We start from the raw sequence: 71,629 nt of genomic DNA, 5'->3' as shown, positions 1-71,629 counted from the left end.
AGTCCAAATGTTGGCGTTCCCGATTTTATGTTCCTTTACAATTCTTCTAGCCAATTAAGTGCCAATTTATGCTCTCTGCACACGATCAGATGTGTGCTCTATGCAATTTTTTATCTCTCATTATGATTTTGGCTGCTTACATTGTCAGAACAATCAAGAAGGAAAAGACAGCTTAATTTATATCAGTAATTTATTTACCCCCGCTGCCGTTGTTGATAATAAATGTTTTCACTTTATTTTGCCCGTTGAGTACTACTAATCTATATTCATTTACTGTCATCACCTAAATATAATTAATTAATATACGGCGAACTCTTGAAAGGAAGAAACTACTTGTTACTCCTATCAGTACTTTGGGCTATCCGATAACAAGTAAATGCATCATCCATTAGGCGAAAAAATTATACTCCAACTGATAATTTTTATTATTTCGAATAAAAAAACATTCATTTTTTTAGATGGTACACTGATTTATTATTAAATGATATAAGATGTATATAACAAAATTGTTCTAATCAATAATTTTTTTTTTAAGAGGGCAAAACAGTCAAGTACTTTTGGGCTAGCTGTCTGAATGATTCAGTTTCATGCATTAACAAAATATTGTTATTAAGATAATGATAGGTCCGATTCAGATAACAGGGCCCCCTTGGTAGCCATTTCATTAGGTTTTTGAAAGGTAATGGCTTCCGCGTTTGAGACGAGCCTGTAGCACTGACCATCAATGGGATTTTGGCAGGAGAAGGGTACTGTTGAATTTTGGGATCAAGTGGAGGAAGTTGAGACAAGTTCCAGACGTAGTGGTGATATATCAATGACAAATCTTGGATCGATATTGGGTTGGGGAAGGCTGTTTCATTATCAACGATGCCATTGAACTACTGATGGAAGCTTAATGGCTGGAGATCTGCGCAGAAGGTGGGAACGAAGGCTTTGATTAAGGCATCGGACCAAGCATGTCTGTGTTTCTTTTTTTATGATAAAGATGGTTCACTATTTGATGATGCTGTGGTGCTCGGAACCAGGAGACTGGAGCATGCATGCAGTTGCTGAACTGAAGGCTTAGAAGATACTCTAAAACAACATGCTGATGTTACTTCTAAAAAGGCAGAATTCAACTGGTTTTGAGCTTCAACTTTTCACTGCTGACTAACAAAAAGTATTCTACATCATAAATTGGCCATTGCATTCATGTTTTACCAGGCAATTAGATTGCACTGTGAGGAGGACATATATTACATAAATTAGAGTCATCTTAAGTCAAATACTTTGGCCCAGGATATGGTAATTAAGATGGGTGGAACATATTTGTCCAATTTGCACTCTATTTGTAAGTGTTGCTGACAATGCTTTGAATAATGAAACAGTGTTGAAAACTAGAGAAAGGAGAAGAATTAGAGATGGGAGATGAGAAAGAAATTTTATTCTTATTCATATTTTGGCTTTAGGGGTTCTCCCCATTTTATACAAAAATTTTCTTTCTCTTTATCGGAAGGTGATAACCTATTTTTGGTTAACCCTTAAACAAGGAAAACATTCACAATTATTATCTAATCAAGGAAATATCATGGATGGAAATACAGGGTATGCAAGGCTATCAACACTCCCCCTCAAGATGAGGCGAAGATATCACGAAGTCTCATCTTGCTGCAAATTGATGAAAACATATAATCACTGAGAACCTTCGTTAGAATGCCTGTCAATTGTTTTGAGGATTTAATAAATGATAAACAGATAATTTTTTGATCGAGCTTCTCTTTGATGAAATGGCGATCAATTTCTATATGCTTAGTTCTGTCATGTTGAACAGGATTGTTGGCAATGTTAATGGCCGCCTTATTATCACAGTACAGAAATAGGGAAGAGAACTGAAAAAGATGTAACTCAGTGAGCAGTTGTTTCAACCATAAGCCTTCACAGATACCTTAAGCCATAGCTCGGTACTCCACCTCCGTACTAGATCGAGCAACAATATCTTGTTTCTTACTGCATCAAGTCACAAGATTACCACTAATAAAAATACAATAGCCTAAGCTTGATCGACGATCATCTATAGAGCCTGCCCAATCAGCATCAAAATAGATTTCAACTTTGAGATGTTTATGATGAGAAAAAAGAAGACCACATCCTGGGCAACTCTTAAGATATCAAAAAATTCTATATACAGCCTTCTGATGGCGTTCACGAAGATCATGCATGTACTGACTCACAACACTGACTGCAAAGGCTATGTTAGGTCTTATGTGAGATAGATAGATCAATCTGCCAACAAGACACTGATATCGTTCACGATCACTGGCTTACCACTATCAGTAGTAAGATGATGATTTTGCTCGATAGGTATGGCAGCAAGTCGACATCCCAATATTTCTGTTTCAGTCAATAAATCCAGGATGTATTTTCGTTGAGAAAGAAAGATGCCATGAGATGATCTGACTACTTCAATCCTAAGGAAGTACCGCAAGTTACCCAGATCTTTGACTTCAAAAGATTGAGCCAATTGAGTCTACCAACTCTGAGAGATCATCACCAATAAGAATAATATCATCAACCTAAACAATTAGGATGGCAACCTTTCCTTTATTATGACAAAAGAATATAGTATGATCTGCATTTCTCTGGTGGTAACCAATTTCCAGCATTGCATGACAGAAATGATCAAACCATGCTCTGGGTGACTGCTTTAGTCCATAAAGTGATCGACGTAGTCGACAAATCTTGCCAGCGGTTTCTGTACTAGTGAATCCAGGAGGAATCTTCATATACACCTCTTCTTGAAGATCACCATGTAAAAAGGTATTTTTCACATATAGTTGGAATAAACTCCATCCGAGATTTGCTGCACAAGAAATGAGGGTCCGAACTGTGTTGATCTTGGCTACAGGGACGAAAGTCTCCTCGTAATCAATCCCATATGTCTGTGTATATCCTTTCGCAACTAAATGAGCTTTGTAGCGATCAACTTTACCCTCAGGAGTTTGTTTCACAGTATAAACCCATTTACAACCCACTAGTTTTTTTTCAGCAGGTAAGGGAACCAATTTCCAAGTCTGATTTTTTTTTCAAGGCTCGTATTTCTTCAATCATTGCTTCCCTCCACTTAAGATTTATCATAGCATCCTTCCAGTGCGTTGGTATAGAGATAGCTTCTAATGATGCAATAAATGACCTATATGTAGGTGATATAGACTTATAGAAAATAAAATTAGCAATATCATAACGATATCGAGAAGGAATAATATGAGAACGAGAAGCTTTTCTATGAGTAATAGGAAGATTTAAGGTAGAATTAGGAGGAGAAATATCACCATTGTTGAATGAGGATGCTGGAGCTGAGTCAGAGGAAGATTGTTGGGTAGTGATAGAATGCACAATGGGCTCAATTGAAGACTCTCTTTGTTAATTAAAATCACTATCCAGCTGTTCATCAGTTTGCTCCTGCTCAGTCTCTTCTGTTATTATAATCTTTCCCTCTCGATCAGTAGCTCTAGAAGGGATACTAGGAGAGCAAATGAACTGTTGGGCTAAAGGTAGTGGAGTAGTTGGCTGTATTGTTGAAATAGTATCAAAGAAGGCTTCAATCTCTCGAAAAATGACGTCCATGCTGACAAAAATTCTTCTTTCAAGAGGATAATAGCATTTATAGCCCTTTTGAGTAGCAGGATATCCCACTAATACATACTTCAGAGCTTTTGGATCTAGCTTGCCGACTGTCGGATGATGATTTTGAACAAAGCACACACATCCGAATATCTGAGGAGGTACAATAAAAGAAGACTCCCTCTGTAGGTATTCAAGTGGTGCCTTGTACCTTAGAGTTCGAAGAGGTATACGGTTAATTAGATAAGCCATAGTGAGAACTACTTCACCCCATAAGATTTTAGGAACCCGTATAGTAAATAACAAAGATCTAGTAACCTCCAAAAGATGTCGATTCTTTCGTTCCGCAACACCATTCTGGGCTGGTGTATCAACATAAGTAGTTTGATGGATAATTTCATGAGTAGTTAGATATGCATGAAATTCTTTATTACTATATTCTGTGCCATTATCAGATTTCAATACTTTAATTTTGGTACTAAACTGGGTATCAACTAATTTATGAAACTCTTTGAAACAGCGTATAACCTCATCTTTAGCTTTTAGAAGATATACCCAAGTTATTCTACTATAGAAGTCAATAAAAATCACAAAATAACGGTGTCCACAAGTAGAGACAGTACTATAAGGTCCCCACACATCTGAGTGAATAACATCAAATAGTTTAGTGCTACGGTTCCTGAAGCTGGATAGGTATTCCAAGTGTGCTTAGCATAATCACATGCATCACAAACTAATTGTTCTTTAGCACAAAAATTATATAAACTAGGAAATAGTTTTGATAATATAGAAAAAGAGATATGTCCAAGTCGATGATGTTGTAACCGAAGTTCATTCATGGCATCAATAGATGAAGAAGCAACCATACCAGCTCCTTGATAGTTTTGTAGCTTTCTGTCATCCAGGTAGTAGAGCCCATTGTGCATTTTACCATACCCAATCGTCTCCCCCGTTGTCAGTTTCTAAAAGAATGTAAGTTTGCAATTTAGATCATTTATAATGGAATAGATAGACAATAGATTAGTGGAAAAATTAGGAACATGCAAAGCAGAAGACGGTTTTATATTTGGTGTACAAGTGATGGATCTTTTTCCAGACACAGGTTGAAAGGAGCCTTCAGCTATACGAATTTTATCAGAACAGAATGAGTAAGACATAAATTTATCAGAATTACCAGTCATATGCATAGTGGCACTAGAGTCTATTATCCACATTTTATCAACATCAATAGAAGAGGTAAAGGAATCAAGAGTTAATGCACTAGATTTAATATGAGAAAGATTAGATTGTGCAAAATGAGAGAAGAAATTTGAAGAAGAACTAGAGGATTTGCTAGTCAAACCGTTAGTAGGAGTACTGCCAGAAGGAGCATTAAGTCTGTCCATGATTCGTTGAAGCATCTCATCAATAGACAATGAACTTTCAATATTAATGGGTGGAGGAGTTGTTGATGCCTTTGTAGATGAACCATCTTTCTCTGTATGTTCAGAAAGGTTGGCCTGATGATGATTAATATTTGCACCAGAATGTTCTCTTCCTCGACGACCACCTACCATAACCAGAGGGACGGCCATGTAGCTGCCAGTAGGTATCACGAACATGTCCCGTTTTATTGCAATAGGAGCATATCCGCGTATCTCCACGTCCACAAGATTGTTGAGATTGTAACTGGGGTTGGACAACTATTGCAGAGCGGATAGTATCCGGAACAATCATTACACGACGGTGAGTCTCTTCACTCAGAATCAGAGGGAAGACTTGCTCAAGGAAGGCAGATCTATACTTCGACCTAGAATCTGAACTCTGATTGGGTCAAATTCATCATTGAGTCTAGTAAGAAAATCAAAGATTCGCTCTTCGTCAGTGAATTTCTTGAACATAACAGCATCTTCAGAATAACAAGCTTTGAAGGGGCGATAAAAATCTAGCTCAAACCATATACGCTGGAGTTCTTCCATATAAGCAGTGATAGAGAGATCTCCTTGTCGAAGAGCACGCACTTTACGTCTGAGTTCAAAAGCTTGAGCAGTATTACCCTGTTGTGAATAAGTTTGGATAGCAGCCTTCCAAATTTCTCGAACAGTTTTAAAAAATGACATACCTTGAGCAACAGAAGGCATCATAGAGTTGAGAAGCCAAGCCATTACAAGAGAATTCTCCGATTCCTATTTCAAAATTTCTGTATCTTCAGATTGCGGCTTAACAGTAGTTCCAATGAGAAATCCTTCAAATCCACGAGCTTTGATATATAGCCAAATATTCCGAGACCATATAAGATAGGTGAGGGGTCCGTCAAGTCGAACAGAGCTAATCAAAAGAAAAAGATTGTCCATCACGGATCAAGAAGGATGGACCACCTCACTGATTGGCTTCAATAACACCACCTGGCACTTCAAAATATGCTCAAAAAATAATGGATGAAAAAAGAACTACTGGATGATTTTCATCTCCCTTCTTTTTTTTTATTTTTTATTTTTTGAGAAAAGAAAGAAAAGGAAATAGCAAAAAAAAAATGTTAAATAGGGAAGGGCTGACCTTTCCCTGTTTCAAGCGGCTACCGACGACGGTGACATCGCGGAGGTGCACGGGGTGGACGCGGTGGTGATGGGAGAAGATGGGGCATGGACACGGTGGAGGCATGCGTAGAGGGGGAGGTGCGCGGAAGCAGTGGAGGTGTGCGGGGTGGACGCAGACGAGATGGGGCGCAACGGCGGCAGAGATGGGCCGTGGAGGAGAGAGATGGTGATCTGAGGATGTGAGGGTGGATGCAGAGGAGAGAGGCGGTGGCCTGCGACGGCGGCATTGAAAGGCATGCATGAAGGGTGGCGGAGGAGAAAAAGAAGAAGAAGAAGAAGAAAGAGAAAAACAAGGAAGATGGCGGTGGCGTGCTGAGAAGAAGAAAAGGGAAAAAATAAAAAATCATGGATCAGATTCCAAATGCTCTGGTACCATGTTAAAAACTAAAGAAAGAAGAAGAATTAGAGATGGGAGATGAGAAAGAAATTTTATTCTTATTCATAATTTGGCTTTAGGGGTTCTCCTTATTTTATACAAAAATTCTCTTTCTCTTTATCGGAAGGTGATAACTTATTTTTAATTATCCCTTAAACAAGAAAAACATTCACAATTATTATCTAATTAAGAAAATATCATGGATGGAAATACAGGGTATGCAAAGCTGTCAACAAACAGTAAATGCTACACCAGTGGAATGGCAAAATATATTTCCAAGATGCATGGCTTGTGGAACATGGAACAGGAGAGGCCAGAAACAGGATCGTTTTTGTTCTTTTTAGCACCCCTAATTATTTGGATAAGAGGGAGGGATTCGATCTACTTGGAGTCAACCCTCAAGATGGGATGAGTAGACTAGAAAAGGTGAGAATTAGTTCTTACATACTAATCTCACTAGGATAAATGATATAAATTTAGTAATTTATTGAGCCTCATCGGCATCTATGCTAATCCATAACCGACCTAACCCAATAATACCTGCGAGATCCTGAGCAAGCAGTGGGCGGTTAGATCAACCTGCTACTATCTTTTTTCTTACCAAAACGCATAAAATGTATTCGAACTGCTTCAAAGTATCATCATAGCGAAAAACTTGGTAGTATGGTTAATTATGGTACTTTTTGGAATCACGCTACAAGGAACTAGTTCTTAGAACATCCGTACGTGTGCTGCTTAAATTTTGCTTTCAGGTTCATATGACTTCTGATTTTCGTTTCTTGTACGAACCCATATGGATTGTGAAAAATTATAAAAATTCTTGCTTGCGAAAAAGCATTAGCTAGGAGTGAGCTGGGCTTTATTTTGTTTTTTTCTGAACGGGATGCTGCCTAAAGACCTAGCATGCACATTTGCTGATGATGCATCCATGCAAATGGATGAAGCACCATATTATGACTAAAATTTCTTGGCTATATGCGTGGTCTTTGTGGATGCTACTGCTATCAGCCATCAGGTTAATTACTTGGGTTGGCATTTACCGCTCACAGTACTTGACAATGCGGTCCATGCATTGGTAGAGAGGAGGCTCGATAAGTTGCTTCACCCTGCCACATTTTTCGCACTCGGGATGGCAACACCTCACCAAATCTTGGCACGTGCATTGTGGCGGAATAGATCTTGTGCACGTGCCGCAGTTATCGCAGCATGACCATGGCTGGCCGTCGCTCGTTCCTCCACAACCTATAATGTATTGTAAAGGAGAGAAGCCATGAGATGTCAAGATCTTTGTTGAGATTTTCTTCAATATACGGGGCACAAAAAGACTATATATATATATATATATATATATATATATGTGTGTGTGTGTATAAACTAAATTGTAGATGGGAAGATTGAAGCTTTTTGGTGTATGCTTGTTCACAACCAATCTAAGTCCTGTGTTTTTTTATTTCTACCAACTCACAGGTGAGGATCTGACAAATCCTGCTAAAAATAATAAGTAAAATTTGAAAAAGTTGACAGGCACGATGATCAGAAGCTTGCAGGCTGGAAACGGAATCCCAAATGAAATTGAATCAATTGATTTTGCCAAATGGTAGCTGGATTAATACTGTGTTGTTGCAATCTCTTTTTTCTGCTGAGATGATGACTAAAATTCAAAGCATTCCTATTGCTTATGCCAATTGGTCTTGGTTTTCCACCCTCTCTCCTCATGTATCAGTTAAAGGATATTGTGCCTTTGCTTACTGTGGAAACCTTGGAGAGTGGTAATGTGCGCTACAACTGGCATTGGAAACTCTAAAGTGCCTCATGAGAGTTAAATTTTTCTGCTGGAAACTTGTCTTTAACAAGCTTCCCACTAAATCCTTACTTTTTTATCGGGCAATTCTTCCCTTAAATATGAATCCATGTGATCTTTGTGAGAATCAACAAGAGGATACTAATCATGCAATCTTTTCCTGCCCGTTTGCTATCTCCTGTTGGAGAATATTGGCAGCTCTGTGTCGCCAGCCCGCCCAATTATCCTCATACTTTGCAAGATTTTATCCAAATTTTATCTACTCGTACAATGGATGATACTGTCAAATCATTGTTTGTCTGCCTAGCCTGCAATATCTGGTCAAACAGAAATGCAAGAGTGTTTCAAAGTAATAGTTTTTATCCTCATGACTTGTGTAGAAAGACGTTTGTTATGGCATTGGATTCCCTTTCTAACAGTGGGAATTCAGTTGAAACTCAAACAAGGATCTGGGGTTGTCTTAATCCCACCCAACTGAGGGGTTCTCCCTCTATAATAGTTGCTTGGCAGCCCCCACCCCTCAGAGTTTACAAACTGAATTTTGATGGAGCTGTTACCTCTCATGCTGCAGCGGCAGCTCTTATTATTAGAGACCATAATGAAAAAATGGTTAAGGCTGCAGGTAAGATTTTACTTCATTGCCCGGTGACCATTGCAGAATTAATAGGGGCTTGGATGGGCTTTCATGAGGCTACTGTCAATCTAAATATTCAGAGCCTTTATATTGAAGGGGACTCACAGGTAGTGATTCAATGGATATCCCAGACCCACTCTTCAGAACCTGACTTAATGCTATATATCAAATGTTAGGATTTGACATCTCGAGATTTGATCCATATTGAGCCCACAGCGAGATTCGCGGAGAAAAACGGAGTCCAACGAGATCAAAATCATCCCAAACGGAATTCGGATGGAGGAGATACCAGCTTTTTAAATTGGCACGAGATTCGTGATGGTGGAGGACCACCGACGGCGGGCCAGCGGAGCGCGGTCCAAGCAGGGCCAATGTGCGGGGCGCGCAGCCCAGGCAGGCACACGGCCCAGGCGAGCGTGCGGCCCAGCCCACGTGCGAGCCCGCGGGGCGTGGCTCGGGCCCAGGCCCGTGCGCAGGGCCGGCCCATGCCCAGGCGCCGCTGGGCCTGGTTTTCCCGGTCCACCGTGGACCGGGCGATCCACGGCCGGATCTGTAGATCGTCTGGGTGTTTCTCACGGTCCACGATACTATTTCGTAGACCGAAGCATGATCGGACGGCGTGGGTGGCTCCCGATCTTGATCCGACAGTCCAAAGGGTTATTTGACTTTGTTTAGGACTCCTAATCCCTCTCTAATTAGGTTTAAGCCTTTTAAATAGGGCTTGATCGATGAAACAGAGTGTGTGGTCTAATTTTTTACTGTGGACGAGTTGTACGGAACCCGAGAGAAGAGAGAGACCAAGTTGCTGAGGAGAAGGAGCAGGAAGCTCCTGGACAGCGGACGCTAGTCGCTTCAGGGGTTCAGGGGGGTCTTCCAAGAGAGAGAGCTTTTGTGAGGAAAACTTTTAGTGAGAGAGAAATTGGATGTATGAGGGTTGAGGGTGAGATCTCCTCTTGTAAATTTTTTTTTCATAGTGAAGTTTGCATGCCCCATGGAGGTGAGCCATTTTGTGGCTGATCCACGTATTTTGATTATTTTTGTTTTATTTCTTCTTTCTTCCTGCTGCATCACGTGGTACTGAAAAGGTCCTAGGAGGTGGTGTCCTGGCCAGACATCCACCCAACAAGTGGTATCAGAGTGAGGTGGTACAAAGACGCAGATTGCAACAGTGGTGAGCAAGACTGAAGATGGAGAAGACATGATCAATCAAGATAGAGATCAACAAGTTTGATGGAAAGAACAATTTTTTCTTGTGGCAAGCAAGGGTGAAGGACGTGCTCATCCAACAGGGGTTGATCGATGCTCTCTTGTACGAGAAGAAGCCAACCACCATGGAGGTGCGAGATTGAAAACGGCTACAGATGCAGACGATGAGTACCATCTGCATATACCTGGCAGATAAGGTGGTGATCCATGTGCTGAGCGAGACTTCTCCGATGGTACTGTGGTCGAAGCTCGAGGAGTTGTACATGGTGAAGTCTCTCACCAATACTCTTTTTCTCTGGAGGCAGTTTTACCAGCTGCGGATGGCTGAGGGATAGAGCATGCAAGAGTATCTCAGTTAATTCCAGATGATCCTCACCGACCTCCTCAGCATTGGCGAGAATGTTGAGAAGAAGACCAGGGTGCTGATTTTGCTAGCGTCACTTCTCCCTTCGTATGAGTCTTTGGTGACTGCTCTTTTAATGGAAAAGAGCACTATCAAGATGGACGAGATCACTACGGTGATACTCCAGAACGAGATTCTCAGGAGGGAGAATCTGGCTTCGAGCTCAGATGGTGGTAGCTCAGTCTTGGTGGCTTCTGGAGGAGCAGGAGGCGGTAGACGGAGCGATAGGAGATCGCGACAAGAGCGGTCCAAGTCCAGGAAGGACTTGAGCAAAACTAGGTATTATCGATGTGAGAAGTTGGGGCATTTAGTCAGAGATTGCCCTCAACTCAAAAATCGAACGATGGCTGCTGTGGCGACGGCCGACAGCGATTCAGATGGAGATGTCTTGAAAATATCTGACGAGATATCTACTTCTTTCCAGTAGTGGATATTAGATTCTACATGCCCCTATCATGTATGTTACAAAGAGGAGCAGTTTGACTCCCTGGAGAACAGTAAGGGCACTGTATATCTGTCGGATGGATCGAGCTGTACGATCAGAGGTATTGGAACGGTCAGCTGGAGGATACATGATGGTGCAGTAAGGAGATTGGGGAAGGTCCGATACATACCCAATTTCAGGTAGAATCTTATCTCACTTAGCAGACTGAATTTGAGAGGCTACAGGATGGTAGCTGGTGGAGGAATTCTGAGGGTGCTACGTGGCGATAGGATTGTGCTGGAGGGAAAGAAGGGGAGGAGAGGATATTATTATTTGGCAGGGAGCCCAGTGCGAGGTAGAGCTTCGAGAGCCAAGTGGAGCTCAGAGCGAGGTGGAGCTTCAGGTGGAGGTGGATCGGGCACGAGACGGGAGATTTAGGAGGATGAGAGGTGACGTCGCAAGGTGAGATTCCTATTGCCGCAGGACGATGCCTCGAGTAAGTCTCAGGTCAGGAGGAGCACAGCATACGATGGAGATGGGATTGAGCGGCCTGGCTCGACTCCCATGTTTGTCCATCCATGATCAGCAGGTGATTGTCCCAGGACATGGAGGCGAGGATATTCAGAATCTCTCGGAGTTAGGAGGAGGCCAAATATCGAATCAAGGTGGAGATTGTTAGAATTTGATGTTTCGAGATTCGATCCATATTGAGCCCACAGTGAGGTTCGCAGCGAAAAATGAAGTCCAACAAGATCAAGATCATCCCAAACGGAGCTCGGATAGAGGAGATACGAGTTTTTGAAGTTGGCACGAGATTCGAAGTGACGGAGGACCACCGGCAGCCGACGGTGGGCCGACGAAGTGGTGGCGGCGCAGTCACAGGCGGCGGAGTGCGGCCCAAGCGGGGCCAACGCGCAGGGCGCGCGACCCAGGCAGGCGCGCGGCCCAGCCCACGCGCAGGCCCGCGGGGCGCTACCCCGGCTCAGGCGCCCGGCGCGGGTGCGGCCCAGGCCCGCGTGCGCGGGCCGGCCCAGGTGCCGCTGGGTCTGGTTTTCCTGATCCACCGTGGACCGGACGGTCCACGGCTGGGTTTGTGGACCACTTGGGCATTTCCCAAGCATTTCTCGCGGTACACGACACTATTCCGTAGACTGGAGCACGATCGGACGGCGTGGGTGGCTTCCGATCTTGATCCCACGGTTCAGGGGGTTATTTGGTTTTGTTTAGGACTCATAATCCCTCTCTAATTTGGTTTAAGCCCTTTAAATAGGGCCTGATCGGTGAAACAGAGTGTGTGGTCTAGTTTTCTGCTGTGGACGAGCCGTATGGAACCCGAGAGAAGAGAGAGAGACCAAGTCGCTGAGAGAGAAAGAGCAGGAGGCTCCTGGACAGCAGACGCCGGTCGTTTCAGGGGTTCAGAGGGTCTTCCAAGAGAGAGAGCTTTTGTGAGAAAAATTTCTAGTGAGAGAGAAATTGGGTGTATGAGGGTTAAGGGTGAGATCTCTTTTATAAAATTTCTTTTTCATAATGAAGTTTGCATGTCCTGTAGAGGCGAATCTTTTTGTGGCTGATTCACGTATTTTGATTATTTTTATTTTATTTTATTTTTTTTTCTTACTGTATCATATGGTACTGAAAAGAATCTGAAAGATGATACTCTGGTCAAACATCCACCCAACATCTAATATGTCTCTTGCTTCTTATCTGAATGGAAGATACTCTGGCATGGTCAGAACATGGGCAATCGGAATACAATTGGGCGCTTTGGTTCTTTTTTTTTTTTTTTGGTATATCTTCTCTGTTTCTAAGGTGGCTGTTCAATCCTATTTATGAAAAGACTCCGTCGAAGTTTTACAGGGAGGGTGTGCCTGCCCTGGTTCTGCTGTACATTTTGTTCAAGTTTTTCCCTTCAATGTACAGCTCTTCTAACTCAACGGCGGGGAGTATTATTTTTACCATGACCTGGGGAGGCTGTATAGCTACAACTGTCATGATCATATTCAGCATACGGGGATTTTTTGTTGCAATGATAGAACTTGGCTCTTCCTTGCATCAAGTTGGGGTTCATACAGACCTATATTTCTTTGGCTTTCAATCCTGTTGTTGGCATTTTGTCTATATTCAAACTTTTGTTATTTATATTCGGAGAACTGGAACTGTATTATTTTTGGGTCGGTTGTACTTCGGTATTCCTTTTGTACTTAGGTATCTGCTCTGCCAGTATAAACATTGTAAATATGTCCTTTTACTAATATAGCCTTTTTATAAACGTTTACCAGTATAAACGTTTTTTAAAAAAAAAGAATGCATGTGTTGTACGTTAGCCAATTATTCTCCGGGCTCCAAGTTATTCGGTCACCCGAGACCATTTCTGCTAACAGAAGTTATTGACTATCTGCGTTGGGACCGATAATGAGAAATAATTTGGGCTATCTTACACATTATACATTTAAAATAGTTCATAAGTAATCCAGCTGTGACTGTACCTCGCAATTAATTCAATAGGTGGTCGCCCCATAAGCTGTCAATAAAACCATCCTGTAATTATAAAGAGGTCAATATTTCTACATAATTAGACTAAAAATTTCATCAAATTTAGGAATTATGCTGGTGCTGTATCGACCAAACTCTATTCAACTCAAATCTTATACGAAGAGAAAAATTAAAGAGCCACTCAACAGCTCTTTTTCTTTACATGTAAGTTCATGAAAGGATTGCATGTTAAAATTTTCTTTAAAAATTTGGAGAAGCACTTATTGGCACGTGTTCGAGTATTTTTATGTCACACATGCATGGTTCTAGTAGACTAGTGATATATTTACATATGTTTCTCATGCTTAAAAGCATACACCCCACTAAAAAAAAAAAAGAAAAAGGGTTTCCCATTTCCTCTCTCTTGATGATAGCACCATAATTTTAGCAAAGCTAATCATGGACTGGACTTGGGCATATAAAATATCAAATTTTAAATAGATTCAGCCCGAAGTTAATTTAACTGAAAATGAATATAGTTTAGCTCCAGACCTACCCTATGATCAGCTCTGAACTTTATGTAGAGGAGAATGAGAGAGTTCATGGAGAGAAACAATGAGCACACTCTCCTAAAAATGCATAATTGACAAATTTTAAAGATAAATAAATAAGCAACATCTTTAATTAATCCGATCTCACCCATATTTCCTATCGTATGCATGCTTCGACATGTCCAACGCTGTCACAAACAATGCGAACCTAGAGGAATAACAACAAGAATGTATAGATGGCAACCAAGAAATGTCCATAACAAATGTTGTTGACCGTGCCTACTCCTTAAGATTACCATTATTTCATCTTATACATCAAGTCTAACTTCAGGTTACTAATCAGCTACGTATAGAAACTCCATACTACCTTAATAATAATTAGCACAAACTTATCAGAAGTTGTGAAATATACTAAGGTACTTACCAAGTCTACATAACAAAACTCCCTCACCACCTTAATTAGCACAAACTTCTCAAAAATCATGAAATCTACTACCAAACCCTTCTCCATCGCAGCCCCTTTCTCTTAATACAAATGACTTCTCTGCAGCTTCTTCTCCACCCACAATGGCGACAGCACCGGGCTCATCTCAAACACCACTTCCTTCCCCTCCCCTTCCCCCTCCTCTTCCATCCCCTCCTCCCCCTCCCTCTCCTTCCCCACCACCTTTATCCTCCACACTTTCACCATCCTGTCCAAGCTCGCACTGTAAAGCAGCAACCCTACCCCTTCCCTCTCCACCTCCAAGCTCACCGCCAGGCACCGCACCGGCCCCCGGTGCCCCTCGATCACTGCCAAGCACGTGTGAAACCCAGTCCCCTCCTCCCTCCTCCACACCCTTATCGTGGTGTCCTCCGACCCACTCAGCACCACCCTCTCCACCGCCGCCAGGCACAGCACGGCGAATCGGTGCCCCTGGAGGAATCCCCCATGGTTGTACCGCCCCGACGCCGCCTCCTTCTCCCATACGTTCACATACCCGTCCGACGACCCCGAGTAGAGGAAGCAAGAACTACTCGAATGGCTCAACGCCAACGTGTTCACCGGCGACGTCTGGAACCTTAGAACCACCGTCAAAGCGTGCGAGCTATCTCCGTAGACCCTCCTCCATATCTTGACAGAACCATCCGTCGAGGAGGTGAACAAACACCCATCCTCCTGGTTGACCAGCATCGCGCTAACCTGCCCCTCGTGGGCGACGAACGAGTCAACGCAGGCTTTCTCGGTCAACCTCCATACCTTGACCGTGCGGTCCCACGAGCCGGTGTAGAGGAGGCCCTCGGCGTGGTGGCAGGCGAGGCAGGAGATGGTGTCGCGGTGCTGGTTGAACTTCTTCCGGTGGAAAGGGAGGAAGCTGGGAGTACGGGGCGGGAGCGTGGCGAGCTTCTTGGACTGGAGCCGGTCCGGGCCGGCGACGAAGACGGACCAGACCCGGACGCGGTGGTCCTTATGGGAGGTGAAGAGAGTGCCGCCATGCGCCAGGATGGCCCGGATCCGGCCGTGGTGGGTCCGGATGTAGCCCCGGTCGGTGCAGTCTGGCTGGCACCAGACCCGAATCCGGTCGCTGTCCGAGCCCGTGAAGACCACGCCGCGGGAGATGGCGATGGAGTAGACGTTGCCGTCCTGGCGCTGGAGGGAGGCGATGCAGTGGTAGAGCAGCGACGGCGATGGCGAGCGGCGGATCGGGGAGAGAGTCCAGGGGGAGCCGCCAGGGCTCGAGGGGGAGAGCGAGGCCACGGTGGCCGACGAAGGCCGCGAGAGGCTAAGCCGGGGCTCGGAGTCTTTGTTGGAGTGGTGGTGGTGGTGGTGGCTGGTTGGCGATGGAGGAGCCCTTTGATCTTCTTCCAAGAAGCTCCAGAAGGTCTTCCGGCCATACAACTCCATGGAATGTGGGTTGGGGAATGGTATGTTCTCAGAAGTATAGACCTGTTTGCAGCGTGGGTTTTGGGATTTGTAGGACTGCGTTGGTTAGTGAGTTAAAGGGCCAATAAAGGTGTGAAAGGAATGGATGGAGATGGAGATCGTTCTCTCCAATAAAGGTGCATACTATGTTCCTGTATCTCAATCACTGCTACTGTACCTCAATCACTGCACTGTCGGTTACGGCAATTGATGGCTTTTAGACGTAGAAAGATCCATGGAGATCGCTCAAATCTAGGTGGTAGCAACGGGAATGGCAAGAGGTTCTTGTAGGGGCTTGGGGGAGGTCACCGGCTTCCGATCCGGGCGGGGGTTGGAGTTATCACCACCGCTGCCAAACCGGTGGATTGAGAGGGCGCCCATAGTGGAGAGCCCACCTAGAAGCGTCGCCGGAAGTGGAAGTTTGAGTTAAGGGTCCATTTTGTTGGTTTTATACCTGGCATGAGAAAGAAATCCCATTCCAGGTTATCATATTTTTTTATGAAAAATCCAAAAAAAAGATGGTAGAAAAAAATAACGAACCTTATATTTATTTTTTTGGAAAGATAAATTAAAATAAATATCATGAAAGGTTGATATTTGATAAATTCTGAATGATAGTATTGCTGTAAGACTTTGAAGGTAAGGTTGGTGTTGAATCGAGCTGGAGAGCTGAGAGTTACGCCGACTTGAACCGCGAGCAAAATTTACAAAAAAAATCCCAAAAATATAGGGTGCCCTCCGATTTAGGATCCTCCGATGCTTAAGTCAACCAGGGCCTTGAGAACAGATAACGAAAATGGAGAAGTAGAAAGCAAGTGAGAGTTTGAGTGGAGAAAATAGAGAGAACTCTGATTTTCTTTGAGGATTTTAGCAGAGTTTTATCTCTGTTCACTCAAACTTGACTTAGACTTACTTTCCGGAGAGCACCATATCTTCCTTTTATAGAGAGAGCTTACTTAGGCCTTAAGAAAAGGTTGTTAGGCCGTTGGAGATCTGTTAGGCTTGTTAGAGATCTGTTAGGTTATTTGAGATCTGTTAGGCCGTTTGATTGTTATAACATAATAGCCAGCTGTGCAGAGATTATAGGGCGGCTGCCCATATGGTAAATAGACTGAAATATTATTGACAGACAGTTATGGCTGAGCTAGATGACAGCTGTTAGATAACTGTACGTAGATGAATGGCACATCGGTAAAAGACCGATGTGGGACAACTGATATTAGTAATTATCTGAATTGGGCATCATGCCTTTGGTGTCGATAATCAGGTCAGTCAAAAACCGACGTAAGTTGATTTGGTTGAGGGAGATTGGTTGATAACCGAGATGAGTGTCCTGCTTACTAGCAGTTTTGGATAACCGACTTAGCAGATAATACTGAAAAGTCAGGTCAGCTAGAGGCCGATATAACATAAAAGAACAGGTACTTCAGATAATAATTTGCTGCCATGTGTCTAGAGGATGATGAGATCGATTTTCTGATAACCTCGACCTTCTGATCGGCCTCCTGATGATCTCAGCCTTCCGACGAGGTTGGCTGTCAGTTTGCTGATGAGGTCGGTCTTTAGCTGTTTGAATGAAATCAGTCTACTAATGAGGTCGGCCTTCTGATGACCTCGATCTTTAGATGAGGTTGGCCTTCTAATAAGATCGGCCTCCTGATGAGCTTTACAGTTGAGCCTTACATTGATATTTTTGTTAATTCGAGAACTTTTGAGTATGAATTTCGAGGACATCAGCTGAGGTGGTAAGATCCCACAACATTTGCTCCCCACTTCTGAATTCGAAGAGGTCACTTCGGATGAAAGAAGTAGTCTAAGAAAAAAGTTTTCAGCTTATCCGAGGTGGCAAATCTGTGCCATTTGATTCTTCAAGTGAACTATTGCATCCTTTCACTTGAGCTCGAAGTGGGTAGATCGAATCTTTTGTATATCTGATAAGATTTCTATCTTTGGTATCTCATTTTCTTCCTTTTTAAGGGCATGTTGTTTGAGAATTTAAGCCAGAACTTGTTAAGTTGATATTTTGTGAGGTCTAACCCGAAAATCGAATATCTCATTTTTTTATTTTGGTCCTTTTGGAACTTTGGTCCAATTGGGACTTCAGATTTTTGTGAGATCCAATCCGAAGATCGGATATCTCATTTTTTATCTTCATCCTTTCGAAACTTTGGTCCAATCGAAACTTCAGATCTTTGTGAGGTCCAATCCAGAGATTGGATATCTTATTTTTTATTTTGATCCTTTAGAGACTTAAGCTTAATTTGAAGATCGACTTTTTATCTTGGTCCTTTTAAGACTTTAGCTCGATCCAGAGATTGGCCTTTCTTCTTGATCCTTTGGGGCTTAAGCTCGATCTAGAGATTGACTTTTCTTCTTAACCCTTGAGGACTTAAGCTCGATCCAAAAATCAGCTTTTCTTCTTAGCTCTTTGGGGCTTAAGCTCAATCTGAAGATCGACTTTTCATCTTGGTCCTTTGGGGCTTAAGCTCGATCCAATGATTAGCTTTTCTTCTTGATCATTTGAGCCTTAAGCTCGATTCAGAGATTGACTTTTCATCTTGATCCTTTGGAGCTTAAACTCAATCCGAAGATCGACTTTTTATTTTGATCCTTTGGAGCTTAAGCTCGATTCGAAGATCGACTTTTCATCTTAGTCCGTTCAGACTTAAGCTCGATCTGGAGATTGATTTTTTTTCTTGGCCCTTTGGGGCTTAAGCTCGATTCAGAGATCAGCTTTTCATCTTAGTCCTTTGAAGCTCGATCCGAAGATCAATTTTTTATCTTGATCCATTCAGACTTAAACTCGATCCGAAGATCAACTTTTTTAATAAGGTCAACCTCCTGATGAGGTCGATTTTTTGATGATTTCAGTCTCCTGATGAGGATAGCTTTTCGATGAGCTCGACTTTCTTATGAGCCCTTCTGATAAGCTCTACTTTTTGGTGAGGTCGGCCTTTAGATGAGATCGATCTTTTGATGATCTCAACCTTTTGATGAGGATAACTTTCTGATGAGCTTGGCTTTCTTATGAGGTTAGCCTTCTGATGAGCTCTATCTTTTGATGAGCTCGACCTCCTCATGATCTCAGCCTCTTAAGAGGTCGGCTATTTTGATGAGGTCGGCCAATCTATTCTTGCTCAGTTCTTCAGGTGAAATTGCTGCATCCCTTCAGACAAATTTTTAGTATAGATTGCTAATGTATATTTGTCGATGATTTCTACCTCGAATCTTATCGAGGGTTTTTAGGTGACCATGGCTGTAGCAAGCTGGAAGATAGCTGTCAGATAATCGTTTGTATTTTGGGATCATATCAATTCGGAACCAATGTCCCATATAAGGCAGGGCAGATAGCCGAACTAATCATAATACTTCATCAGGAGTGAATTCAGGTTAGCTCAAATTGGTGTTTAGTTGAGTGAAGTTGAAGCAGATCGATGTTCAACTGATCTGATCTAGAAGTAGACTTTGATCAATATAATTCTCAGATGATTCTCTCTGATATTGCCACGTGCCAGAGATGGCTTTCTAAGAGATCGACTTTCTCTACTTCGAATCCTGTCAGAGATGGCTTTGGATCTTGTAGGTGATTTTTGGACGACCTCAGATCTTATGAAGATCAATTTCTTCCATCTCAGATCTTATCGAGCTGACCTCAGATCTTGTTAAAAAAATTTTTTAAATATATGCACACACACAGATATATATATATATATATATATATATATATATATATATATATGTATATGTATATGTATATGTATATGTATGTATGTATGCATGTATATATATATGTATGTATGTATGTATGTATATATGTGTGTGTGTATTGGTCTGTCCAACCTCACATAGCCCGATCTGAGTTTAACTGTCCTATATAGGACTTAGATAATTATATTTATAATGAACTATTGTGGTCAAGGGGTTAGATGGCTTTGATGATTGGATTAATTCTGCTTCCATGTATATGAGGTATTGTCTGTTCTAGCTCATGACCATCCTTTGGCTTTAGTAAGCCTTGGGCTCCAGTAAGCCTTCGTCATTTGAAGCTTCACGATTTTACTCTTTATGGAGAGTTAGAAAGTTTAAATCCATATTAGCCATACTTTCTCTTAACTCATAACTGATGTGGGACTAAAGATGCCGTCTCCTTATAACATGAACATTATCTGACCTCGATTAGGTCAATCATGAAGCTGATGTAGCTTAATATAATACATAAACCTCAAAAAATGATATGACCATAAGAATTAGATCGATTAATTGAGGACAAACCAATCTTAATAAATTAAATGTAATAGATATTTAAGAAATACCTCTGTCCGATGTCATTATGGGTAGATTGGATCTCCCATATATTAAATGAGTTTCATCTTGAGATGTTTCATCTCCTTCTGTTTCAAAAGTATATTGTCTTAAAATCTCAAATCGAAATTTGAGTTTTCTCAAACAGATATCTCATTTGGATAGATTTTCTTATTCTTATTTGATCAGATTTCATGACCTCATTTAGACAAAAAATGCTTCAACTTAATTGTAGAGATTTGATCTCCTATGGATAAGAATTAAGATATTGAAAAAAAATTTACTGAAGGCTCATTATCAGTGCATTGTCTTTTAGAAGAAGAACTTTCATCTGCCCTCCAATCTTCATCAAGGTTTGACATTATGTTGATGATCTCAATAGTAGGCAGATTATGATGGATTGATCGCTGATTATGTTGAGACAGAGTTTCTTGAGGAACTGCTGCCTCTAGTTGTTACTTCGTGGTATATTGAAGTGGAGGTGAAATACCATATGAATTGTCGATCTAAATCTTCATCAGCTTCTTCTCAAGATCTTGGATCTTTTGTCCAAGACCTTCTTTCAAATTTATCTTTTCGCTTGAAGCAGATGATTCTGCCCTCCAAGATTGATCAGTAAGATCCAGAGATGATTGTAAGAAGGATTATGAGGGGCTGGTTTATGAGATTGGTGAGATTGAACCATTCGAGGAGTTAGTTCTCGCTGTTGCTGCTCAGTATTATGCTGGAGCTGTTGTACCATCGCAGTGAGGGCTTGAACTTACTGGATAAGAAGACTGAATTGCTGTGAATCAACAGCAACTGACGGTTGTGTAATCTCCTGAGTATCTTCAGGAGAAGAGGAGGCTGGCAGAGAAGAAATTGGTGCTTTCTTGTTCACCATTTTCTACTAAAAGTTTTCAGATGTCTTTTCTTTAGCATCAATCTGTTGCTGCAAGACTCCGAAGATGAGATCGGTGCTAAACTGAGTTAAAGAGCTCAGAATTGTGCCGACGTGAACCACAGGCAAAATCTGTAAAAGAAGTCCCAAAATCATGGGGTGCCCTCCGATGTAGGACTCTCTGATGCTTAAGTTAGCCGAAACCTTGAGAACAAATAGTGAAAATAGAGAAATAGAAAGTAAGAAGTGAGAGTTTAATAGAGAAAAGTGGAGAGAACTTTAATTTTCTTTAAGGATTTTAGCAAAATTTTGTCTCTATTCACTCAGACTTGACTTGGACTTACTTTTCAAAGAGCATCTTGTCTCCCTTTTATAAAAGGACTTGCTTAGGCCTTAAGAAAAGGCTGTTAGGCCGTTGGAGATCTGTTAGGCCATTAAAGATTTGTTAAGCTTGTTAGACCGTTGGAAATCTGTTAGGTCTTTAGAGATTTATTAGACTGTTTGAGATATGTTAGGTCGTTTTGTTGTTGTAACAGGATGGCCAACTGTGCAGAGATCGTAAGGCGACTGCCCATATGGCAAATGGGCTGAAATACAACTGAAAGATAGTTACGGCTAAGCTGGATAATAGTTGTCAGATAATCATATGTAGATGTAGTAGCACATCGGTAAAAGACCGATGTGGGATAGCTAATATCAAGAATTATCTGAACTGCGCATTATGCCTTTGGTATCGATAATCAGGTCGGTCAGAAACCGACGTAAGCTGATTTGGTTAAGGAAGATCGACAGATAATCGAGGTGAGTGTCCTGCTTACTAATAGTTCTGGATAACCAACTTAGCAAATAATACTGAAGAGTCAGGTCGGTTAGAGGTCGATGTAACATGAGAGAACAGGCACTTCAGATAACAATCTGCTGCTACATGACCAAAAAATGATGAGGTCGGCTTTCTAATGATCTTGGCCTTCTGATCAACCTTCTGATGATCTCAACCTTCCGATGAGGTCGACTGCCAGCTTGCTGATGAGGTCGGCCTCCTGATGAGGTCGACCTTCAGCTTTATGATGAGATCGGCTACTGATGAGGTCGGCCTTCTAATAACCTCGATCTTTTAATGAGGTCAGCCTCCTGATGAGCTCCACAGTCGAGCCTTACATCGATATTCTTGTTAATATGAGAACTCCTGAGTATGAGTCCCGAAGATATCAGCTGAGGTGATAAGATTCTACAATATAGTAATCCATACTAGATAAAAAATATCTCCAATAATGAGATATTGATGATAATAAAAATATTAATAATAATAAAATTTAATAAATAATATATATATATATATATATAATTATTAAATTGATTTTGATATCTTCTTATATTTTCAACTAATAAAATAATTTTATAAAAAAATTAAGATATAAATGATGTTATTCAAAATATGTGATTATAATCATTATATAAAATTATTCTGATATTAAAAATTTATTTTATATTAATAAATATATTTATAAATTTTATTATATTTTTATATATAATTATTTTTAATTTTTTTTGTTGTATCATTTTTTTTTTCGATCGAACAGATCGTAAGAGATGCAGTCGTGCTAGTCCTTCCGGCGCTGCTGAATTAATACGGCAGCTTGGGGATCTTTCTGGATCCATGCGTACGTGCGTACATGTCAGTGTTTCATTGATGCTTTCAATGGATTGTAAAGAGGTATAAATGTTAGACGTGGAAAAACAGCAATACAGCTTCAAGGGAGGTAAAGTGGTGTCATCAAAATGATGGATGGATGTGCAGTATTTACTATTTAGCAATGTGTGTGATGCTGCGGTAAATATTTCTATTTAGTAATGTGTGTGATGCTGCAGTAAATATCGCTATTGCGTTTCCCGCCAATCTGAAAGTTTCCAGGAAATTTCTTCCCATCCCCGGAGGGTCTTCGGACTGTCCAAATTAACCATGGTTTGGGATACTTCCCATTCTAATACTACTTAACAAGTGGATTGGTATGACTGGCGCATCAAAAGGAATTAATGGTGGATGCAACTTTTGAATGTCTACGAGGCATTCCATTCAGATTTTTTTTTTTCTTTAGGTAGCGAGTCAAGCTCTGCCCTTCGTAGCCGTGTTCTAGGAATTCCTACAACTTGAGTTATCGAGGATTTCAACGTTATTCTTGATCCAAATTTGTTAAGAAAATGGCTCTCTTCAAAATTGTTCCCCCGGATAACACACCAGCAGAATTCTCAGAGACCCAAATGAAAAATCTCTCTAGGGCCAGATTATAAGATTACTACCATTCTATACACGATTTTTATATGTCATCGTCTGTTTTCCAATTTTTATCTGCAAATTAATCTGGACTTTCTCCGATAGAAGCTGGCGGGGTGCAGAAAACTATTACACAGCCGCACATATAAGGTTTATCGGTGTGGTGTCCACATTTGGAGTACTTTCCAGTTCCTTCTTGCTCTCTAGTTTTGCAAGACGTAGGAACTCCCCAAATTAACATTTTAAGTGTAGGCACCTTCCTGTTAGGGATCCATTAACCAACAGGGAGAGAGATTAATCAGTGGGCACTTAGGATGCATGCATGCGAGAGTGTTTTGCAAGAAACACAAAATCTAAAGATCGGGGATGCACTGGCATATAAGATCGATCAGGTTGACCAATGAAATGTGAGTGATTAGACTGAACAGATTCAGTGCCTTCGTAAAAGGATTTTTTAATTCATTAGGGAGAGCAATATAATGGCGAGAAGGTGCGATGAATGAACACAAAAGGGAAAAGATTAGTTTAAAGAATAATTGAGAATCATTGTAACCTAAATCTCCAAGGCAGATCGATGCACAAGGTTGAAAAGGAAATTTGTAACAATTCAATATCTCATCCAAAAAAATTAGTTATAAGATATTATTTGAATTTTTTGGTCCCATATAAATACTCAAGATCTCTCGAGCAAATAATTTTTTTGGATAATTAAGTTTTTATTACAAAACTAAGCTATGAGAGACAATCTATCTTGAGAGATGCTTAATGTTGAAACAAGAACGTATAGTTGTTGTGGTTGAATTTGTGAGAGACCAAGAAAGTTCTTCCTCTCCTATTTTTATCTTAATTCATGGAGCTATTTGAAAATTGCTTCAAACCATCCCAAAATGCTGTGAATTGCTCTTGGATACTATCAAGAAAAACTACCAGAAACTACTTTGCTGGGCATCGATGTTGTATAGTTGAATTACCATGTCATCACTAACATAGTAACATACATGTCATCACTTACGTGGAAGAAAGTTAATTTTGAAAGTAAACATATACCCTCTATTTTTGGTGATTAGAGGCCTTATAGCGGGAGGGGAATAATTAAGGTGGCAGGCTGGCTTGCTGGCGGAAGAGGAATAATGTTAGGAATAGTAGCTTTTCATTCCTTTCCTTCAGTTTGCTTATGTTCTTTCTTGGTTTCTGAGTTTGATTGTTTTAGTATTGTTTTTCTTCTTTTTTTTTTTTTTTTGATAAGAACATGTATTGGACTCCTCTTGCTGGAAAGTTGTAAATTTATTATTATTTCCTTTTTGATCAAATGTAATATTTGATTAGATTAATAAAATGCACTTATTAGAAGAATTAAACCTAATTAGAAAAATATCTAATTAAGATTCAGGGATATTGTTCCTTAGCATATTCTTGTTATTCCTTGTCTATATTTAGGTCTACATTTCTATATTTATAAGCCCTTTGTATGCACTCTTGAAATATAGAAAAATAAAAAGAAAATCTCTTCCTCCTCTTTTTCATTATGGTATCAGAGCCCTCAGGTTCTGATCTATTTTTTCGATCATAATTTTTTTTATTCTTTCCCTTTCCCTTTCCTCTTATCCATTTTTTCGATCATTTTCTCTTTCCCTCAGGTTTTGTCTTATTCTTTCCCTCTTATTCTTCTCTTCTCTGCATACAAAACCTTTGTCCCTTCCCTCCGATGCTGATGTCGCCTTCGCCTTCGCCACGACCGTCAATCCACCACCTTCACCCATCCGAAGCCCCTCCGACGTCACCACCTTCACTAGTCTGAAACCCCTCCGACGCCACCACCTTCGCCTTCCCCGCACCCCCTCCATGACGCCGACCGATGCCCTCCTTGAAACCGACCGCATGGAACCGACTGCGGCCAGGTTTGGCAGCGACCACGATGCCCTCCTCGCATCCACTCTCCTCGGCCGTCGTCCTCTCATGCGATCACGACGCCAATGCCGACGTTGACGCCCGCACGGAACCTACCGCGGCCGGCTTCTTCCTTCTTCTTCCTTTCTCGACGTTGCTGCTTCCTTCTTGCCTCTGTTGGCCCCCTTCTCTCTCGCATTCAGCCAGGGCATGCCGCGGCCCACCGCCGACAAGCACCGCTGCCTCCTACCTCCAATCGCTTTTTCAACCCTTCGACGTCCCACCTCCGGATCCTTCGGCAATCCCATGATTCACGAGTGAATGGTCCATAAGGAAGAAAACGTAAGTTCCTTCCCTTAATATATTTTCTTTCTTTATTTTATTTCTTTCTAAAAAAATAATAATAAAAATAAAAACTAATGGAGAAATTTTATGGCTAGATGCTTGGAAGCCTATAGTTAAAGAGTATCTGATGATAGTGTGTTGGTGAGATTATCATACTCTATTTGTGGAAATGGCCAATCCAATTACTATGCAAGATCTTGAAAGTCTACTGGATCAACTTATTACAGTTGCCACTCAATCAGGTGGTTTGTCAAGAGATAGTAGATCGCTGAATACTCTTCCAGTGGCTGTAAGACTTGATGGCCCAGCGACGTATCTGCAATGAGAGAGGAGCACTCGTCTGCTTGTACAAGGATGTGATTTGGAAGGATATCTCATCGGCACAAAGAGAAAACCTGCTAATAATGAGCAAAATATGGCTCAATAGAGAATGGAAAACTCTGTTGTTCTGGTATTTCTTCTTAAAACCATGACACAAAGTGTGGTCAGAAGTGTGCAACTGTTGGAGACTGCACAGGAAGTCTGGGAGATGGTGGCCCAAATATTTTCACAGAAGCAGAATTCCGCTAAAGCATTTGAGATCCATTCTCAATTGCGTTAGCTTCTTCAGGAAACTTTATCTGTCACTGAATATGCCATCGAGTTGAAGTGTCTCTGGTCTGAGACTGATCATTATAGAACTTTTGTTCTACAATGCTCTATCGATGTTGATGGATTTCAGAAATATTTAGATGAAGAACAGATTCAGGACTTTCTATATGGTCTGAATCCAGAATATGAGTCTGTCAGAGTTCAACTTCTCACCAGAGATATGTTATCTAGTTTGGGTCAAGTCTTCTCTACTGTTTTGAGCAAGGAAACACGACGACGAGTGACCTCCGACTTCAGTGGTCCTATAAGATCAGCTCTTACTGTACAGCCACAGCAGATAGGTGAGAAGGTATGTTTTCATTGCAAAAAATCTGGGCACAATAAAGCATTTTGCTGGGATCTCCATGGTCGCCCAAATCAGCCTGGGCGAGGTAGTCGGGGCCGTGGTAGTCGTCGTAATGGTGGAAGAACTAGAGGACAAAATCGTGATCGTGGATCTGTCCAAGCCAATCTTTCTGAAGAGACTGAAGGTGCTGTACACAATTTATCTGCAAAGAAATACCAGACCCTTCGACGAATGATGAAAAAGTATGAATCATTTTCTAACACCACACCCTCTATTCTGCAACAGTCTAGCCACCAGGATGGGTATCTTGAGTCCTTTCTTTTTGCACACTCGAGTACTCCATATAAGTTATCACATGCATTTACTTGCGGAACATCCAACTTCTAGGTAATAGACTCAGGAGAATCCAGTCACATGATAGGGGCATCTAATAGTTTTATTTCATATTCACAATGTTCAGATCAGGATAAAGTCCGAATAGCTGATGGATCCTTTACCTCTGTCTCAAGGAAAGGATCCATTGACTATACTCTTAGTTTAAGATTATCATTAGTATTGTATGTTCCATCCTTTCCTAAAAATTTACTCTCTATTAGCTCTGTAACTAGAGATTTGAATTACTCTATAATTTTTTGGCCTTCTCATTGTTTATTTCAAGAGCTAAAAATGAAGAAGATATTTGGGGGTGGTAGGCTGCACAATGGACTCTATTATCTATCAACTAATGAGAAAAGTATGAACTCTTCTTTGACGGGATATGCATTGTCTGCTAAATATGCCACTTCAGAACTTATGTTACATCATCATAGGCTGGGTCACATTCCTTCTTCTATTCTTAGTTGCTTATTTCTTTCTTTATCAAATAAATGCAACAAAAATCTGTTAGTTTGTGATCATTGTGAGTTGGCTAAACACACCAGGGGAGTGTTTCCTATATCTGGAGTTAAAAGTTTTAAATCTTTTGTTATAATTTAATCTGATGTATGGGGACTATGTAGTACTACTACTCTCATGGGTCATAGGTGGTTTGTTACTTTCATTGATTGTTTCAGTCGAGTAACTTGAGTCTATTTATTGAAGGAAAAGATGAAAGTTTTAAACTGCTTTAAGGAGTTTCATAAACTTGTAGGTACTCAATTTGGTGTCCAAATTAAAATTCTACGTTCTGACAATGGCTCCGAATATATTAATCAGGAGTTTCGTGCGTATCTTCATACTCACAGAATTCTTCATCAGACTACTTGTGTTGATACTCCTGCTCAAAATGAAATTACCGAAAGAAAAAATAGGCACTTATTGGAAGTAGCCCGGTTCTTACTCTTTACCATGTAAGTTCCTAAATTTTTGTGGGATGAGGCTGTCTTAACCGCTGCATACTTGATCAATCGTATGCCTCTAAAGACATTCGGGTTTAAGTCCCCCATACAGTGCTTGAAAGGGTCTACTGATTATGTGGTCACTCTTAGGGTCTTTGGGTGTGTTTGTTTTGCTCGAGATCATAGACCCTCAATAGAAAAACTAGATCCACGAGCATTAAAATGTGTCTTTATCGGTTATCCTGCTACTCAAAAGGGATACAAGTGCTATTATCCCCCTGAGCGGCGAATGCTTGTTACTATAGATGTTACTTTTCGAGAAACTGAAGCTTATTATGGAAGTCATCCATCTAATAATAGGACACCAGAATTACTTCTTTCGGGTGACTCTCTATGCACGCCTGAATATTTTAATGCCCAGGGAGAGTATCATAGTAATGATGTTCAGGGGGAGCCTGGTATTGGGATAGCAGAAGAGTCCAGTGTTCATCCACCAGAAGAGTTCAGTGTGCACTTACCAACTGCCCAGGTGCCTCCCGCTTGAAGCTTCTTCTCCAGAGTCCTCTAACGGTAACATTATTTCTACTACTCCTTCCATTTTTGATCTTAATATTCATATTGCAAAATGGAAGGATACTCACCCAATTGTTCCTCCTGCTCGTTACCATTACGATATAACTAACTATGTTTCATATAAGAATGTGTCTCTATCTTATCAAAGCTTTATAGCTGCATTAAACTCCATCTGTATTTTCAATACCTGACAAAAAGCTATGGCAGAACCTAAATGAAAAGAAGCAATGTTAGAAGAGATGACTACTTTATCCAAAAATCAGACGTGGAATCTGGTCACCCTACCAGCTGGTAAGCATCCTGTGGGGTATAAGTGGGTGTACACTGTAAAGCAAACTCTAGAAGGCAAGGTGGAAAGATACAAAGTTCGACTAGTAGCAAAGGGCTACACTCAAACATATGAGGTAGACTATGATGAAACCTTTGCTCCAATGGCCAAGATGAACTCTGTTCGAACACTAATATCATGTGCTGCTAATTTTGGCTAGGAATTACATCAGTTAAATGTAAAGAATGTATTTCTTCATGGAGATTTTCAGGAGGAAGTATACATGCACATACTATCGGGATTTGAGACCAGAGCAATTACTAAAAAAGTCTACAAGCTAAAGCGCTCACTTTATGGCCTTAAACAGTCTCCTCGGATCTAGTTTGATCGATTCAATCGAACTGTGAAAGGAATGAGATATAGACAGAGTAATGCAGATGATACTTTATTCTATAGGTATTTTAAGAGAAAGAAAACTATACTCTTGGTTTATGTTGATGATATTGTAATAACAGGAGATGACCATCATGAGATTAAACAACTCAAAGAAAAATTGAAGCAAGCATTTGAGGTGAAAGATCTGGGTCCACTAAGATATTTTCTGGGTATAGAAGTTGGACGATCATCCAGAGAGATTTTTCTGTCACAACAAAAGTATGTCCTAGATTTACTTTCTGAGACTGCGATATTGGAGTGTAAGCCTACTGCTATCCCGATAAATCAGAATCATCGGACAGTGATAGATGGTGGAGCTCCTGTTGATCGAGAAAGGTATCAGCAGTTGGTTGAAAGGCTGATATATCTTTTACATAAGAGACCGATATAGTCTATACTATCAGTGTCATTAGTCAGTACATGCGTGATCCATGAGAATCGCATATGGAGGAAGCTTTCAGAGTATTACGCTACTTGAAAGGATATCCTGGTCATGGTGTGTTGTTCTCACGATACAACACCTTCTAGGTAGAAGGATTTATTGATGCAGATTGGGCTGGATCACTGGATGATAGGTGTCATGGCCTGGCCTGGCCCATGCAACAATCAGCCAAAGCCCAAAATAAAACAAAAAAAAAAAGAAGGAAGGAAAATAGAGGAGAAGAACTCCAGAAGGGAGTCTTCTTCCTCCGTTCACCGGCTCCTAATCGGAGTCGGAAACAAGTTTCCTCCAGCCCTATTTAAGGAGGAGATCCCTCCTCTCTCCTTTTCACCGAAAATCCTAAGCTCAAACGGCGGCAATCATCGAAAAAATCCCGCGGAAGACCGTCCCTGTGCCGTCCAATTTCTCACCGAAAAAGCTTCCCCGACGACGGAGGTAAGCCTCCTCCCCTTCTTCTCTTCTCCCTCTTCCTTTCCGTGTCGATGTGCACGCTCGCCGGCGACCGGAGTCGTCGAATTTTGTTGCGGAAGTAACCTTCATTTTTTATCATTTTTCTTGGATTACCGACGTCGGTGGTCACCGCCGACCATCGGTTTGGCCCTCTTCTTATCGGCGAGTCACCCCCTCCTGCCGACGGCTACCCCACGCCGGCTACGCCGTCGGTCAGCCACCCAATGAGGGGACCTGAAGGTCCCCTGTTTCAGCCCAAAAGAAACCCACGGGAAAGAAGAAAAGAAGAAGAAGAAGAAGGAAAAGAAAAAGAAAAAGAAAAGAAGAAGAAGGGAAAGAAAAAAAAAAAAGAAAAGAAAAAGAAGAAAAAAAAAAAAGAAAAAAAGAAAAGGAAAAGGAAAAAAAAAAGAAAAAAAATAAAATAATAATAATTTAATGATAATAAATAGGATTTTCTCCTCTCTCTTCTGTGAAGGAAAAAAAAAAGAGAAAGAAAGAGAGAAAGAAAAGAAGAAAAGAAAAGAAAAATTATTAAATTAAGTAATAAATAATGATATAAATAATAAAATATGAGAAAGAGAGTTTCTCTCTCTTCCCTCTCTCTTCAGCTTGAACTAGTATTTTCTCTCTCTAGAATTAGACTTTCTCTCTCTACTTTCTCTCTTTAGAATCCTCCCTTTGGATTATTTCTCTCTCCTAAGATTTCTAAAATTTTGAGAATAATGATGATGAATTTAAATGATCTTCATGATGGATTTTTAATCTGTGATCGTCGGACGGTACACCGACATCCACTTTGATCAGATCAGGTATTTTTAGATTTTATTTCTCATGATTTTATTAAATTATCTATATGATAATCTTAGCATAATTTGATCTGATCGATCGAATTTGTTGAATCATATCGTCTGAGGAGTCCAAGATGAACTTTCTCTCTCTAAAATATTCTCTCTCTTGATTGATTCTCTCTCTAAAAAGGTTAGTGAATGAAGAAATTTCTTTTAATAGTCCTAATCTGATTCTAATGAAGAACTCTGATCCATAATTGTCAGACAGTGTACTGGCACCCACCTTGATCAGACCATAAATCTTTAGATTTGATCATTCATGATTCCGATCTAGCAATGACTTGATTTGATCATGTTGATTTCATCAATCGAGATATTGGACCAATCGTAATGTTGGATTATGTCACCTGATCAATTTGAATTGTACCTCATGAATTCTCTCTCCTCTAATTTTTTCTCTCCACTTGATTTTATGAAATCGATGAAGAAATCTCGGTCCTATCACTTCTTATCCGATTTGATCTGATAGTCAAACTTTGGATCGTTTAGGTTCTAAATAGATTTTGATTAGATGAAATTAGATGATCAGACCCAATCTAAACCGTTAAAATATGGTATTCGTATTCTTTCTAATTATTGAAATTGATTCTATATAGGATTGTGGATGTTTGATCATGGGATATCGCGATATGATCTACGAATAAAATTTTTGGAAGAAAATTTATAGAATTATGTGGATTTATTGGAATGCGTTTGAGGTAAGTAATATTTCACTTTTTCTAGATTTATCGATAAATTATAATATATTTTTCTGACATATTTTGTGAAACGATGCATGAATTGGATGAATGATATTTTGTTATGAAAATATCTTATTTGAAATGTTATGATGAAGTATGATTGAACATATTGATTTCATGATGCATTATATTGATTGATTTCGATACTACATGATTATATATTTTATTATCGAAATTAGAATATGAAATATGATTTATGAAGAATTATGATATAAGAAATATTATGAATTGACAACCTGACTATGTAAAGGACCCTGCCAATGGGGGCATATACGTTGGCAATTGATTGTCCTGAGGATTTATGTCGCCAGCGAGACCAGCGATATGTCGCCAGAGAGACCAGCGACAAACCGTCAGAGAGACCAGCGGTTCCGAAGGACTTTGCTGTCAGATGATTCGCAGCCTACCGCAAGCAGATACGCGGTATTATGACCCTGCCACAGGAAAAATGTGGTCATAGCTCATGGTTGACGAAAAAAATTTAAGAATGAAAGAAATTGAAATTTAGAAAGAAACTTGAATTTTCGAAAAAGAAATAAATTTGGCATGAATTATGTTGCAGAAATTGATTTCGAATTGATGAACTCTATATGCTTATTTTTTATAAATGATTATTTACTTAAATGCCTGATGAAATCTGTTGAAACTGATCATTGCTTACTGGGCTGTCTAGCTCATTTCTTCCTATTTTACTATTTTTACAGATGTTGAAGAATTAAGATGATACAAGATATGAATGGAAGAGTGATTAGAAGCAGAATCTTCATACTTTTATTTTAGGTTGAAAGGCTTATTGAATTTGATGCAAAGCCTTTGAATTGCTGTTGAATTTATTGGGATATTAAAGAAGAAATTTAGATCGTTATGTTTTGGATTTAATTTATTGACTAATTATTCTGCTGTTGTTTTAGAATCGCATGATAAGATGTTTTGCATGCTTATGGGAAGAGTTTTCTATGAGTATGCGGCGGTTGCCATGACCCTCGATTCACAATCTCGGGTCGGGGGCGTGACATTTATAGTGGTATCAGAGCATAAGTGGATGAATTATGAAACATAGAATCAGATATAGAATGGGTGTAAGCGGATAGACACCAGGGATATTATAGTGTAGATTTTTGATGATTGTAGTGGGAGAAATATTTAAAAATTTTGATTAAATATTGAGATTATGTATAAAAGGATCGCAAGAGATTATGACATATAGAATTTAAAATATGATGGATGATCTATTGATCATGATATGATTAGTTAGATCTTGATCAAAAGTAATCATAAAAAGATTGATATAAAATTTTATTGTGCATTGTGGTTATTAATTTGAGCATTGGTTATTCAAGTGAATCGTAAGTTCAAATTCGATGTAAGAATAATACTTTGATATTACTTTTAGTTGAGAAGTTGACTATTATTGGAAAGATAAAGATTTGATAATAAAATATTATTCCAAGATGGACTAAGAATAATCTTTTATGATGCTTGATTGAAATATTTATCGAAATTAAATTTGATATGTGGATTATATATAAAGTAGCAGATTAGGATAAATACATATTTGAAGATATTGCAAAGAAACCTATTTCTTATTGATGAAATCGATTATGAGATTGTAGAATATTCATCATACTGAAATCTTTAATCATTATCCTTAGATCTAAATAATGGATCCTATTATGTCTCTTAGAGACTACCTGATGTGTATGAAATTTTAATTTAAAGATTTCGTATCTAAGTTGATCAAGAGATTTTCTGATATTATTATTGAGGTTGTTAATAAAAAATTGATATCTTTATATTAAGATAAAAGATCTAATTTATATTTATCTCAGATTAAAAGATTCATGTGAATTTATAATTTAAAAATTTTGGATTTAGGAATTGATATGGAGTTCCTTTGCTTTTGTTAATGAGGTCTCTAATTGAATCTACTATTAAATGGAGATTTAATTTTTTTGAAGCTTGTATGATTGTTATGAAAGGATATTTGATAGATATTGAAGATCCTGATGATAGAAATTTTAAAGAAAAAAAATAATGATTTGAAGTTCTTATATATTAAGATTATGTTCAAATTTGGTAGAGCATCGAAGGATTTTTTTCTTCATTAATTTGACTTATAAAGATTTTTGATTTGAAAATTATCGAATTGAATTGATATGAGAATTGAGATTTGATTCATATTGATTATAGTAAATCTATATGATGGTTTAAATATGATATTGGACTCAAGAGTTAATCAAGATTATTGTATATCAGTAAAAGTATGAATGAGAATCGAAAGTTAATCTTTGACTTCAATTGAAATTTAAAATTTTAGATCCTTTCTATTGATAAGATAAAGAAATACTTTGATCAAAATTTTTTTTTTTTGGTGAACCTAAGAAATTTAGATTGTCAGATCAGAGTGCGCAGCGGCAGCAGGGTAATCTGAATTACTTTGAGTAAGTTAGGAATGTTGATTCTTTGAGTCAAAAAAAAATTATGATAGATGATATTATTTGATACAAAAAATTTATTGATATTAGAAAGAATAATATTTTAAAAATTTTGAATTATTTAGATATCCTAATGTGATTTTTAAAAGTAGTGCTTCTACCTACTATGCTACAAAAATATTTAGCATCCTAATTCTAGGATGAGTGGACCCTTGATTTTTGATTTTAGATTTAGAATATTTAGAGATAAATTTTTTCTATCATAGAATTAAATTTTATAATTCTCTAATTACTAGGAAGAATTTGAGATTGTTTATCGAATGATGATTTTGATCTTAGATTATTATACTCAAATATTTATCTCCAGGGTATAATAAAATTTAAAATTAGAACTCTTTTGATCATTATTATTTCTCTGACTGAATGAAAAAGATTGAGGTTATCTATTGATATTGACGATTGTTCTACAAAAGATGGATTGGAGTTATTTATAATTTAATTTGATAATGAATTGATTAATTAAGAGTTGTTAATGTTTAGATAAAAAAAATTGATATACTTACTTAGAATAGAGACATTGATTTTGATTATAAAAAAAATATAGTTTTGATTTAGATCAATTTTTGAGTTATTGATTTTTATTATGGAATGACTTAATGATAAAATTTGCTTCAAGAATTAGAATATTTAAGAGTTTGAGGGTTTGAGTAAGAAAATTTCGATGACTAGAAATAGTGATATTGATTTAATCAACAATGGTGATATTGATCTTTATGAAATGACTTAATGATGAAGTTGTATCGAGAATTAAAATAGCAAAAGTTTGAGAATGAGATTGAAATGATAAATCTTCAACCTTTGAAAGTACGAATAAGAGAAAATATTTTTGAATTTTGATTGATTAGGATGTCATCATATGATTCATAGAAATATATTTTTCTATCTTATGATGGGTTGAAAATAAGAGTGGTTAATATTTTGAAATAAATAAATAAATGAATGATGATGAATGAAGTTCTTATGCAAGAATAGAGACATTGACCTTCTTCTATTCACAAGAGATAGATTTGATTTTGATCTGGTCATGAGATATTGAACATTAATTTTATAGGAAATGAGATCATAATTTCAAAATCTTGAAATATTGAAAATCTTTGAGATATTGATCTTGATAAATAAGAAAATGGATGGTTCCATTTTAGATCAATATTTGATGTATTTACTTTTTCCTTATGGAATGATTTAAGAATGAATTTATATCAAGAATTAGAATATTAAAAGATTTGTGGATGAGATTCAAGTAAGAAACTATGAAGACTCAAGCAAGAAAAATTTTGAGAATGAAATTTCTTTTAGAGGGGAAGAATGTCATGGCCTGGCCTGGCCCATACAACAATTAGCCAAAGCCCAAAACAAAACAAAAAAAAAAGAAGGAAGGAAAACAGAGGAGAAGAACTCCCAAAGGGAGTCTTCTTCCTCCGTTCACCGGCTCCTAATCGGAGTCGGAAACAAGTTCCCTCCGGTCCTATTTAAGGAGGAGATCCCTTCTCTCTCCTTTCCACCGAAAATTTTAAGCTCAAACGACGGCAATCGTCGGAAAAATCCCGCGGAAGACCGTCCCTGTGCCGTCCAATTTTTCATCGGAAAAGCTTCGCCAGCGACGGAGGTAAGCCTCCTCCCCTTCCTCTCTTCTCCCTCTTCCTTTCCGTGCCGATGTGCACGCTCGCCGGCGACCGGAGTCGTCAGATTTTGTTGCGGAAGTAACTTTCATTTTTTACAATTTTTCTTGGATTACCGACGCCGGTGGTCACCGCCGACCACCGGTTTGGCCCTCTTCTTATCGGCGAGTCACCCTCTCCTGCCGACGGCTGCCCCATGCCGGCTACGCCGTCGGTCGGTCACCCAATGAGGGGACCTCAAGGTCCCCTGTTTCAGCCCAAAAGAAACCCACGGGAAAGAAGAAAAGAAGAAGAAGAAGAAGGAAAAGAAAAAGAAAAAGAAAAGAAGAAGAAGGAAAAGAAAAGAAAAAGAAAAGAAAAAGAAAAGAAAAAGAAGAAAAAGAAAAGAAAAAAAGAAAAGGAAAAAGAAAAAAAAGAAAGAAAAAAATAAAATAATAATAATTTAATAATAATAAATAGGATTTTCTCCTCTCTCTTCTGTGAAGAAAAAAAAAAAGAGAAAGAAAGAGAGAAAGAAAAGAAGAAAAGAAAAGAAAATTATTAAATTAAGTAATAAATAATGATATAAATAATAAAATATGAGAAAGAGAGTTTCTCTCTCTTCCCTCTCTCTTCAGCTTGAACTAGTATTTTCTCTCTCTAGAATTAGACTTTCTCTCTCTACTTTCTCCATCTAGAATCCTCCCTCTGGATTATTTCTCTCTCCTAAGATTTTTAAAATTTTGAGAATAATGATGATGAATTTAAATGATCTTCATGATGGATTTTTAATCTGTGATCATCGGACGGTACACCGACATCCACTTTGATCAGATCAGATATTTTTAGATTTTATTTCTCATGATTTTATTAAATTATCTACATGATAATCTTAGCATAATTTGATCTGATCGATCGAATTTGTTGAATCATATCGTCTGAGGAGTCTAAGATGAACTTTCTCTCTCTAAAATTTTCTCTCTCTAAAATATTTTCTCTCTTGATTGATTCTCTCTCTAAAAAGGTTAGTGAATGAAGAAATTTCTTTTAATAATCCTAATCTGATTCTAATGAAGAACTCTGATCCATGATTGTCAGACAGCGTACTGGCACCCACCTTGATCAGACCATAAATCTTTAGATTTGATTATTCATGATTCCGATCTAGCAATGACTTGATTTGATCATGTTGATTTCACCAATCGAGATATTGGATCAATCGTAATGTTGGATTGTGTCACCTGATCAATTTGAATTGTACCTCATGAATTCTCTCTCCTCTGATTTTCTCTCTCCACTTGATTTTATGAAATCGATGAAGAAACCTCGGTCCTATCACTTCTTATCCGATTTGATCTGATAGTCAAACTTTGGATCGTTTAGGTTCTAATTAGATTTTGATTAGATGAAATTAGATGATCAGACCCAATCTAAACCATTGAAATATGGTATTCGTATTCTTTCTAATTATTGAAATTGATTCTGTATAGGATTGTGGATGTTTGATCATGGGATATCGCGATATGATCTACGAATAGAATTTTTGGAAGAAAATTTATAGAATTATGTGGATTTATTGGAATGCGTTTGAGGTAAGTAATGTTTTACTTTTTCTAGATTTATCGATAAATTATAATGTATTTTTCTGATATGATTTGTGAAACGATGCATGAATTGGATGAATGATATTTTGTTATGAAAATATCTTATTTGAAATGTTATGATGAAGCATGATTGAACATATTGATTTCATGATGCATTATATTGATTGATTTCGATACTACATGATTATATGTTTTATTATCGAAATTAGAATATGAAATATGATTTATGAAGAATTATGATATAAGAAACATTATGAATTGACAACCTGACTATGTAAAGAACCCTGCCAATTGGGGCATATACGTTGGCAATTGATTGTCCTGACGATTTATATCGCCAGCGAGACCAGCGATATGTCGCCAGAGAGACCAGCGACAAACCGCCAGAGAGACCAGCGGTTCCGAAGGACTTTGCTGCCAGATGATTCGCCGCCTACCGCAAGCAGATACGCGGTATTATGATCCTGGCACAGGAAAAATATGGTCATAGCTCATGGTTGACGAAAAGAATTTAAGAATGAAAGAAATTAAAATTTAGAAAGAAACTTGAATTTTTGAAAAAGAAATGAATTTGGCATGAATTATGTTGCATAATTGAAATTGATTTCGAATTGATGAACTATATATGCTTATTTTTTATAAATAATTATTTACTTAAATACCTGATGAAATCCGTTGAAAGTGATCATTGCTTACTGGGCTGTCTAGCTCATTTCCTCCTATTTTACTATTTTTACAGATGTTGAAGAATTAAGATGATACAAGATATGAATGGAAGAGTGATCAGAAGCAGAATCTTCATATTTTTATTTTAGGTTGAAAGGCTTATTGAATTTGATGCAAAGCCTTTGAATTCCTGTTGAATTTATTGGGATATTAAAGAAGAAATTTAGATCGTTATGTTTTGGATTTAATTTATTGACTAATTATTCCGCTGTTGTTTTAGAATAGCATGATAAGATCCCTTGCATGCTTATGGGAAGAGTTTTCTATGAGTATGCGGCGGTTGTCATGACCCTCGATTCACAATCTCGGATCTGGGGCGTGACAATAGGCGATCTACTTCTGAATATTGTATATATGTAGGGGATAATTTAGTTATATGGAGAAGCAAAAAATAGTCAGTGGTGGCTAGATCATCGGCAGAAGCTGAATATAGAGCAATGGCTCTAGGCATATATAAACTTCTTTGGCTTCAAAAGCTGCTTCAAGAATTGCAATTTCTGAACAAATTTTCTCTTCGATTATATTGTGACAGCAAGGCAGCAATTGAGATTGTAAGCAATCCATTACAGCATGATCGTACCAAACACATCAAAATTGACCGTCATTTTATCAAAGAAAAATCAATCAGGGCCAAATCTGCATTACCTACATTCGATCTTCTGATCAGGTGGCAGATATTCTGACCAAAGGGTTTAGCTCATCGTCTTTTTCTGGATTGATTGATAAGATGAGGCTTCGAGATATCTTCGCCTCATCTTGAAGGAGAGTATTAGAAGGATTAAACCTAATTAGAAAAATATCTAATTAAGGATCCAGGAATATTATTCCTTAGCATATTCTTGTTATTCCTTGTCTATATTTAGATCTACATATCTGTATTTATAGATCCCTTATATACACTCTTGAAATATAGAAAAATAAAAAGAAAATCTCTTCATCCTCTTTTTCATCAGCACTTATTGCTGGAAATTGATGAGGGCCTCAAGAACAAAATACAGGTTGGACAAGCAAGAATACTTCGTTGCCTAAGCAATTGACGAAAAATTTTGGTAAGGACAAATTATCCACAAATTAGCATCTTATTAACTAAAAAGAATATCTTGTCAACTACATGAATCGGCATCAGACAATGAATAATGAGGATAAAGCACGGGGGGTTCACTGCTTCCTGTTTTGCTTTTGTACATCTGCCTCGTTGCCACCATCATGAGATCTCGCATCAATTGGAGCAAGATCGGGCTCTGGAAGTTGGTAGGGACGGTGGGATTCATCACCAAGAAGCTAAATTCTCGAACATAATTTGATCTCTGGATGGAGGCACTACAGAGGACACATTTAGCATAGAGGACAAGGTTGACGAGGGTGACCATAACCGCCATTTATTTCCTGGCCATGCGGTCATCGATCTCATTCTCAAGCTTCTTGATGCGGCAGCTTTGGCGGTCATCCAACACCGATCTTTTGAACACCGCCTCTAGCTTGGACTGGTCAGGGACAACCTCCCACTCGATCTTGTGGATGATATCAAGAACCTCACCTAAGAGCGCTGACTCTGTCGGATCCAATGCAGCCACCGATCGTCAGCGGATAGATCCTCTAGATCCATCACATCCTCACCCATATCAAGCTCAGCCATGGAAAGAATATCCAACACAGCAGACAACTTAATGGTGAGCTCGTGGAACTAATTGATAGCGCTCTCGACCTGGAGGAGGTGGCCGCATTCGGCTTTAGGTGGAGCTATTGTCTAGCAAGGGTCTTGAAGCGCTGGAGAACAAGAAGGATCATTGAGACAGAGGGAGGCACAGATCAGGGGAGAATGAGGGTGGGAATTGAGGAGGAGCTCCTCAAAGTAGAAGACCCAGGCCTAGGAGCGATACATACCATCCAGGCGTGGGCTGAGTTGATATAATTCCCGGTCCAGCCCATTCAACGGATGAGATCATATGTTAAACTTAGCTTGATCCAATAGGCTTAAAATTTAGGCCTAGATCCGTTCGGAATGCTTTAGACTTGAATGGCTTATGAATAGGTCTAGTTTCTACTTGTAACCAGAGAAGTAATATTATACCAAGTTATGTTGTTAGAAATCGGATCAAAATGCCATCTGATGGAGGGAAAATGGGTTAATTGTGATGTTATGCACTAAGAAGTATTTGGTAATCAAAAAAACTTGTAATAGGCGATTAAAATGAAGAAAATTATCAGATGATGCAAGTAGTATATCTATTGTGCAGGGTACATTGATTCCTATCAGTTGAGATAGTAAGGGCCATATCTCCAGGAAGAACAGAACTCTAGCAAGCTCTTTGCTTTATCAACAATTTACAAAGGTTTGCGTTTTACGCATAACCTGACTTTCCAAGAAAATCCACCAGCGAGGCTCGGGGGTGTCAGATGTGATTATCCTGATCATAATTATCCAGGCTTGTTTAATGTGCTTTATTTGCTTGATATGTGTATGGGAAGTAACCACATAGGCTACCTGGACGGTCCAAATTGATCCAATTACTCATTCCTATCTCCTTTAAAAAAAAAAAAAAAAAAAAAATCAAAGAGTACCAAATGATGGTTGTCAAGCTAAATATGCAGTACTGATCTACTTGGGGTATAACTTGTGACCGAATATATACATTGAGCTCCATGATACTGATCACGATGAGTAGCGACCAAACATGATGAATGCCGATACAAAATCTATGAAACACTTCGCTTGTTTTAGATGATCTTCTGCATGATTCTGTGATGTTGATCATGTACAAACAAAATACGTACTCTTTGTGCTGAATGTGCATCTCATATTTGAGAAACCATAACTCAGCAGAAAAACAAGTTATGATAACTCAAACTTCTGGAAATTGAGAATTTGATGCTTTAATTTTAATTAATTCTCCATTTCTTTGCCGGGAAAAAAAAAAAAAGAAACCCGTATGTTGCTCCATTTCTGGAAGTTGTTCTGCCCGCTGATGAGAGTAGCATTTGCCCGCCACGTGCCATGCGTCGGTGATGCTGCGGCGAACACCAGATGTTCTCTGCTTCCCAGCTCTATATTAACTCCATCGGATGGAGGGTCTCTGATGAGTCCACAAAATGCTACATCCAATTTCCTGTATATGACTCACGCGATTGGCACCTCGGGCCGTGCCACGCCCATTCCGATACCCGCTTCCCGTACGCCGGTTTCTTTCTATTTTCCCCCAAAACATCACCTCTTCCTCGTGACTTTTCCTTCTCTTCTCGACTCCTTTCTTCCAATTTCCTCTAGATTCCTGCTAGAGACCCCAATCTCCGGCCCCTCGCCCTCTCCAATCCCTATCCGGTTCCGTCAACGGTTCCTCCCGATCGGTTAATTCCTTCTTTTCTCCCAGAGATCGGAAAATTAGGGTTTCTCATCATGTTTTTTTCGTGGATATCGTATGCTTTCTTTGTTTGTTTATTTTAAGGTTCTTTAGCTGATTGTGATCCGCGATCCGTGGATTTGGCTATCATACTATTGGAGTACTTGCGTCTAGAGCGGATTTTTACTAGCGGGATGCGTGCCGGGCAAAGATACCTTGTTTTTATAGGCTTTCGAGTGGATTCATGCCTTTCTTAGCGCTTTAATTGGGATTTTAAGATTCTAGGAGCTTAGGGCTTATTGTTATATTTCATTCTTGGATATGGATTCGAGCCGGAGAGCCGTGGAAGCGTACTGGAGATCTCGCATGGTTGATGGAGTGACGACGGACGAAGATAAGGTCGCCCCCGTCTACAAGTTAGAGGAGATCTGTGAGCTGTTGAGGACCTCTCCTGCGGGCATCGTAAAGGAGGTCTCGGATTGTATTCTCAAACGGCTTGATCACAAGAGCCCCATCGTCAAGCAGAAGGTATAGATTTTGGGCCATCTCTATCTAATTTGTTTTGGTTCCAGAATCCGAGTTTCTATATGAATGTCAGGTCTCTGAAAATAAACAATCTAAAATTTAAAACATTTATCTTGTTTAGGAAGCTGAGGATTAATGGGATTTAGGCACCAAAAAAAAAAAAAAAATCTTTGTATACTTCATGTTCTAAGTTGAAATTTATGAACTCTCATATACACTGCACGGTTTTTTTTTTTCCCCCTGATGTAATGGGAGGTATGACCACCCAAACTTTACTGCGCGGAAAAAAAATTATAATAGTTCAGTGTTATACACTATCGTTCACTCATGCAACGTTTTGTCTTAACATTTGGTCGCAAATTTCTGAACATTAAGAGCTGTTTTTCATTGTTCTGAAGCTATGTAACACAATTTTTTAGGCATGCTAGATTTATTAACGAAAAAAAAAACTCAGAAGATAGTAAATGATGGGTAGCACACCCAATATTTCTTTATGGAAAGATGAGTCTGTTTGTTGCCTGAAGTTTATAATGATAGCATTTCCTGATTCTGTTCATGTTTATTGCAAGGCATTGCGGCTGATCAAGTATGCAGTGGGAAAGTCCAGCAATGAGTTTAGAAGGGAAATGCAACGGCACTCAGCGGCTATTCGACAGCTTTTTCATTACAAAGGCCAGTTGGATCCCCTGAAAGGAGATGCCCTAAATAAGGCTGTCCGTGACACTGCTCATGAGGCAATCCAAGCTATTTTTGCTGCTGATGACTACAAGGTAGCGGCACCAGTAGAAGGTCTCAACAAGCGCATCCAAGGCTTTGGTAATGCAAATTTTGAGATGCCTACGGAAGATAGGAAATCTTTTCTCAGTGAAGTGGTGGAACTTGGTAGTGCCTCCATCAGGCAGGGACTGAGCACCATTACTGCAGCCCATGGCATAAGGAAGGTCGATAATGGGAGTTACAGAAGCCCAAACCTGCGAAGGTCTTTGACAACAGAAAGAGATAGCCATGGTAAATATGAAGGCGATGAGCACCATAGGGAAGGCTGGACTTCTTCTGGAGTCTCAGAAAATGTGGCTTCTGGAACATGGAGTCCGGCTTTGAGAATGACCATAACAGGGACAGCAACACATGAGGATACTGATTCAAGTCACTCTGGGGTTAAGAGTCATGAAGAGAAACTTTTGGAGACTATAGTCACTTCAGGAGGTGTTCGTCTACAACCAACTCGTGATGCTTTTCAGGCTTTTCTTGCCGACGCATCAAAACTGGATGCAGTGGCTATGAGTCATGCACTTGAGAAGAAGCTCCAATCTCGTTTGTGGCAGGCATGCATTCTTCATCCTTTACTTATCAATTATTGCATGAGAAGTGCCATGTTGATTATCTGCATGCCTCCTGCACCAAGTCTTTTCAAATAGATCTGGGTTCCATGTGGTGCACATCTGTGTCTGGATGGTGTCGACACTTATGTTCTGATATAACATTATTTTTCTTTCCAGTTATATGTAATATTTTTTATGATGGTATGATATCTGTCTTAGAGATTTTGGACCTGGGTAGTGTAAATGAAATTTGCCTTATTTATCAAGTAGGATATAAAGTTACACTTGATAGCTTACCTCAAAATACAATTTTAGAGGGGCATGCATTTTTGTCACTTGGCTTACAAGGGATTCTGATGGAATCCAACATTGTCTAATTCACTTGAACAATGTTAGACTTTGTTATGGTCAGTTTGAACGGTCAAAGTAAATAGTATATGATGATTTAGAATCCTTTGGATCAACAGGCTAAAATCAACTCCACATTGTATTGACAAGCTTTTAGAACATGTATTATCACTCAAATATTGTATTTTGAGAATGTATGATTACTATAATAGGATGTAACTCACTCAGACTGGCACTTACTCTTTTCAACGTGAAGGTTAGCAAAATTAAAGCTTGGATAAGATTACAATTCCTGTTCAACTGAAACCATGTTTTGCTTTTTGGCTTTTTAAAGAGTGTGCAAGAATTATGGTCCCAAGTTGATGTTATAACTCCATTTCTTGGATACACCTTTTTTAATATCGGGCCTTCTTTTTTTATTCTCACTGTAAATTTTCTTTGTTGGCCCTAATTTATGTACCTGTAGAATCATATATTAGAATGATTAATGCTATAATTCTCCATGAACTGATCTGATTTTGCGTCAATGAGTTGATTTCCCTAGAAGTAATTACCTTTCTTGGTTCATTTCGGTACATTTTGCTCATCTTGGTATGTTATAAATATGGCATATGTTCAAAATATTTATAATAGTGGAGAGAGTGAGACATCTACGCGTGGTTGTTATGTGAAAGTCAAAGGCCCCCTCTTCCTGCAGTCATAGACATTCACAGAGACAAACAATGATGAGTTTACTTAAGAAAAGAAGATCTGCCATCAAGTTTTAAACGTAATTTGGTTTGGTTTTGTCAGGTCCGAATGAAGGCTATCTGTGTACTGGAATCAATTGTGAGGAAAAAGGATGATGAGCATTGTTCTATTATAGCATCTTATTTTAGTGAAAACAAAGATTCTGTGGTCAGATGTTCTCAGTTACCTCAAGTCTCTCTGAGGGAGAAGGCAATTAAGGTAAGCCATATTATTATGCTTCATCATGTTTTATTGTCTGAAAACACTCTTTTTTCCCATTTAAAGGGCTTCCTGTCATTCCTAATTCCATTCTTCACAGCTCCTATTAGATGTTCTTCCTTCTAAACTCATGCTTATTAAATTTCCTTCCATATAGAAACTTAATACTCAGGAATCGAGGTTCTTAAAAGCAGGTAAGAGGGAACTTTGTGAACTTCTGAAATTCCACTTGGAATGAAACTTTCTAATTCCACGTTCTAAGATTGTTTCTCAGTTTTCAGAAACAAATCCAGAGACCCATCTGTTATGATCATATTTTGTTATCTAAATACATGCATGAATTTGGAGTACATTTGTAGATGCTGCTTCCTGATTTTATGCATATCCACTAAGTTCTGTTTGATAAACCATTTTTGATTTCTTGATTTCTAAGCACGACCTATGACAATGACATTCACCTTTTTAATTAGTTGGTATTTACTTATATTTCTGCATTACAAAATATCCATGAAATATAAATTATAAATTAGATTGAATCTTCCTTCTAAAAGACAATAATTTTTTATAGAAATTTATAATTTTTCCAGTATTTCAAAACTTACTAAGTCTGAAAAGATTGGAAGTTGAATTCAGCCCCTCAAGAAATTTATAAGCTGCATGAGCAACCTATCCAATATCCACTGCTTGATCTCTGGTCATGTTTGCCATTTTCTAGTTCCAATGTTTAGAAGCTCAATCTTGTTAAGCTAAGTTGTTTATGCAACAGATTCTATAATTATCTTTTCCTCATTATTTTGTTAGTTAGTTAGATGGGCTTGCCATTTATATGCTTGTCACCACCCCTAAGTGAGGTGGGTTCTGACACTATGACATCTACTAACGTGTTGCCTGCTACAGTTGTGCTTGCTCCATCATTTGTTTGAAAGAAGAGAAATGATTCTCTATCTCCATATTTTTTTCTTCTTTTGTTTCTATTATTTTGGGCATTTGGATAATCTTAGTACTCTAATTTGCTAGCAATAAGAGTATATGTTGCTTTTCTAGCAATCAGATTAAACTTCTGCTATCACTGCTGCAGGAATGTTAGATGTTGACACAATTTTATTGGCTACCTTAAAGTTGTTTTTACATGTTTGATTTCTAAGTCTGGAAGCACTTATATGTTTATTCACATGGATCTAGCACTTGCATATGCAGTATATGGATATGTTAAGTTTGTGTTTGTAGTTCATTATCATAAACGAGTCCAAAGTTTTCCCCTTCATTCCAAAAGCTGACATTAATCTTAATTATTAATTGGTGGTATTTGTTAGATGCATTTACTTGTTTACATATATACTGAGTTTTCAATTTAGCATGCTGAGACTTGTCAAATGATTGCCCCAAACTACAGAGTGGTAATGCCTGTCTTTTTAATGTTCATGTAATAGATAGAACCATGAAACACATGCTTGGTGTGGTATGCTTTGGTGATGTAATGTTTGTAACCTTTCACTTTGAGAATATCTCCTTTGATATGTCCAGGGTGGCAACTTGCAAGCCATTAGTGTGCTACATCTCAAGCTATGATGGGAATCACATATTTGATCCATACAAAGCACTGGTAGATCTGAAAGCTTCATTAAAATACATGAAACATCATGAAAAATCAAGAGGATATGCAACAAATTATGGATGTTTCAGCATCAGATAGTACCTTTTTTTTTTAATTTGGTTCTTTAAGAAAGGAAGATATGAATGCAACATATTTAGCAGATAGAAAGACTGACCCGCTTCAACTGTAACAGTGTTACAGTGTAAAAGCTAGCCTTCTAAGATGATGGAATTTCAATTTATTGTTCTTACTGTTAGTGGCTAGTGGCCCTCTTGGAGCCCGAAACTGCACAAGGAGCGAGAACATTGTGTTTTTCCTTTGGGCAACTCTTGCCTGTTATTCTCTTTCATGTTAAAGGAGAGTCTTAAGAACACCATTATGTCAGCCAATGTTTTGAATGAGATTCCTTAAAGGTTAGTGTAAAATTCAAGGATTACAATTTCTTGGCCAATGAAATGCCTTTTAGTGGGAACCCTTGAGTCTCCATACTTATGATATCTGATTTACTTATAACTTTTTTCGATTTTAGCTCTTTTCGTTAATTCCTTGTTACATATAAAAGCTCTATCTTGTGTATGAAAATATAGGTGAGAGTCAAGCCTTAAAGGTTTATTAAAGGATAGATCAAGGTTTGCCATCTCAATGCTAGACCCGATACCGGTATCATGCTGACATAGTGTTGGTACATCCAATATGGGAGTCAGTTCAGCATATTGAGACTTAGTATGTCTTCCAAACCGACTCTTGCTTCTGTGCTGATATGGTATAGTACATCCAGTATGGGGCAATACATGCTAATATGGCAAATCTTGGGACTAATACTTGAATAGTCACATGTGATGAAGATGATTCTTTGGCTTCGGCTGGTTGTTTCCTAACCCTAGGTGTTCCTGTTATATGATAATCATTTTAAAGCATGTCTCTAAGTTCAAGAAACTGATGATGTCCTAGAGGAGTCTGCACTTAGAATGCCATAAGTTTGCCTTAATACTGGCATGCATGAGTACATACATTAGTAGAATATGCAAAATAGATTACAAGATGAAGCCATCTTGTTTTTGCTGAAGCAAGAATGTGCCAAGGATTTGTTAGTGCTTATACTTGAAAAAAGATTGTTTGTGAAGGGATTAGTAATGAGCTTAACTGGTAAAATTGTTTATTTTATCCTAATTGAGGAAGTATATATGATCCAGGGAAAGTAAACTATAGCTTCGTTCTTCTTGTACCTCATGCTAGACGATGGATGTTAGCTTGTGTGGTCCATAAAACGTCCCCCCACCAGTCATGTTCACAATAGACCATTTAATTACAGAAAATGGGAAGGATCAAAAATTGTCAAATGTTACTATATAAGACTACACATTTCTCAAGTATCTCCCTGACAGTGATATCTTAGAAAAATTCCTTTTTTCTGAGATCTTTCACCACCTTTGTCATTGTGTGAGCTGCATGGAGCAAAGCCAGATGCAGAGTGAAATGGTTGTATAGTATTTCAGCTGTCATCTAATATTTGGAATATGTCCGCTATGAAATTAAACTGAAAGCATCCCTTGCAGTCAGGTGTTGACTTGGATAGCACGTTGACGTATAAAAGAAATTAGGTATGTCACACACACACACACACGTATGTATATGCATATACATACCTACATACATACATACATGTATGTATGTATGTATGTGTAGGGAGAGAGAGAGAGGTTGCTTGAACAACGTAAATTGTAATCAAGTCAATTCAGTAATCCATAATTTGATCTGTGACCATGTTGCTTCAAGTGTCCTATCTTTAAATGCAGACTTTTGTGGCATCTCTACGGGCTCCTATGGCACCAGCTATGCTTCATTTGAATTCAGGGCATCGTCATCTGGCCCTTTTTATGTAGATCATTTGAGCCCCATCTGATTATTCCTTTTTTTTAATAAAAAAAAAATTGATCAAGAGAACTTTAGCTTTTGAATATAGTTATTTTTAAACAGCAAGAGACAAGGAAGAAGAACTTATTTGGCAGTGGATCACTGGCTATAGAGATCTGTGATATATACGACAATTTATTCGTAGGACTGGGTGGCTTGCTATTTTGACACTATATAAACAATATTCTCTATCCTATCTTCTGCTATTAGTTTGACAACTCTGACATGAGCATTTATCTTGCTTTATTTAGGTCTTAAGTCTCCTAGATGGGGAGCAGTCTCCTGGAGCAAGGATCGAAGGCGAGCTTTCAGGTGCAAAAACTACGCCTGCCCCGATTATTCAGATGCCTGACTTAATTGACACAGGTGACCCAGATGATCACGGAAATGAAGCTTCCACTCGTAAGCAGGGGAATCAAAGCACTGGGAATCTAACACAGCCTGCTTCTTTGGTTGATGATCTTTTTGGAGACATTCCTGTTGCTGGACTAAGCACAACTGGGGGTGAAAATGAAGACAATCCATTTGCAGACGTCTCATTTCATGTCACAGAAGACAAGGAGCATAATGACCTTTTCTCTGGATTGACAGTTGATGATAAGAAATCTGGTATTGAACTCAATCTGCCTGCCAGTGGTACATCTGAATTGCCCAATGCTTTTGGTGTCAACTCTGGGCAGCTTCTACAGGATGCAGTAGCAGATAAAAAGGATGTGAATGATTTGATGGCTGGGTTGGCTCTTAATGCAATGGCCCAAGATAACAAACAACCTGGACCTGCTGGAGCAACTGGAGGTGCCTTTCCAGGATTCACTTTGTTGGATGAAAGCAGTCAATCAAGCCAGCCTCCTACAAATGGAGCATTGAATGGTATCTTTGGTTCAAGTGCCTTGTACGCTCAGGCTCCCATGCACTATGGGATCTCTCCAAACATTATGTTCAATCCAGCTTTTGCTTCCCAGCCAATGAATTATGGCGCAATAGGAGCTCTCATTGCTCAACAACAACTATTGTTTCAAAACCTTGGGAATCTCAACACTGGATTTGGGCATGTAGCTGGGAATGCCAATGAAGGAGGTTACTCTTCACCCCTCCCTGATATCTTTCAGCTTTCAAATAATCCAGTTCAAAGCCATGGTCCAATCATGAACAGCTCGAAGAAAGAGGAGACTAAAGCTTTCGATTTTATATCGGTATGATTCTTCCAGATTGTGTGCTTAAGAAATGATTAGTATACAAGCTTTCCATCTTCTAGGAAGTCATTGCAATTTATCGAGGACTTGCATTCTATATTTATCATTCACTACTGAAACTTCTGCTCACACGACTATTATGATGCTTGCACAGTCAAATTAGTATTAGAAAAGTTGTTTCTAGTACATATAGGAATAAATATGCGAATAAGTCATATTTTAGTGCATATAATTTGCTGGGCCATAAGATAAGCTCCTTTCTTTCTTTCTTTCAGTATGCTTTGTCCACTGAACATTAATCAAAGATTTAGTCATTTAAGAATCCAAAATCATGTAATATCAGTTTCAGTTCTGCATTGAGTTAATGCAACGTGGAAAACCTTTCCCGTGTAAGTTTGCATATATCACATGGCCATGATGGTAATTGATGCTGTTAAATCCATGTGAGCATTGTATGCAGCAAAACAACAAGCTAAATCCTAGAGATGAATGGATAATCTACTATTGCTTATTACTTGAGTTTGATGTGTGCTACTTACTCCCTATAGAAGTGCTGCTAAATTCAAATTTGTTCTATATTCCCAAGTTTGCTTCCAGTTTCAAGTACTCGTAGCATGTATGCCTCGATGGATACTCATGTTTCTGAAAATGCTACATTTACAAGAGTTAATGCTATCAATCGTCGGAGGGCTGGAGAATGTGGGTCACTAACTTGTACTATGAGTAGTGAAGTAATGCTCTTCATGATTCTTTTGTTATTAGGATTCTATCTGAATCATGAAGTAGTACCTCTGGCTAATTTCATTGTTGGGCCACCCGCTTCATCTAGTGAAAGGTAAAATATGACTCCCGTGCAATAATGCTTTTTCTCCTTTCGCAGGATCATCTTGCAGCTGCCCGTGATTCAAAGAGAGTTCTTTGAAGCTTTTAACAGCAAATGTTTTAAGCCGAGTGACACTACCTAAAGGATGGAAACTGGTTTGGTGCTTGATGGAAGTGCCTCGGGTCATTCTTTTGCAATAATGGAAATCGCGCCACAAGGCATGAGTCATACTACCCCTTGTCAATTTTCTTGTTGTACTGTCAGATATATGGTGGGAAATGCGAAGGTGTTGTAGAGGATGGTTTGAGTTGCTATATTTGACTGTGAAATTTGGTCAGGTGCGATTTGCTATTTTTCGTCTCCTCCTTTAATAAATATCCTTTGGGACTGGTTTCGCTTGTGTCGCTTGTAGTAATTTGCATGCAGGTGAAACGAGCTTCTGAAATAGATTTTTTTTTTTTCCTATTACTTTCCTATGTGTTTTTTCATAATTCAGAATAGATCGTCAAGGACTGTTAGATTCGCGCAAAGTGCCTATTTGATCGTTTCACTCGGTTTCTGTGATTCTAAGTGCATTCTTCGATTCTCAAGCTCGAAAGGTCTATCTGTACTCTTAAATGCAGCACCCGTACGTTCCTTTTTAAATGTGGCCGGGGCAATGCTTTCCTCCCTTGTGCATTGCATGTGGTGAATTCTAGTACGTGTGAAGGATTGGCGCCTGTGCTTTTTCTTTTTCTTTTTCTTTTTTCCTTGTGGAGTAGTGGCATGGGTGTCTGCTGGTAGTATTTTGGCCTATGCAAGTAACTCTGGCGTGCAGCTCACAATTTAACCACTCTCTGTGTTGCATAAATTCTGGCAGCTGCTAACCTGATCTTGTGATGAGGAAATCCGGATGTTATCGAAATCTTGCTCGAAACTTCTTCCACCCGACTGATGCCAGAGGGGGATAAAGCCATCCCTTTTTTTTCATGAATTTTATGCTTAGAGTAATCTAGGGATCGTTTCAGTTTCATCAAAATCAATACAGATGGCAGTTAGAAGAATTTTTTTAGATATCCAAGCCATCCAGAATCCCAATGGAATCCGTTTAGTATATCCTAGCAAGATTGGGGACGTGTTGGGAACAAATTTGGGATTTAACCTCTATATATATACTTGGTGGAGAAAAGCATCTAAATTGCTATAAATTGATCGATAATTTATTTATACCACTTAAGCATTTATTCATAAATATCAGCACACAAGCCTACCCACCGTCCAAACTTTCCTGTTCAGCCGTCAGCCGCCGCTCCATGCCTCCCACCCACAAGCCTACCATCATCTAAACTTCCCTGTTCAGCCGTCAGCCGCCGCTCCATGCCTCCCACCCGATTGAGACTCCTGAGGAACGAGAAAAACAGAGCAAAAATCGGGGGAAAACACTGGAAAAATCAACAAAAATTTTAGGAAAGATGGAAAAAGTTAAAAGGTTATAGGGTTTGGGATTTACCATCGAAAGTTACCTGAGTCAATTTGTTTCGTTGTTTATTTAAGTACCATCCGTGCTTTGTGGCGTCGTTATAGCTGTTCGATTGGTTTTTGGTGAAATGAGAATTTTAAGAAGGCCGCCAGCTGGTTCAGTAGGTGAAATGAGAATTTGTTTATTTAAGTACCATCCGTGCTTATCGGTAAAGAGAGCACCTGAGGGAGATCGGAGAGGTTTTTAAATTCCGGTTGGGGTTGCTTAAATCCCGTTGCCATCCCTAAGAATCAGTTTATTTCCTAAACGTGTTGGGCGGGAGCCGTGTGTGACCTCAAGTGTTTTTTTAAACGTTAACGCTTAAACTCCGGAGGTTCAAAACGAGACTTATCTCTAACTATATCTATGATTCTTTCCTATGTATTTTGCTTTCACTTGAGATTACGTCCCTCTCCACCATTTTTATTCATTCGCAGCACAGTTTCTGATGGAAAGCAGCTCTTCTAAAGAGGAAGTGGTGAGCCTCCCAGAGCCAAAGAGAGCAGCCAAAGAGGATGTAGTAAGCCTTCCGGAGCCAAAGAGAGCAGCAAAAGAGGCTGTAGTAAGCCCTCCGGAGCCAAAGAGAATAGTCAAACAGGAAGAAGTAAGCCTTCCGAAGCCACGGAGAGCCCAAAGGAGAAACGAGTGGGCCACCCAGGTCGTCTTTAGATCATTTGCAACGATGGCTACGTTCGCCGCCGCTCTGGTCATCATCTTCGATGAGCAGACCACCGACATTGCCGGCTTCGCCATGCACGCCAGCTATAAGTCCTCTCCTACCTACAGGTAATCCCAAAACCAAATCCAAAGATATATATTTCGTGTTTGTTGTTCTTTACTCGTTATTCTCAGCGTTTACTACATGCTCATAGGTTCTTTATGATTGGGAATTTTGTGGCCACTGGATATGAAATGCTGGCACTGATTGTGGTCTCATACACTGGGACACATTTTCTCGTCAACTTCATGGATTTGGTACTGTCGTTATGCCCCTTTGTTATTTTTTTCCAATCTCATACTCTACCTGAAATCAAACGAAGTTGTCTATTAGTGTGCATGGCTTCGGGTCCTTTGTTTGACTATTCAGTTCTTTACACAGTTAGCCCTATTTTACACATATTAGAGGCTGGGAATAGAAGGTCCGGGGAGTAAATATATAATAATGGCGTTCAACCCAGGGAGTAGACTTCAATTTGTCCTTCTAAATAACACAACACACGTAGGTGCCACTAGAGTTTGATGTCATGCTTTTTTGTTACATTTCTTTGTTGCAGATGGCAATGTCTTTGGTTATGGCTTCAGCAGCGGCTGCAACAGCAATTGGTCATGTGGGAAAGAAGGGGAACAGCCACACTGGCTGGATGCCGGTGTGCAATTACTTTGAGAAGTTCTGCAACCGGGTCGAATACTCCGTTGCCTGTTCCTACGTTGGTTTTCTGTGTCTTCTCGTGGTGTGTTCCCTGATTGCGATTCCAAAATCCAGGACAAGCAGCAACTGAGGAGCTCTTTCAGTGGGATTGTGGAATAAGAATCGTAATCTTTCTCGGGTTGTTATTTTCCGCAAATTATTCTGTCGTTTTGGTTGGGATATCAACATCTGTATTTAACTGGACTCAATTTGTTTCGTTGTTTGTTTAAATAAACATTTAACTGGACTCAATTTGTTTCGTTGTTTGTTTAAATAAACTATCCGTTGCTTTGTTACGCCGTTATAGCTGTTTGATTGGTTTTTGGTGAAATGCGGATTTTAAGAAGGCTGCCAGCTGGTTCAGTAGGTGAAATAATTGCTTATTGGCAGGTCTTCCATGCCAAAGATCATCATCAGTCAATCACAGTCTTTCACGCACGCTACTTCCTGATATGCATCTCAAAATGGGAAAAAATAACTCACTGGGTCGCATTTAAAAGCATCGCAGTGGAAGTGTTAGTGGTACGTTAGCGGCTGGTGGTGGTGTTCAAATCCATGATATTACTGTTCCAATGATAGAGTCGCATATAGTCTGGGAAGGATTGTCATATGCTATTCTCATATTGAAGGCGACCAAGATTTAATTTGAAGGAGACTTCTAGATAATTATTAGATAGTTTTCCAATCCATTGTTCTCTGAATTCACAATTCATCCCCTTCTCCTAGATTGCGGAGAATTATTATGCTTGTTGTTATCCTTTTTCAGGTTACTCACATTTATAGACAAGCTAACAGTGAGCTAATTGGATGGATGGTGTCTTCTGTGGGCAATCTTACAGGCTCAATCTTATGGGACTCTACGTCAATTCTTCTAAATTTTTTTTTTACATATTTTATTTGCTGATTTTTATGGATGTTTTTTATTTGCATCACATAAGGTCATTCTATACATCAATAGGCTAAAATTTAAGAAGGATGTGAAAGCAATTACAGCATATTAATGTCTGCAATTATTGGCGCTTGGGATAATATTACTTAACTAATATTAAGCTGGCCTTTTTTCATTAAAATAAAAGGTAGAAAAACGTTTACATTATGTGATGAATAATCTCAATTTTTTTTCTTTTATTTTTTAGTATTTCCTTTTCCATGTTCTTATATTTTTTTAATGTATTTTTTTTTATTTCAAAAAAGTAGAATTAATAGTTCTTATCATTGATGTCTGAACTAGAAAGAACCTTGTGTACGTTTTCTATTATCATTTATTTGATGGGAAAAATAAAACAATTGGAGACTGATACATGTCCTTTTTTAGAGTTCCCCCTGTGATGCTTGTTGTATGATAAGGTTATTGCTACCATAAAAGTTTTTGAGTTATTTCTTCAAAATCTCATGCTACACTTGCATATGCATGCCATATTGATGTGTGATATAAGATAAAAATTGAGTTTTTTTCTTCTTTCTTTTTCTGCTTCTTCTTCTTCTTTTTGGTTCTACTTCCTGAGGACAAGAAGAGGTAGATAACAACTTGGTGGCAGGGGAAGGTTTTGGCTTATTACTAAACAGTTTCAGCCAGCCCCATTTTGTGTTTGCATGCCCCCGCGATGAATGGCTTCCGGTTGGGACCTGGCACAAGACCCCATGCATTCTGTTCTGCAAATTATTGTCCCAATTTAGCACCAACATTGTGACCCACTTTCAACTTACCAGTTTACCTTGCAGTCTGTGGGGCTGAACTGGTAGGAAGAGGAGGTTCCTTTTTTATTCTATTACAGAACTCTGAATCTGTGACCGAGCTCTGAAAATGCACGATATTCTCCCTTCACTTGCATCCTGTTTTTGATTATAAATGATTGACCACGATAAAAGGAATGGAGTATGCTTTTTTTTTCACTCTATTTAACGTGTTATCATCCGAAAGAAAGAAGAAACAAAACAAGAAATATAATGCAAAAGAAAGAAGAATCAAAACAAGAAACACAATACAAATACATGAATCGACCTAAAGCCTACTTCTATAAAACGTACAAGCTTCACTATGAAAGAATAAAATAGAGAGAATAAAACAAAACCAATACAAGAAGAACTCATCACTCGACCTTTGTACAAGAGTCTTTCAACAAAAAATCTCAAAATTCTTACAAAAGCTCTCTGAAATCTCTCTTGAAGCCTTTCTACACCTCCAGAACGTCACCAACCTCTCTTGAAGCCTTTCTACACTTCCAGAATGTCACCAACTCTCCAACGCAATAAACGGCTTATCAATCGGAGCTATATAGGCTCCAGAATCTCAAAAATACTGTTACAATAAGAATAAAGAGTTCCAATCAATCCTAGAACTATCCGTGGCCGTCTGATCGTGATCGGCTCACATCAGAACTGTCCGATCGTGAAAAACAACCTCTAATCATGCCTGGTCACGCTCGGATTGAGTTCCAACCGTCCGATCATGACTGCATGTGATCTGGACCGTCGGATCGTGCAAAAACTTTCCTGGATCGTGCGTGGACCGCATGATCGGTTTGTGCGGCTTCCATGGACCGCCCAGCATCTTGCGGTCCACGGTGGACCATGCAAGTGCTGGGCCTGGGTGCCCGCGTGTGCTAGGCCGGCCCCCGCACACGCTCGCACTGGGCCGCACGTGCGCGTCTCCACCGGGCCTGGGCGCACCGCCGCCGGCCGCCTCGTGCACCGTGCCATCTGCTCGGAGTTTCTTTTGCGCATATTTTCACTGTCTGGACTCCGTTTGGACTGTTATTGGGCTCGTTGAACTCCGTTCGTCGTCCTGGACCTTGCTATGGGCTCAATGTAGACTGAATCTCAAGACGTTAAATCTCAATAGTTAGTTCTTATATTCTAGTCATTACAAAAGTATATTATGGATTTAAACAGTGAAATTATTATCTTAATTTAGATTTTCTTTAGAAATGTTAAGATACATGCATGATAGTATTAAACATCCGACCACTATAACATAGGCAATTACAATTTCATCATTTGAGGAACAGTGTCCCATTGGATAGGTTAGAAATTATAGTTAGTTTTATTCTCATGATCTATAGTTCAAGTTTTTAAGTCAGATACTTGAACATTGTATCCACATCTGGCGCTACAATTTTATAGGAGAGAGCATGTTTAGGAATACTTCCATATTGAATAGATTAGGATCTACTTGCATTTTTTTTTTTTTTTTGATAAATCAGATGCGTTAAACTAAACTAAACATGGATAAGAAGCTCACATAATACTTCAATAATGGTAACTTATATATATTTAAGTATCACCTAAAGACCATTGCATATACATAATGCAGACTTGAACATATACATATATTTTAATGTCACCTCTATGTATCTGCGGCATAACGCATACGGAGGGGTCAGAAACCATCCTTCTAAGCCAATTTATAATGCATGTATTTGCGAGACCATGTCTTGTTCTCAAGAGATGGATTATGCACCCACGTTAAAGCATCTCGACCATTGCTCATTCTCTTTCACGGTCATTCTTTTTGCGTCATGTTCATTCAAAATTCATGGGTAACGAGGAGCTAAGATATCCAAACCATTCTTCTCAACTCCATCATTTATCCGTACGTACGTGGGTTCCTTACGGTAACAATTTATACAGTTCGGCGGATAGCGATAATTTGATGTTGCCTCCTCCTTTCAAGCCCATAGGGTGCCCACTCCATGTTGCGTGAATGCGTAAATATAACGTAAAATATTTAAGAGAATCAGGCTCTATCTTCAAGCACGTGTCTTGTGTAGATTGCATCAAACACCAATCTGCTGTTTCCTCGGAACAGCAGCTATATACGATCACAGCTCCGCATGTTAAATTGTGAAAGACAGGAGTCTCTATGTAAATGTGCATGCATTCCAATCATGACCGTCTGATCAGCCCTTCTGTTACGGGACGGACGCTGATCGGGCGACTCTGGCAGAATGGTAATCCTGTAATTTGCGTTTAGAAACGGTGGTGTTCTCTGGTGATGCCACGTGCATTGAGAACTCTGCTTCCTTGGGTGGAAGGCCATGGTGAATGAGGGCAGGAAACACAAGGAGCTGTACACTGGAAAGCTACTCCCAGCTCTTCGGAAGAGAGGTGGACTTCAGAGCCTTCGAAAACCCAACAGAGAGGTACTCCAGATCTCTGATATTCTAGAGCTGGTACAAGGGAAAGGAAAGGTCCCTCTTGTTGTTTTCCCATCTCCTTTTCTGGATTCCTTGTCTCTTTTTTTCTTTTCTTCTTTTTTTTTGGGGGTGTTATTTTAGGAGATGCCATTCCCTTCTCTGTGGCTTTCTATGGTGTTGTGAACACTCAAACTTTCCAATAATGTATGTTAGAAATTTTGAGTTCCGACTTTCCAAGTAGATTTATGACCACGGATTCTTAATGCCTTTTAACTTTCCAAGTAGTTTCAATCAACCCAAAAAAAAAAATCCAAGTTGTCCCAAAATTCCCCAACCCAGTTTGCCAGAGAATGTGAATTCTTAATGTCTTTAAACTTGTCTAATATTTTCTTGAAGAGAATAAGTAGCTTTTTCTGATGTAGTTTTCTGCATATTCACCAGCAATGTGGTGTTGGATATGCTTGATTTATCTCATACGAGTGATGAAATTTGCTTTGAACTAAGAACCCTTCATTCTTAGGAATTAGGATGGAGTAAGGCATCAATGAGCTCTTAACTTGCATTTGTAACAGTGCTTTTGTATTGGTTACTTCATTGGGTTTTCTTTTCTTTTTTTCTCCTTTGCAGGTAAAAAAAGGTTGATCCTGTTGAGGTTAATATGGCTCGATCCGAGAATCCATCTCATACCAAAAACAAGAGACTGGTTTTGGTGATGTTGATTATAGGCTTTCTTGTTCTAATATTTCAGAGTTTCACACTTCTGTCTAGAATTTCTTTGTCACCTCAGTTTCCTGCTTTTAGTCTCCCGGTTAGCAAAAAAGGGAGGTTGCCGGGCGAAGGTATTACCAAGTCAGTGAGAGTTGGAAAGCTTTCTCTTTTGAGTGATTCGAGGAACTCAAGCAGCACAACAACAATTCTTAAAGAGGAAGAGGCAGCTGAAATTTCCAACATGGGAGGAGAAACCAACAATGGTTTCACTATCAACGAAATGGATCGTGAATCAAAGAAAGATTATATGGCAAATGAAGATGATGATGACATTGACCTGGATGAGGAGGAAGACCCTGATAGTGAGTTCTCATTTGACCTTGGGAATGGTATGATCTTAAAGAAGGTTAGGGATCCAGTTGGTGGTTTCATCAAACTTGAGAGGATCATAGGCCCAAAATATGTTGCTTCTCCAAAGAAGATTGGAGAGCCAGCTAATGGTTTTGAATTGGTATCAGATGGCATTAGCAAATCCGATCCAACCTTTGAGTCTAAGGAAATAAAAAGCCCAGACAATGGATCAGTTTCTTCTCCAACTGCATCTGGTCAGGTGTCTTCTTCTGTGAATGGTGGAATGCAAGAGGTCTTAGAGACAAGTTCAAGCAAACATATTATAACTGAAGCATCCAGTCTTTCCTCATCAGAAGATCAAATGACCAGTATTGTTCCATTATCAGGACTGCAAGCAACAGAAACACTTCTTAAGAATGATGCCTCGGTGCTCCTGCAAAGTGGTCCAACCATCTCAATTAAGAACTCTCGGGGTAATAGTACTTCTATACCAAAAAGGAGGAAGAAACAAGTGATGCCTCCGATATCCATATCAGAAATGAACCGCCTGCTGCTTAGAAACCGTGCTACCTATCATTCAATGGCATGTATTTTTTTGGATTTACAAATTTTGATCTGACAAAATGAATATTTTTTTAACAGTGAGTTTTGTAATCTGCTTTATTGCAGACACCTCGATGGTCTTCAGCACGTGACCAGCAATTATTAGCTGCAAAGGCACAGATCGAGAATGCTCCCATTGTAAACAAGGATCATGAACTATATGCTCCAGCTTTTCGAAACATTTCCATGTTTAAAAAGTATGCAGTGCGCAATGTCATCTATTTTAAATATCCTGTTTCAGGTGGTATTTCATAGTCATTGGCCCTTGCAAGTTTGCAATGTCAGATGGCATTATATGTCGTTTGCTAATTTTTAAAATTCATAAGCAGCAAATACTTTTTAAGAATTTTATCTTCTTTTGTTACAAAGCACAAGCAAATTACTAGAAATAACCAATGAAACAGTATCATGGGATCAATTCACAATTATATTTTACTTTCCCTGTCTTGAGTACTAGAGTAGCACAAGGTTACATGAATTTAGTGCCTGTTCCTTTCTATGACCTTTATAGGAGACACGTAAAAATCACTGGAACTGCTTGGGGTGGCGATTTTGCTTTTCTCTAATATCTATATGTAGTAATTGCACATTTGAATTATATGACTTCATATGTCCCTATTATGTATGCTGTGATGAATTTTATTTGTTCATATTCATAGCCTTATGTTTTCCCTCTTCTGTGCAAAACCGTGTCAGTAATGAAATGAAAATTAGTATTTGAGGACAAGATACATTTGTTCCAGTTTCATAACTAAAGATTTCTAGATAAAAAGAGGAACCATGGTTTTCATATGGGTGAAGTTTAACTCTGCATAAATGATTATGGTGGATGATATTTTTACTTGGTGCAAGACATAGGAACAGACAAACTACATTGGAAATGTTTGGTAATATTAAACTGATTGTTAAATCAATAATGTTTCACTATCACATGAGATTTTTCTCATGGTTCTTGGACCTACTCTCTGTGTCTAATGCAGAAATTCAACAATTTTTCTCATCATGTTTAGTTATAGGCTTATAGCATCCATCTTAGATTCAAAATCAATAAACAAAAAATGTTTCTTCTATAATAGCTACTGGAATAACTAGACATATGGAAGATTTTTTTATATATCCAGACTATCAAGTGTAGCAGCCATGCAATTGAAGCTGGTTACTTGATCTGAGCCTTATCTGTATTGGTACTTTGGGTTGTTGAAGTGCTATTTTTGCTTCATACACAATTGCATTTAATCTTTCAAGTTAACAGCTAAGTTTGGATGGGTTCCTGCTGAAAAAAGGTAGATTATTAGTAGTAATACAAACTGCGCTTGCAGGAGCTATAAACTGATGGAAGGGACACTCAAGGTCTATGTCTACAAGGAAGGCCAAAAGCCCATATTCCACCAGCCACTACTTAAGGGTATCTATGCTTCTGAAGGATGGTTCATGAAGCTTATGGAATCAAACAGACGATTTGTAGTGAGGGACCCCAGAAAAGCTCACATGTTCTACATGCCTTTCAGTTCTCGTTTCTTGGAGTTTGCCTTGTATGTGCCCAATTCTCACAATCGGAGAAATTTAGAGCAGTACTTGAAGGACTATGTGAATCTGATTGCAGCCAAACATCCATTCTGGAATAGGACAGGGGGAGCTGACCATTTCCTTGCTGCCTGCCATGACTGGGTATGCCCTTTAAGGCTTCACTTTGATGTATTATCACCATATTTGTCTGACCTAAAACGTCTAATTTATCATGATAACCGAGAGATGACCGTATATGGATGATCTTTATCTCCGCATAGTTAATGAATGATTTTCACCGATTTATGTAAATAAGAGGAGGGCCACATTTTCCTGAGTTTCAAATTCACATAATGTTTTATATTTCAATGAAGTTAGCTAGAACCGATGCTCTTCTTTGGTGATTTGAGTGAACACACCGCTTGCTTATCATGAATTTGTCACCAAGAATTAAGGCAAACCTATCTCATGCATCAGTAGCAGAATTCACAATACGATAGAACGTTCCTGACTTAACACTACTTTTTGCAGGCACCATACGAGACAGGGCATGCAATGGAACATTCCATCAGAACCCTCTGCAATGCTGATCTCCATGAAGGCTTCCGGCTCGGCAAAGATGTCTCTCTCCCTGAAATATATGTCCGTTCGGCAAGGAACCCTCTTAGGGATCTCGGGGGAAAGCCAGCTGATCAAAGGCCTATCCTTGCCTTCTTTGCAGGAAACATGCATGGTAGGCTCCGTCCAGTTCTACTAGAGCACTGGGAGAACAAAGACCCTGACATGAAAATCTTTGGCCCCATGCCTCGTGGGGTCGAAAGCAAGATGACTTACATTCGATACATGAAGACCAGTAAGTACTGCATATGCCCGAGGGGCTATGAAGTTAACAGTCCTCGAGTAGTTGAATCAATCTTCTATGAGTGTGTTCCGGTGATTATATCAGACAATTATGTGCCTCCTTTATTTGAAGTATTGAACTGGGAGGCCTTCTCTGTTATCATACCAGAGGAGGATGTACCTAGGCTGAAGGAGATTCTTTTGTCAATTCCCAGAGAGAAGTATTTATCACTACAAATGGGTGTAAGGAAAGTTCAGCAGCACTTCCTATGGCACGTTAAGCCAGTTAAGTATGATGCCTTTCATATGATCCTGCACTCAATCTGGTTCAATAGAGTGTTTAATATCAGAGCCAGATGAGGGTTGGGGTTTGGGGAGATGGAGATAAGGGCGAGGAAAAAAAAAAAAACCAAATGGCGATTAGTCTATTTTTGAAACTTTATTTTCCCTCAGGAGGTTTGTGAAGTGAAAATGTTGACTGGTGATGTAAGTAGGATTGGGAGAGGTGGCTGTGCTCGTAAGAAAAATAACATATGCAAAAGCTTTGTATAGTTACATCTTTAATCTTCTTGTTTACATAATAAATCATCGAAAGTGGACTAGTCTAGCTTCTGTTATGACTGAAACAGGATGCTTTGCTTGAACTCAATGGTAGATCAAGATCCAGTAATTGTTAAATCAGGAAGTTAAGGACTACTTGGCTGTTAGAAACCTGTACCTATGGCATGTGAAGATAGAGCTTGAATTCTTGGTCCGACCTGTAATCCCTTCTTTTAAAGTGCCACTATTACTTGATCTGAAGCTGTATCAAGGCTTTCCTGTCTATGCATCATCAACTTCCATAGGAAACAACTTGATGGAACTTTTCCTGGAAGACTCTCTTCTTAATCAAACAGTATCTGTAAATTTAAGCGACCTTTAACATAATACCACCATTTTTTTTTTTTATCACTAAAGGGTTGGTCAAGGCCAAGACAGTTGTATAATTTATTCCAAAATTTTTAATTTCATTAATATAAGGAGCTATTTATTTAGCTCCTGTGTCAGAAACTAGACATTGAGTGCATCACTCAAGAATACATGATTAGAGATCTATTACCTAATTTCATTTTCTCTCAATAAAAAGGTCAGATGAGTAAAATTTTCTACAAGGTCTCTTAGTAGATAACAATGGAACAGTGATTAGAAAATTCCAAAAAATTACACCACAGAAATTGTTTTGTAAATCAAATCATACCATCTTCGTGTCAACTTCCTCCACTGTTTGCCAAGATCGAAACAGATTATGGGGAGGAAAAAAAAAGAGAGAGTGTGTGTACTTGTTTTTGGTCCATTTGGGCTCATTTGTCCATCTGAGAACCCCTCCCGTTGGGCGGGTTGACGGTAATCCACATCAGCGATAAGGTGATGGAAAGAAGGCCGGCCCAGACGTAGACAATGGTGGGGACCCTTCCCCTCCTCCCCATGAGGCCCTTGGCGAAGGGGTACATATGGGCCAGCACCCAGAAGCTAAAGAACAAGCCGCCCATCAACTTGCTCCACTCCGGGATCTCGCTGTACACCGTCCGCGAGAACCCCACCACCACCGCCACCAAATTGATCACTATTATCGTCAGCGGCGGTATGAACAAGCTCGTCCACTTGATGACGTAAAGGTCGGCGTAGATGTCGTCCTCGTCCTCGTTGGCGGACTTGGAGGTGAGCGTGAAGGAGATCTCGATGCCAGCGATGACCTTCAGAAGGCCCTGCAGAACGGCGGCGAGGTGGGCGCTGGTGCCGCCGATGACCCAGAACTGCTCGTTCCGCCACCACTCCTCCAGCGCGATGCCCGACCACTTGACTTCGAGGAGAGCGAGGAGGGTGAGGGTGATGGTGATGAAGAGGAGGTAGACGAGGAAGGAGACGTTGAGGGTCTGGACGATGAAGTGGCCGGAGAAGAGGGAGAAGGCCGGGAGGAGGCAGTAGATGACAAGGAAAATGGAGGTGAAGGGGTAGATGCCGACGTTGAGGTAGGCGATGCGCTGGAGGAACTTGAGGCGCGAGGTCGCCAGGAAGGCGTTGTTCTTCGAGAAGAAGATCTCCACGGAGCCGGTCGCCCACCGGAGCACCTGGTGGAGCCGGTCCGTCAGGTTGATCGGCGCCGTCCCCCGGAAAGCGTCCCGCTTCGTCACGCAGTACACCGACCGCCACCCCCTGTTGTGCATCCTGTACCCCGTCACCACGTCCTCCGTCACCGACCCGTATATCCACCCTACCCTCTCCCCCCACTCCGTCTTATCCTCGTACCTGTAGTAAATTAGATAGATACAAAGAGGACCAAGATCAAATTTTGTTTCTTTCAGTTCCAAAGACAAACAGTTGGTGGGTGGACATTAAAGTAAACTAACAGCAAGTAAACCGTTACCAACAGGAGATGACGGAGACGGCTTCGGCGACGGTGGGGGCGTCGAGAGGGGGGCGGGGAGCGAGGAGGGCGCCGGGAGGGCGGCCGTTCTTGACCGCGGGGTGGTCGGCGAGGGGGCGGCCCTGGAACTCGGCGACGGCGATGGACTCGCAGAACATTGTGGAGTTCCCGAACCGGCGGGGCATGCCGAGGTCCGGGTTCCCTGCGAGGGGCTGGGCCTCGGCGGGGTCGTCGGGCGGCTCGTGAGCGGACACCCGGACATCGGGCGGCGGGGGGGCGGGGTTCTTGTACTGCCCGTAGAGGCCCGAGTACTCGTTGGCCCGCGGGGGGTTGAAGCCGTAGAGCGCGAAGCGGCGGAAGAGGCAGCCCGTGCCCACGTACATGGGGCCCTGGAGGCCGTCGAGGGCGCGCATATTACCGTCGAAGAAGACAGTATTGTGGTTGGCGTAGCGGTCGGAGGGGTCGATCCCCTCGAAGCGCTGCGGGAACTGGATGTAGCATATGCGGTCGCCGCCCCGGTCCATCATGTAGCACATGCCCTCGCGAATGGCGAGGGAGTTGTAGATGTAGTGGTCGCAGTCGAAGTTGAGGATGAAGGGGCCGTTGGAGAGGATGGCGGAGGCGCGGACGAGGGCGTTCATGGCGCCGGCCTTCTTGTTGTGGTCGTACCCGGGGCGCTTCTCGCGGGAGACGTAGACGAACATGGGGAGGCGGACGTCGACGCCGGTGAGGTCGATGTATGGGTGGTCGCCGGGGTCGCCGTAGTGGGGCTCGTTATGGGGGGTCTTGATCATGACCTGGAGGATGCCGGCGTGGTCGCCCTTGGAGTGGTCGGGGGAGGGGACGGCCCAGGTGCCGGGCCAGTGTGTGCCGTCGGCCATCCAGACGGCTTTGGTTACTTTGATGGAATCGAGGGGCTGGCCTTTTTCCTTGGCGAGCTTGCGCTCCTGGCGTTCTTCGTGGGTGTTGTGGGCGTCGGAGCGGCGGCGGATGGCGTCGGGGAGGCCGTTGATGCGGACCTTGAACTCGTCGTACTCGCGCTTGATCCAGCGGCGGTCCTTGACGAAGTCGGGGCGCTTCTTGTTCTTGGTGGGGTCGCCGCGGACGGCGAAGTAGCTCTCCGGGTTGCGGGGCTCGATGTTGTGCTTGCGGCAGAAGGGGACCCAGACCTCCGCGAAGGAGGCGGCCTCGGCCATGGCCTCGAAGGTGAGGAGGGCGCCGCCGTCGTCGGAGATATAGACGGAGAGCTTCTCGACGGGGTACTCGGTGGCGAGGATGGAGAGGATGGTGTTGGCGGTGACGAGGGGGGGCTCCTTCTCCGGGTCGGCGGTGGAGATGAAGACGTCGATGCCGGGGAGATCGGAGCGGCCGTGGGGGTTGGCTGGGGAGGGGGTCTCGAACTTGTCGCGGAGGGCCAGCAGGTCGGCGGCGCGGTTGATGGGGTTCAGCTTGGGGAGCTGGTCCAGCAGCCAGGAGAAGGCGAACCAGATCTCGCACACGATGGACAGCGCCCACAGCCACATGGCCTCCTCGTTCGGGTTCCGCACTCGCCATGACAAGAAGAGAAACAGGAACACCAGCCGGAACACCACCAGCAACCTGCGTGCATGCATGCAACATACTAGTTGAAGGGCTGTTTGTCAACTCATCAAACGTGTTTTACTTTGATTCCGAGAGGAACTGGTGTAATCATCTTTATATCCTTCATTCTTCTTCTTTTTTTTTTTTTTATTCTTTTCCTTAAAAAAAAAAAGAGAGAGAGAGAAACGCCATTGATTATGTTGTCATTTTAAATGAAGTCGGTGAACTTTGAGATTTGGATGGTTTTGGGGCCAACATAGAATGAAAAATATTGGTACCAATTGGTTAGTTACCATACAAAATACGTATTCTCCAACTTAAAGCTGTTAAAAACAAGGATTTGGATTCTAATTCAATTAATACAGAAGACAGAGCAAGTTTTATCTTGAAACCTTTGTTTTTTATAATTTGAGAAAAGCATCGAGATATTAATTTGTCAATGCTCAAGGAAAGGTGTAGCCACTCGGCCACGCATTTTACAGAACCAAGTGTCTGCTCCTTGGTAGCCAACCAGTTTAGAGGGAGCATTTTGCTTCTCTACAAACGAAAACGGCAAAACAAATCATTGTGATCTTGAAAGAAAAAGTTGTCCCATTCTTCTGTGCTTTTTTTGAGCAGCTAAGCTGGATTCATGGATTACCTGTAAGGGCTGAGAATAGCCGAAGGAATCTTCACTTTCCTGGTGAGGGGCTTCCAGGGCTTGTCGATGAAGTCGGACATACTCATCCCCACCCCATCATCGTCGTACCCACCATCGTCCTGCGGCCAGAACGCGTTCCCGATCCCATAAGTCCCCTTGGTCTCGAACAGCCACCGGTTGTGGTCGAAGTCCCTCGTCTCGCTCCTCAGCAGCAACGACTTGTTGTTCTTCATCACCGACATCCTCCGATCCAACTTGGCCTCATCCACGCCACCGCCTCCGCCGTCCTCCTCCCTGCCCCCGCCCAGCCGGCCCGGCCGCTTGGCCCCGCCGTTGGGCGGGGGGAGGTCGTGGGGCTTGGAGGTGGTGGGGCCGGCGGCGGAGGGCTGGTTGTCGGGGGTGGGGGGCATGAGGACGGTGTAGTTGACGTAGTCGCTGGCCCCGCCGGAGGAGGTGGAGGTCAGCTCCGCGGGATTACCCAGGTTGATGTCGTCGTCGCGCGAGAGGCTCATGATGCGGCCGCTCGACGTCCGCCGGGCGAATTTTATCGGCGGTTTCTTCGTCGGCGATGTCATCTTTGTCTCCCTCTATCTCTTTGTTCTCTTTCTCTATCTGCGCATCTCTTCCCTTTTTTTTTCCTCCACCTCTCTGTCGTAGAAGATGTGCGTAATATTAGACTCTAGTTTCTAACATCTAACAGCATCTAGGATTTTGATATTTTCCTTTGGATAAGGATGGGGCGGTTGCATGAGGAATGAAACCGAGAAAGGAGATACGCCATGGTCGAAGAGAGGAGAGCGAGGTTGGAACGTAGGTGGGTTGAATGGAGGTCCAGGATGTTTGAAAGTGCGTGGTACGGAGGGAATTGCGATACTTCCCCATTCGGTCGGTCATGGCATGGAGGAAATTGCGCGTGAGAAGCGTCGGCAGAGAGGGAATTGCGGGCATAGGCGCACACTACTCCCTTTCATGCCTCACTTTAGTTGGAGAAGGCACCGGACGCAATTCACTGACACAGGTCAACTTGGGTCTGCCTCGGAGGACATCAGGGTCCGGTTCTCGTCCTTTTTTTTTTTTTTTTTTTGAGGGAAGGGTCCGGTTCTCGATGCTTCCTTTTAACAACCGGTCCTTTGGCTGGCTTTGAGGGATTTTTTTTTAAATAATATTTTTTTAATAAAATATTTTAAAAAAAAAGATTCAGGAATTATTTTCGAAACTACCGTTCGGAGATCATGTAGGATAAATTCATGAGTTAAACTTATGAATTTTTAGTCACGTAGACATCTTATATAAATTTTGATATTTGAATTCATGGATTGAACCTACAGTTAATTAAAACTAAATTTGTGGGTGGAACCACTAACCCACGAGTTAAAGTTGTGTATTTTTTTTTATTCCTTCGTGACAGATGATGGGCAGGCGTGGAGGAGCCATGCGGATGCCAGGGCAGGGAGGGAGGAGGGGCATGATGTTTGCACCCGTTCGGGGGCCGCGAAGGTCGGAGGACGTGCCGAGGGTGGTGGAGGGGTGGTGAGGCAAACGCACGACGGTGGGGGGATTGTTGCAGGCGGCCGCAAGCGTGCAGTGGTCGGGGGACGTGCAGGGGCATGGGAGTGGTGGGGCGGAGGGAGAAGTTAGAAATGATAAAAAAAAAGAAAAAAAAATCGTAGGCTCAGCTCATGACTTTAGTCGAATTGTGGGCTCAGCTCATGATTTCTTTTTTTTTTTTTTCTTTTTTTTTTTTTATTTTTTTTTTGCCACCATGTTGTCTGGCCAAAGGTCGGAGGTGGAGCAGACGAGGGTTGGAGGGGGTGGGGGGTTTGTGGCGTGTGGAGGAAAAGAGAAGAAAAAAAAATATTTTTAAAAAAATATTTTTTAAAAATTAATAATTTATTAATAAAAAATATAAAAGTAATAATAAGTATTAAAAATAATAATGATAAATAAAATAAATTATTTAAAAATAAATTATTTTTTGTAATAAAAATAATTAGATTTTTAAAATAATGATAATATATTATTTTTTAAAAAAAAATTAAAAAATTTGAGGGGGGCATGGAGGAGCAGTGGCTGCTCGACTGCCGCTCCTCCAAGCCCTCATTTTTTTTCAAATTATTTTTAAAAAATATATTTTAAACTTTATTATTTTTTAAAATATATATATTTTAAATTTTATCATTTTAAAAATATGAAAAAAATAAATAAAATAAATAATAAATAAAATAAAAATAAATAAAATGATGAAATAAAATATTTAAAAATTTATTTTTTTCATTACAAAATAATTATTTTAAAATATTTTTTAAAATTAGAAGATTTTTTAAAAAAATAGATTTTTAAAATAATAATAAAATATTATTTTTAAAAAATATTATTAAAAAAAATATAAGAGTACCGGTAGGTGCATAGCATGTATTTTAAAATTTTTATACAATAAAAATATGAGATTAAATAATTTAATCTCTAATACATGTTTAAGATCTAATCTTAACGCCTATCCTAAGATCTATAACATGTCATATATGCATACAAAAATTTGAAAATAAAATCTGCATGTCTGATCACACCATACATGCATCTGTAGATCACATCCATATATAGATCAAGTTCAAAACCTGATATTTGAGCACAGGTAGAAAGTCTCTACGTCTGAATCACAAGGACTCGAAGAATACTCGCAGCCGCACGGGATGTCCGATCTCTATGGTTGGTCCACTTGAAGTCTTGTGCTGATTGATTTTCTCAAAAATGCTAGTTCGCGCGAAAACCTACTGGATGGCTGATTTGCTCCTCTCTTCGGATCTCCCAGACTCCTCTGGATCTGAAGATGGAGGAGGATGTGGTGGTGGAAAAGATAAAAGAAAACTTTCTTCTCTCTTTATTTTTTCCTCATCAAAAAATCCTAGATCAGATCTAGATTTTTGCTTACCTAAGAGGAGGAAGAACTCCTCTATACTCACACGCCAAAGATGGCCACCCAACCCAAAGACCTCACACCCAAAATCCTAATCTCATGCTGATTTCAACTAACTTTTGTTGCACAAAAATCTATCCTTTTTATAAATGGCATGGATGGGGAGATAATGATCAAGTTCAAATTAAATTTGAATTTAGATAAGAGTTCGATTTCAAGTGAAATCCAAGTCCAATTTAAATTTAAATCAAACCAGAATTTATCCTCATCTTCTAAGGTGTTGAGATGGGGCGACAAAACACTTATGGCATGGTGTTTCTCATGCCAATTTGAAATTGGAGTTGGGAAGAGGGCATGCGCACAAGGATGGTTGGCTAGGGTAGGAGTCTAACCTAGTTTGGACTCACACACCAGCTTAACAAGTACTTCACTGCACTTAGAAAACTTTCATCACTGAATTAAAAATTCAGATAGTCCGACATCAAAGTATAGTGAGTTGCTTGTAAGTCATCTTGGTAATCTCAGATCGGAGGAATACTTATATCCATATCCTTCGCGAGCTACTCTTGATAGCAGAGTGCTTCGCAGTTGGTCACATTCAATGCAAATATACTCCTATATTTCACCTGTATATCTTAGCAGTGTTTCCACACTCTTTAGTTAAGAAGACAACCAACCCATATGGCATACAATGATCTACACTCGATATCGCTATTATCTTAATAATAGCATATCATTTGATAGTAAATAAGTTTAAAGACTAAATGATAAATCTTTCTTTATCAATTTAAAATAGTCCTAAAGACTTCGTCATAATATAAAAGTTTAAATAGAAGATGTACAAAACTTTGTGATGAAAAAGTTAAATAATTTTTATTATTAAAAATTTATATATAATTATAAAATGAGCACAACCATCAATAGGCTGACGATTGACTTTGAAACATAATTCTCAATAACTCCCATTTGGACTAAAGCTAATAAGTACAGTATCATATATCCATCTTCAATTTACGATCATCGAACTCTTTGACACTGAGAGCTTTAGTAAATAGATCGATCAAATTCTTCTTTCCATCGATCTTCTGAAACTCGACGTCACCTCGATCCATGATCTCCTGAATCAGGTGGTAGCAGTGCAGTATATGCTTGATGCGCTGATGGGACTTCAGTTCCTTCACTTAAGTAATGGCTCCAGTGCTATCGTAGTATAACAAAATTGGACCATCGATGAAGGGTGCCGCTCTGAACTTGTCGATGAACTTTCATAACCATACAACTCCCTTTATAGCATCGAATGCCGTGAGATACTCCACCTCACAAACTGAGTCGGTTACGGTATGCTGCTTGAAACTTTTTCAGCAGACTGCTCCACCATTCAAGATAAATATAAATCCCAACATGCTCTTGCTATCATCATGATCTGATTGAAAGTTAGATTCTGTATATCCCATAAGTTTCAAATCAGATTCTTCATAAACGAGCCACCAGTCCTTAGTATTTCTTAAATACCTAAGGATGGTTTTCACAATCTCCCATTGGTTCTCCTCCAGATCAGACTGATACCTACTCACTACCCCTAGTGAGTAGGTAACATCCAATTTCGTACATGTCATGGCATACATGATGTATCTCACTTATCGAAGTATATGAAATTCTACTCATATGCTCTCTTTCTTGAAGGATTGCCGAACAATCCCTCTTCGAAAGAAAAATTTCATAGTCTATCGAAAAATAGCCTTTCTTAGAATTCTTCATGTTGAATCGCTTCATCACGATATCGATGTACGTGGACTGGGATAATCCAAGCAACTTCTTCGATCTATCTTTATAGATCTTTATCTCAAGGATGTAGGATGCTTCTCCCAAGTCCTTCATAGAGAACTGAGATGATAGCCAAACTTTTATTCTCTGTAATGCAAGGACGTCATTTTTTATTAAGAGAATATCATCTATATATAAAATAAAAAATATAACTACATAATCATATACCGACTTGTAGATTCAGGGTTCTTCTCCATTCCTAATGAAGCCATATATTCTGATCACCTTATCAAAACGTATGTTTCAACTTATGGATGCCTACTTCAATCCATAAATAAATTTTTGAAGCTTGCATATCTTTAACTCATTTATAAATGTGAAACTTTCAGGTTGTATCATATACATCTTTTCCTCCAGCTCTCCATTTAAGAAAGCTATTTTCACTTTCATTTGTCAGATTTTATAATCCAAATATGCCGCTATCGCAAGCATAATCTGAATGGATTTGAGTATTGCTACAGAAGAAAATATCTTATCATAATCAATATCATAACGTTGACGATACCTTTTGGCAACCAGATGGACTTTATAAGTCTCCATCTTTCCGTCTACGCCCCTCTTCCTTTTGAAGATCCACTTACACCCTATGAATTTTATCCCTTCAAATGGGTCAACTAATGTCCATACATCATTGACCTTCATGGACTCTATTTTAGACTTCATGGCTTCAAGCCACTTATCGGAGTCGAATCTCTGTATTGCATCCGTATAAATGATCGGATCCTCATTGTTCTTATCAGTTTCAATAAGATCACCATCTCAGATCAAGAAATTGTAGCATCTGTTCGACTATTACAGTACTCTATCGGATCTCCTTAATGGTGCATCTACAATGAGCTCAGAATTTGATCCAATCAAATCCTGTTTTGTAAGTTCACTAGATTGTGTCAGTTTATCTATCATCAAACTTCATCAAGTTCCATCTTAGAGGCATTAGTTCCTTCACCAAAAAATTTTTTTTCTAAAAAAATTATCTTCATGCTGACGAACACTTTTTGTTCATCAGTAAAGTAGAAATAATATCCTTTAATTTTTTTTGGATATCCTATGAACATACACTTGTCAGATCTAGGTCCGAGCTTGTCTGTAATTAAATGCTTGACATAAGCTGGACAACCCCAGATCCTAAGGTGTGAGAGAATTGGCT

At 39.8% G+C, this 71,629-nt stretch overlaps 5 protein-coding genes across 5 annotated transcripts; 3 read left to right on the top strand and 2 right to left on the bottom strand.

Annotated features, from left to right (window-relative positions):
* Nucleotides 1–14,296: 14,296 nt before the first annotated feature.
* On the bottom strand, nucleotides 14,297–16,289 carry LOC105048392 (protein JINGUBANG-like). Its single transcript, XM_010927687.4, has one exon. It carries the CDS (start codon nucleotides 15,926–15,928, stop codon nucleotides 14,570–14,572), a length of 1,359 nt encoding a protein of 452 aa, XP_010925989.1. The 5' UTR covers nucleotides 15,929–16,289; the 3' UTR covers nucleotides 14,297–14,569.
* A 24,874-nt stretch (nucleotides 16,290–41,163) lies between these two features.
* Nucleotides 41,164–50,468, top strand: LOC105048325 (protein MODIFIED TRANSPORT TO THE VACUOLE 1). The gene is made up of 5 exons (XM_010927614.4): nucleotides 41,164–41,930; nucleotides 42,497–43,252; nucleotides 44,390–44,545; nucleotides 48,305–49,246; nucleotides 50,127–50,468. The coding sequence occupies exons 1-5, from the start codon at nucleotides 41,724–41,726 to the stop codon at nucleotides 50,166–50,168; spliced, it is 2,103 nt and encodes a 700-aa protein (XP_010925916.1). The 5' UTR covers nucleotides 41,164–41,723; the 3' UTR covers nucleotides 50,169–50,468.
* Nucleotides 50,469–50,598: 130 nt separating this feature from the next.
* On the top strand, nucleotides 50,599–53,244 carry LOC105048326 (CASP-like protein 1F2). The gene is made up of 3 exons (XM_010927615.3): nucleotides 50,599–52,353; nucleotides 52,440–52,542; nucleotides 52,842–53,244. Exons 1-3 carry the CDS (start codon nucleotides 52,016–52,018, stop codon nucleotides 53,064–53,066), a joined length of 666 nt encoding a protein of 221 aa, XP_010925917.1. The 5' UTR covers nucleotides 50,599–52,015; the 3' UTR covers nucleotides 53,067–53,244.
* Nucleotides 53,245–56,987: 3,743 nt separating this feature from the next.
* On the top strand, nucleotides 56,988–61,876 carry LOC105048327 (probable glycosyltransferase At5g03795). The gene is made up of 5 exons (XM_010927616.4): nucleotides 56,988–57,117; nucleotides 57,739–58,753; nucleotides 58,840–58,970; nucleotides 60,093–60,441; nucleotides 60,811–61,876. Exons 2-5 carry the CDS (start codon nucleotides 57,770–57,772, stop codon nucleotides 61,477–61,479), a joined length of 2,133 nt encoding a protein of 710 aa, XP_010925918.1. The 5' UTR covers nucleotides 56,988–57,117; nucleotides 57,739–57,769; the 3' UTR covers nucleotides 61,480–61,876.
* A 229-nt stretch (nucleotides 61,877–62,105) lies between these two features.
* LOC105048328 (cellulose synthase-like protein D1) lies at nucleotides 62,106–66,715 on the bottom strand. The gene is made up of 3 exons (XM_010927617.4): nucleotides 65,745–66,715; nucleotides 63,524–65,122; nucleotides 62,106–63,405 (listed from the first exon to the last, which is right to left on the bottom strand). Exons 1-3 carry the CDS (start codon nucleotides 66,317–66,319, stop codon nucleotides 62,460–62,462), a joined length of 3,120 nt encoding a protein of 1,039 aa, XP_010925919.2. The 5' UTR covers nucleotides 66,320–66,715; the 3' UTR covers nucleotides 62,106–62,459.
* Between the last annotated feature and the right edge of the window lie 4,914 nt (nucleotides 66,716–71,629).

Source organism: Elaeis guineensis, chromosome 7, assembly GCF_000442705.2.
Source record: "Elaeis guineensis isolate ETL-2024a chromosome 7, EG11, whole genome shotgun sequence".
Classification (NCBI taxonomy): domain Eukaryota; kingdom Viridiplantae; phylum Streptophyta; class Magnoliopsida; order Arecales; family Arecaceae; genus Elaeis; species Elaeis guineensis.
This window is presented reverse-complemented; position numbering and strand designations above follow the sequence as displayed.

Coding starts and splice junctions, on each gene's coding strand:
- LOC105048327 (XM_010927616.4), top strand. CDS start 57,770: ATGGCTCGATCCGAGAATCCATCTCATACCAAAAACAAGAGACTGGTT. Junction 58,754..58,839: donor GTGCTACCTATCATTCAATG/GCATGTATTTTT, acceptor GCTTTATTGCAG/ACACCTCGATGGTCTTCAGC. Junction 60,442..60,810: donor TTGCTGCCTGCCATGACTGG/GTATGCCCTTTA, acceptor TACTTTTTGCAG/GCACCATACGAGACAGGGCA.
- LOC105048326 (XM_010927615.3), top strand. CDS start 52,016: ATGGAAAGCAGCTCTTCTAAAGAGGAAGTGGTGAGCCTCCCAGAGCCA. Junction 52,354..52,439: donor AAGTCCTCTCCTACCTACAG/GTAATCCCAAAA, acceptor ACATGCTCATAG/GTTCTTTATGATTGGGAATT. Junction 52,543..52,841: donor TCGTCAACTTCATGGATTTG/GTACTGTCGTTA, acceptor TCTTTGTTGCAG/ATGGCAATGTCTTTGGTTAT.
- LOC105048325 (XM_010927614.4), top strand. CDS start 41,724: ATGGATTCGAGCCGGAGAGCCGTGGAAGCGTACTGGAGATCTCGCATG. Junction 44,546..48,304: donor TGAGGGAGAAGGCAATTAAG/GTAAGCCATATT, acceptor TGCTTTATTTAG/GTCTTAAGTCTCCTAGATGG. Junction 49,247..50,126: donor AAGCTTTCGATTTTATATCG/GTATGATTCTTC, acceptor CTCCTTTCGCAG/GATCATCTTGCAGCTGCCCG.
- LOC105048328 (XM_010927617.4), bottom strand. CDS start 66,319: ATGACATCGCCGACGAAGAAACCGCCGATAAAATTCGCCCGGCGGACG. Junction 65,123..65,744: donor GCTATTCTCAGCCCTTACAG/GTAATCCATGAA, acceptor GCATGCACGCAG/GTTGCTGGTGGTGTTCCGGC. Junction 63,406..63,523: donor GTCTCCGTCATCTCCTGTTG/GTAACGGTTTAC, acceptor AATTTACTACAG/GTACGAGGATAAGACGGAGT.
- LOC105048392 (XM_010927687.4), bottom strand. CDS start 15,928: ATGGAGTTGTATGGCCGGAAGACCTTCTGGAGCTTCTTGGAAGAAGAT.